Source organism: Marmota monax, unplaced genomic scaffold (genome assembly GCF_021218885.2).
Source record: "Marmota monax isolate L192 unplaced genomic scaffold, Marmota_monax_Labrador192_F-V1.1 WCK01_AAM20220418_F8-fsc00528, whole genome shotgun sequence".
NCBI lineage: Eukaryota > Metazoa > Chordata > Mammalia > Rodentia > Sciuridae > Marmota > Marmota monax.
In genome coordinates this window covers 233,998-306,086 of record NW_026694026.1, presented here as the reverse complement: position 1 = coordinate 306,086, position 72,089 = coordinate 233,998, and the positions used below count along the sequence as shown (strand labels likewise).

General features: G+C 39.8%; 1 protein-coding gene and 1 long non-coding RNA gene across 2 annotated transcripts in view; one reads left to right on the top strand and one right to left on the bottom strand.

Annotated features, from left to right (window-relative positions):
* The window catches only part of LOC124106456 (putative vitellogenin receptor), a 29,959-nt gene extending 29,725 nt beyond the window's left edge, over positions 1–234 (bottom strand). Inside the window, exon 1 of the mRNA XM_058585481.1 lies at positions 67–234. Within this exon, the coding sequence (XP_058441464.1) occupies positions 67–130 (64 nt within the window). The 5' untranslated portion in view covers positions 131–234. The remainder of the gene's footprint in view (positions 1–66) is intronic.
* Positions 235–44,112: 43,878 nt separating this feature from the next.
* On the top strand, positions 44,113–61,104 carry LOC124106460 (uncharacterized). Its single transcript, XR_006856077.2, has 2 exons — positions 44,113–44,699; positions 54,369–61,104. It is a non-coding gene; the product is annotated as an uncharacterized LOC124106460 (long non-coding RNA).
* The last annotated feature ends 10,985 nt before the right edge of the window (positions 61,105–72,089 follow it).

Genomic DNA, 72,089 nt, shown 5'->3' with positions numbered 1-72,089 from the left:
AGGGACACTTGTACCCTGCGCGGACGGTCCCTTCTGAGGGCATCCCCGCCCGAGAACCTCACTCACCGGCCTCGCTGTCCATCGCGATTAGCACCACTGAAAGCAGAAAAAGAAGCGTAGGGCTCCCCATGGCTGGGCAGGAGACGGGGCGCCTCCGGGCTGGAGCGGCGCTCAGGGTGAAAAGAACCGGCAGGGAGGTGGAGGGAGGCGCGCGGCTGCGCCTGGGGCGGGCTCCACTTCCCGCGCCCGCTGCTCATTGGAACGACTGGGGAGGAGCCATGGAAGGATGGAGCTGGGAATCCGCGGCACTGCCGGGGAACACCTGCCCGGGAAGGACGTGGGCTGCTCCGGAGAACTGCTGCGCCCTCACATTGGTCTCTGTAGCTCTTTAGCGCTGAGAAGCGGCTGGAACTCCGTGTCCCCCACCTGCAACAGGAAAGCCTATTCAGGTCCTGGCTCCTGACAGACTTAGGGGCAAGGAAAGGGAGGGTCAGCGATATTTAGGTACTTATGAATTACCCAGGAATCTTAAAGTGCTCAAGGTCTGCAACAGGACTTTAGATTCTAAACCCATCGCCCTCACAAGTGCTGTCTTTGTTGCTGGTCCTCTCATTTCATGGAAAAGCAAGGGCTTAATAACTCCAAACTGGAGCATCACTGTGGTTGCAGGTCTCTGGTGCTGTTCTCTTGGAAATAATCCCCTCTTACCCCAACCCCCTTCCCAGGGCATCTAGGGAGAATCAGACCTTCCATAACCCAGGGTTTACGATGACAGCTGCCAGAGGCAGCAACCCTGTTTGGTTAATGGTCAGCCAACCAAGAATACAACACAAAAGCCCTGGAGAATACCATTCCCCTTTCAATCTGTATGGCTGAGAGAAGTGGGATGCTTCCAAACACTTGAAGGTGGACTGGAAGATCACATTTGATGAGTCTCAACCAGAGTCAGGCAAAATCCCATAGGGACATAGACTGTAGGGCTGGAAGGACCCTGAGGTCATCTTATTCAAACACTACTATTTATGAACGTGATGAGGGATAATTTTCATGGGCACTGCCCAACCTGTCCCCCTCACTAAGCTAAGCTGTGACACTCCATCTTTCCAGTATGCCAGGAGAGGTGAATGTCAGTTTCTTGGAAAGAACCTGATGGAATTAGAATTTATTATGTTAAATTGGCAAGGAACATTTATATTTTTGGGGAATGAGAGGCAGCAATAAAATACTAGGAAAAAATAGAAACAGAAAACTGAATTGCAAAGTGCCTCCTTAGATTTTATTTGCAACACTGTAGTCCAACAGCTTTCTTTAAAATCATACCTCCTCTTCATTTTCACTGTGGTTCCATCAAACTGCACTTGAAGACTTCAGAATGCCATATGCTCTGAAGTTTCCTTTAAATTCATTATATGCTCTAATTGCATACACCAATTTAAAAGACCTTCTGGTTTTAGCATGATTTGTACTGAAATGTTGATGCTTTGAAGCCAGATTATTGTAGATACCTAATAGCATTCAGTAACATGATAAGAGTCATCAAGAATAATAAGAATGTAGACCTGTTCTCTTCATATGAAGGCATTAAAACTAGTGAAGTAATTAGCTGCATCCCATAGACCTGGATCAAATCTTAACTAAATGAGATTATATACTGTCTTTGTCAGTTTGGGCTGCCATAACAAATGACTTAACCAACAGATGTTTATTTCCTCAGTTTGGGACATTGGAAAGTCTAAGATTAAGGTTTTAGGTAGATTCAGGTTCTGAGAGTTTACTTCTTGGTTCTCAGATGGCTGTCATCTTAGCATGTTCTCACGTGGCAGGTGGTGGGGGCGGAGCAGAAGGAAGGTAACCAAGCTTGCTCTCATGCCTCCAAGGGCACTAGTCCCATAGTAAAGTCTCCACCCTTATGATATAATTACATCACAAAGTCCCCACGTCTGCCGCAGCCCGGCTGGCTGGGCAAAATAACCGGGGTGGAGGGGGGTGGGGGGGGGGTGAAGAGCAACTTGTGTAGATTGATACAGCAGGAGTGGAAGCCATATATTGCAGGACAGGAGCGGTATTTATACATTCCACTCAGCTTATCTAATTAGCATAAACTAGATACATCAGTCAACCAATAAGGAATCTCCACACTTAATGGCTCCCTGGCATTACTTCACAAACCACTCCCTCTGGCAAAATGCCAGGCACCATCCAGACTTGTTTACAGACTCTTACACACTTCCTGTTGAGAGCCACAGCCAAAGGGGCCCCAGCAAACTTCCAGCTGCTGGCTGATGATTGGCTCACAGCGGCCCCAGCAACATCTAGCTGATTGGCTCCTCGGCCCCAGCAACATCTAGCTGATTGGCTCCTCTGCGGTGATGCTCATTGGACTGTTTCCCTGCCCTTTCAGACCTCGGAGCTGCTCATTGGGGGACTTTTTTGGCTCCGCCCACGTGACCCAGCCAATCGGCCTCAAGAGCAGGAGGATTGTGGGAGGTGGAGAGAAGCTTGTGTGGGAGAGAGAGGCTTGTGGAAAGCCGGTGGTGGCAGTTGAGGCTCTGAGGGTTTTTCCTGAGAGACTATTTTGTTTGTTTTGTGTGGTTCTAAAAATAAAGTTAGTTTCTTTTGACAAGTGGCTCCTGATTGTGCCCAGCCAGACTGCGGCATTTGGTGGCTCGCACGGGGAGCGACTGAGGGTAAGTGAACTGCTCGCCCCTGAGGGCAGGGCGAGAGGATGGGTAGCCATTTTAAGATTCTTCTTTTGTTATTTTGTTTCACTTTTGTTTTAAGTTGCCTGTCCCTGGAGATGAGTGAGACGGAAGAAAAACCGCTCACATCTGAGGAAAAACTATTTACGTCTGAGGAACAGATAGGGAGAAAGGACGGATGCCCATGTCAGGAGGACAGAAAGGCTATAATGACTTTTTGTTGTTCCCTTTTTATTTCATTCTGTCTCGGTTTTGTTTGGCGTCATCTTGTTGGGTTGTATTATAGTAGAAATACGGGATCAGAAATTAGTAAAAAACAAACTGAAAGAGTGTTAAGTAAATTGTTAGAGGAAGGAGGCATCCCAGTAAAATCAAGAGCAGTCAGGGCATACGTTGATACAATACAAAAATGTAGCCCATGGCTTTTTAAGGAGGAGTTGTTAAATATATCACAATGGAAACATCATGGTGAAGATTTAAAAAGAATAGAAAAGAAAAGCCCAGGGACTCTGCCAGTTGGCACATTGCCATTGTGGACGTTCATATCTTGTTTGCTTAGTCCAAAGCCTTCAGTTCAGACAATGGTAGAGGAAGGAGAAGACATAATGATTCAAGTAAAAGAGAAGGTCTCTCAAGTTAGTCAGACAGAGAAAGAAAGTGTAAAACAGAAAAAGCCATCAGGGGGAAAGGTACAACAGGAGACTGCTACTAACACCTTTCTATCACCAGAGGGTGTAAGTGTCCAACCAACAGCACCACCTCTACAGGAGACTGATACTAACACCTTTCTATCACCAGAGGGTGTAAGTGTCCAACCAACAGCGCCACCTCCATATGCTGGCAGGCCCCCAACCCCTGCAGTTGATAGTTGGGATCCTGAGACAAGGTCTCAAATATTAACATGCCCTGTATTTGAGGCAGGAGGGCAGCGATTTTACCAAGTTTTAAATTTCAAAACAGTGAAGCAGCTAAAAGAGGCTGTAACAACCTATGGTCCTCAAGCACCCTTCACTGTAAGCTTGGTCGAATCCATTAACAACTTGAACATGACGCCAGCAGATTGGGCTAATATGTGTAAAGCTGTGCTAAATGGAGGACAATACCTGTTATGGAAGGTTGCCAATGAGGAATTTTGCAAGGAGACGGCTAGGCGAAATGCAGCAGCTGGTTATCCTCAGAGAAATCTAGATATGTTGTTAGGAAAGGGACCTTATGAGGATCAGCAGCAACAAATTGCATATGATCCTGGCGTATACGCACAAATTGCTGCAGATGCAATTAAGGCATGGAAGACTTTACAAGGACATGGAGGTTTACAAGGTCAATTATCTAAGGTAATACAAGGAGCTAATGAACCTTATGCTGAATTTGTAGATAGGCTTATTCAAACAGCTACCAGAGTTTTTGGGAATACAGAACAAGCAATGCCATTACTAAAACACCTGGCTTATGAGCAAGCGAATCGTTGGTGCAGAGATATCATTAGACCATGGAAACATGAAGATTTAAACACATATATTAAATTATGTAGAGACATTAATGAACAAGAGCAAGTCGTGGCAGCTGCAGTAAAACAGGCTTTAGATGCCAGAGACATTAATGAACAAGGGCAAATTGTGGCAGCTGCAGTAAAACAGGCTTTAGATGCCAGGCCAAGAACATGCTACAATTGTGAACAAACAGGACATTTTAAAAGGAATTGCCCCATTGGAGGAGGGTTTAACAAAACTAGGTATCAAAGGAGTAGAATACCAGGTATTTGCCCACGATGCCGTAGAGGGAGACATTGGGCTAATGAATGCCGTTCTCAAACCACCATAGAGGGTACTCCATTATCAAAAAACGAACAAGGACCAGGTGTTTATCCACAATATCGTGGAGAAAGGCATCGGGCTCCATTGCCAAAAAACGGACAGGGGGGCCCAATGCTCCGGGGCCCAAAACCACAAATATACGGAGCACTGGAGGAACCCAGCAACCCCATCAGGGTAGTGCCCAGGACACATTGTCCATCAGATCCCTCATCAGACAAACCAGAGGGAGCGCAGGGTTGGACATCTGCGCCTCCGCCAGAGCAGTACTAACTCCAGAGATGGGAGTTCAAATCATTCCCACAGGGGTGAAAGGACCTCTTCCCAAAGGAACAGTAGGCTTATTATTGGGACGCAGCTCTTCTACTCTAAAAGGACTTATGATAAGTCCTGGGGTAATTGATCCCGATTATGAAGGTGAAATAAAAATTATAGCCAGTTCTCCAAAGGGTATATCAGTAATTTCACCAGGAGATAGAATAGCACAGTTACTAATAATACCCAGCCTACATGATAAATTTTCCAGTCGTACTGTAGAAAGAGGTTCCAAGGGATTAGGCTCCACAGGTGTAGATTGGGCTATGCTTTCTTTAAATTTAGATTCTCGCCCCATGCTAAAACTAAATATTCAAGGACATGAATTTAATGGGCTACTGGATACAGGTGCAGACCTTAGCATCATCTCTCGTCAAGAATGGCCAAAACATTGGCCATTACAACAAGCCACTCAAACGCTTCGAGGCCTAGGAGTGGCGACTAATCCCCATAGAAGTGCAATGGTATTAGATTGGAAGGATCCTGAAGGATGTGAAGGAACTATACAGCCATATGTATTGGATCATCTTCCCGTAAATTTATGGGGACGAGATGTCCTAGATCAATTAGGTTTGACATTAACAAATAACATCAACCAAAATGCACCCACTATTATGACTAGACAAGGTTTTAGGAAAGGAAAAAGATTAGAAAAACAAGAACAAGGTATAGCAGCACCAATACAAATAGATCAAGGAACAGACAGACATGGGTTGGATTTTCAGAAAGGGCCACTGAGACAATAAAAATTACTTGGAAATCAGAAAGACCAGTATGGGTTCCTCAGTGGCCCCTGACTAAAGAAAAGATACAAGCAGCCCATGACCTGGTCAAACAACAATTAGCAGAAGGACATATACAACCTTCTGTATCTCCCCATAATACTCCCATTTTTGTCATCAAAAAGAAATCTGGTAAATGGAGATTATTGCAAGATTTAAGAGCCATTAATAATGAGATGGTTATTATGGGACCTGCTCAATCAGGGATTCCTCAGTTGTCTGCTTTGCCAAAAACCTGGTATGTTTTAGTTATAGATATTAAAGATTGTTTTTTTTCAATTCCAATTCATCCTGAGGATAGTCCACGTTTTGCATTTACTATCCCTGCACTGAATCATGAAGGTCCTGATCAGAGATATGAATGGAAAGTACTCCCTCAAGGGATGGCTAACAGCCCAACTATGTGTCAAATTTATGTTAACAAAGTAATCCAGCCACTTAGAAATCAAAATCCTGAACTACAAATATTTCACTATATGGATGATGTATTATTAGCACACAAAGATAAAAACACATTGCTAGAATGTTATGCCACACTTACAAACTTATTAAAAAATTATAATCTAGAGATAGCAATAGATAAAGTACAATTAAATTTTCCAATTAATTATTTAGGAGTTCTATTATCCTCAACCATGGTCCGTCCACCAAAAATTCAAATACGAGTAGATCAACTCAAATCACTTAACGACTTTCAAAAGTTATTGGGAGACATAAATTGGATAAGGCCTTATTTAGGTATACCAACAGGAGAGTTGGGACCTTTATTTGATATCCTAAAAGGTCCATCAGATCCAAATTCACCCCGAATGTTAACGCCTGAAGCAAGAAAGGCATTAAAAATCATTGAAACATATATGGAAAATATGCATTTGGATAGAATTGATATAAGTTTGCCTTTATTATTTATTGTACTACCAACAAAAAATATTCCTACAGGAGTATTTTGGCAAGAAGGTCCATTATTATGGATACATTTATCTTATTCTCCTAACACTATTCTTACTAGGTATCCTGAGGCTGTAGGACAATTAATACTCAAAGGAATAAAAGCAGCCAAGGGAGTGTTTGGAATTTCTCCCAATAAAATTATTACTCCATATACTATGAATCAAATTGATGAGTTAGCTAATGAGTTAAATACTTGGGCAATAATCATGTGTAAATCTAATGTTTCATTTGATAACCACTTACCATCTAATCCTTTATTGTCTTTTTGGTCATTGCATCCTGTAATTTTTCCAAAAATGACAAGAAAAACACCTATCATGAATGCTCCAAATATATTCACTGATGGGTCAAATAATGGTACAGCAGCAGTAGTTACCCCTGATCAAACTTTTACATTTTTAGTACCCAAACAATCAGCTCAAAAGGTAGAGCTTAATGCAGTTTTACAAGCTTTTGTGATGTTTAAAGATTCTGTATTTAATTTATTTTCTGATAGTCAGTATGTAGTTAATGCTATAGTATCTCTTGAAGATGCTGGTAGGATTTCCCCTTCTTCTACTGTTTTCTCTTTGCTTTCCACTATACAAAGTCTAATCTGGGACAGAAAAGATCCATTCTTTATAGGACATATCAGGGCACATACAGGATTGCCTGGAGCCCTTAGTTTGGGCAATGATTTAGCAGATAAAACTACACATGACATACATATTTTCTCTACACTAGAAGAAGCTATAAATTTTCATAAAAAGTTCCATGTCAATGCTAATACTTTACAAAAGCACTTTAAAATAACTAAGGAACAAGCTAGACAAATAATAAAACAATGTCAAAATTGTGTGACCTTTTTACCACAAGTTAATCTTGGAGTCAATCCTAGAGGATTGATACCTAACCATATTTGGCAGATGGACGTCACACACTTGCCAGAATTTGGAAAATTAAAATATTTGCATGTTACAGTTGATACTTCTTCTGGATTTTTGATGGGCTCCCTTCATGCCGGAGAAAAAACTAAAGATGTTATAGCTCATTGCTTACAAAATTTTGCCACTGTGGGTGTTCCAAAACAGTTAAAAACAGATAATGCCCCTGGTTATACTTCTACCTCTTTTAAACAATTTTGCTCAACATTTGGCATTACTCATATAACAGGAATCCCATACAATCCACAGGGACAAGGCATAGTTGAAAGAGCTCATCAAACTATTAAAATGTACTTATTAAAGCAAAAAGAAGGAATTGGGAAGGGGTATATATTCCCCAAAGATAAACTTAAAATAACCCTTTTTACTCTAAACTTTTTAAATTTGGATTCATCAGGACTTAGTGCTGCGGAAAGGCATATGTGTCCAAAAAATGTACATAAGCCCAAGGTACTTTGGAAGGATATTCTAACAGGACAATGGAAAGGTCCTGACCCAGTAATTGTCTGGAGTCGAGGGTCTGTTTGTGTGTTTCCACAGGGAGAACAGCAGCCGATTTGGATTCCAGAGAGATTAACCAAGGTCCTGACCCAGTGATTGTCTGGAGTCGGGGGTCTGTTTATGTGTTTCCACAGGGAGAACAGCAGCCGATTTGGATTCCAGAAAGATTAACTAAAGCGATTTCTACAGACCAAAAAGAAGATGATTTGGCTCAAATCCATAACAACTGATATCCAAAACTCCAGTTTGGCTATTCTTACATCTGCAACAGAACCAGGATGCTTTTTTCAATATCTATTTTATTATTGCCCTTTGCCATATCATGAAGTTCTATTTTGTTTTTTGAGCTCATATAGACCTAGGTTAATGTTTTGCTGATCAGTTCTATTTTTTGACTATAGAGTTTTTAAGCATTGCAATGGAGATTTCACCTGTAAAAAGTTATAAGGCCTTTACTATAATGTTATGTGTTGTATGTATTATATTATGTGTGCACACTTGTGTTTTGTGTTATATGTTTGAATGTACGTATGTCCATATATCATATATGATGAGCGCTCATGATAAAATGGATCCAAATATTTTTTTTTCACGTGATTTATATGGTTTAATTTAAATTGGGTAAACAACTGTTGAGGATTGTTTTAATATGTAAACAAAAAAGAAAGTTAACAGATCTGTTTGTTTACTTTTACCTTTCCTTTTCATTATATTTAATAATTCTCTTAAAGATAATGTAAATTGTTAAGAAAATTGTTTTCTTTTAGTGCCTTCTGTAATGTTACATAATTTTTTCTTTAGCCATTATTGCCAGAATTCCTATCTTCATCCCAGTGCCGGTGAAGACAATGTAAATTGTTAAGAAAATTGTTTTCTTTTAGTGCCTTCTGTAATGTTACATAATTTTTTCTTTAGCCATTATTGCCAGAATTCCTATCTTCATCCCAGTGCTAGTGAAGTCAAAGATAAAACCAATCTACAGCTTCTACAATAGCCATCACTGAACTGCTTGCAGAACTTGCCTGGACACATTGTGAGCTCACCTGTATGCATTGTGAACTATCTGTTGGTACAGCGAATTGTGGTAGTGCTGGAGTATTTTTGCTGATGGTGTCACCGGTGGTACAATTTAGGAGCCCTCAATTGGCTTAATGTCATGGCATTTTGCATCCTCCTCTACTAGTGATGGTCTAAAATTTGGGGGCCAACAGAGGTGAGGCAAAGAACCTCACCCCCCCACAGGTGCAAAGGCCTATCCACAAGTATGGCTGTATGCTGGACCGGTAGTCAGTGACGGGTATGATCCAATTGCAGTGGTACCAACCTAAGACAGGAGGCTGACGCCTAGAGGTCAGTTCATCCGATGACGGGTAAGGACCATATGTTGAATTGGACTGCCTAACAGGCACGGTCCCTAAGCCACATGCTTGTTGTTTAAACAGAGAGGGGGAGATGTTGAGAGCCACAGCCAAAGGGGCCCCAGCAAACTTCCAGCTGCTGGCTGATGATTGGCTCACAGCGGCCCCAGCAACATCTAGCTGATTGGCTCCTCGGCCCCAGCAACATCTAGCTGATTGGCTCCTCTGCGGTGATGCTCATTGGACTGTTTCCCTGCCCTTTCAGACCTCGGAGCTGCTCATTGGGGGACTTTTTTGGCTCCGCCCACGTGACCCAGCCAATCGGCCTCAAGAGCAGGAGGATTGTGGGAGGTGGAGAGAAGCTTGTGTGGGAGAGAGAGGCTTGTGGAAAGCCGGTGGTGGCAGTTGAGGCTCTGAGGGTTTTTCCTGAGAGACTATTTTGTTTGTCTTGTGTGGTTCTAAAAATAAAGTTAGTTTCTTTTGACAAGTGGCTCCTGATTGTGCCCAGCCAGACTGCGGCACTTCCTAATACTATCCCATCAGGGGTTAGTGTTTCAACATCAGAATTGTGTGGGAAGGAGGTGAACATGCAGTCTATACCTATGTCCATCTATATGACAGCCTTATTATTATTATAAATAGCATTGTCTCTTAATAGCTATACCAGCTCAGAACGTCACAGACAAGTGATGCAACACAAATAATATTTATATTTGTCTTTAAATTACCATATTCTTGGACCTCATTCATTTGAGTCACATGTGTTCTCCTCTTCTTGTCTCTCTTCACATTCCACATTTCGTCTTTTAAACAGATGTCTGTCTGTGGTAAGCAGAATGTCCCCTGCTCCACTTCCATCCATTCTAATACCCAGAACCCATGAATAAGTTGCTTTACATGGGAATGACACTTTGTAAACATGTTTAAATTAAGGATCCTAAAATGGGGAGATTACACTGGATTATTGTGGGGAGGGGGGCACAGCTCAAGCTATTCAGAAGAATTCTTACATGGGAAAGGGGACACAGGGGGGCCAGAGAAGGAAAGGTGATAATGGAGGCAGAGATTGGAGTGGTGTAATTGCTGGCTGGATGTGATGAGGCAAAGAATGTGGCAAACTTCTAGAAGCTAGAAAGGCAAAGAAATGAATTCTCTCCTATAAGACTTCAGAAGACACATAACACCCTGGTGACTGAAGACTTGATTCTAATACCCATTTCAGACTTCTAACTTCCATAATGTTAAGATAATAAATTTGTGTTGCATTAAGCCCCTAAGTCTATAGATGACTGTTATAGCAGCAACAAACTAATATAGATCCCCAGTGACCTTGTTCTTGTTCTTTTCCTAACTTTACTGTCCCTTCATTGTAACCACCACTAATTGCCCTGATTGTCTCTGTCCTCTAACGGAAAAGATACTCCCTAATGGTCAACAGTTCAGAGATCAGGAAGTGTGGGAGGTTAGGAGAGGCAAAAAGAGAAGAGCCAGTTCAGAATGATCCTCCTGCTTTTCCCCAGATGACTAAACCTCACAGTGCTTAACAACCTGGCTCCTGATATCTCCTCCAAGCTCACACCCCCAACAGAGACTTCATCAATGGCAATACGCTATTCATTTCAGCACTTAACTAGACTTGGTCTTGAGGATCTTGAAATTCATCTGTTGATTTCTTTCCTGAAATTGTTTGATTGCAGTGACTGTTGATTTGTATTTGTTTGTCTTACTTGATTTCTCTTCCTTAAAAGTTTTAATGCAGGTTCCCTGTGGATAAGCATAGAAATTCACATCTTTGAATTCACTGAACATTACCAATGACCTAGTATATTCCAAACATCATTCTGAATACTGGGGATGCACCAATGAGCAAAGTCAATATATTTTTTTTTAAATCTATCTTCATTCTAATATAAGTGGCTGGCAGGAGAGAGGAAAACAGTAAGTTCAAATATTTTGTAGTTCATTATAGAGTGAGAAACTCTTATGGAGAAAATGAGTTGGGTAAAAGGAATATGGAGTGCTGATTGGGGGGAGGGATGTTGGAAGTCTAAAGAACATTGCCATTAGAGCGCTCACTGAGAAAGTGTCTTTTGAACAAGTAAACAAGATAAACTTCTCACTCCAACCATGAGAAACTAAAGACTTTGAATATACACACCCACCACAAACCTCTAGAAAATTAAATAAAACATAAGACCCAATTATTTTCAGACACACTGAACAACAGGGAGTTCAGAACTGTGATCACTGAAAGAAACAGATGTCTTACCCCAGCCCAGGCTTCCTGCTGAAAACGGAGTTTTGAGGCAAACTCATCCTCCTCTTCTGCCGGCAGGTGACATGGGTCTGCCTAAGTTACAAGCCTCTGCAGCCATAAAGCACGCTGCAGCTCTCAATGATGGATTGGGTCTTTCAATGTTGCAACAAACCCCAGCACCGCAATTTCTTCTGAGTTCTTGTCTCTTGAATTCAGAATATGAAGTCCTGAGAGACCAGGATGAGCAATTCAAATGTGCACAGAAACCAAACTCCAACAGCACGAAAGTGAACCTAAAGGGATCACAGTTTCAGTGTGTTAGTCTAGGGGTTTATATAGCACTTGCTCCAATGCTATTGGTCCAAATTTATGCTAATCAGAGCTTGAAAAGGTATAACCCTACTGGTCCAAAATTATGCTAATTAACACTTGGAAATGTACTAATGCTATTGGTTAGCTTTGAATCCCAATGGATTTGCCTTGCTTCCATTTTCTCAACACTTTTCAGGAAGCTGAAGGTTGAGGTCCATGAATTGCGCATGCTTGGGTGGAAGAGCTGGATCTGGAGCTGCAAGACCACGTGCAGCTGGTGTCTGTGCTAGGACGGCAGGTCAATGTACCTTGGCTCGCCGGTAGTGTTGGTCTGTTCTTCTTATGCCCAAGCAGGCATGGCAGGGTCCGTGCAGCCTCGGCCCATGCTTGTTGCCTGTTGTCCAGCCCGCCCAAGTTGTTGTTCCACCACTCCACCACTGCTCTGCTGCCACTTGTCCCCAGGGACCAGTGGACCAGCTGAGCAGCGTGGCAGCTGGGGAGCCCTATCAGTACCTGGAGGCAATATCCAGACTAGATCCCAGGGAGAGGAACTCCAGACAGATCTGGGGGTCTCACTAAGTTAAGGAGGCAGAAATCGAGTTCAGGGAGGCTAAAGAGGCTAGAATTTTCAGGTTAGGGTTCCAAAGTGAAGGAATCTATATAAAAGAGTTTCAGAAATCTGCATAGGAAGGCTGAACTTGCTTGTGTAGGCATAGGGTGAAACTCCATGAAACTGCAAGGATAGGAAGGAGAAAAGGTATTGGGAAGTTGTAACTAATTTACAATTTTTAAAAAGGTTAGTAAACATTTAGGTCCCCTCCAACAAGAGTAAAAAGACTTCAGTAAATGTAAAATCAATTGGTAGCAACTCCAGAGGTCAGTGGCTTACATCTGGGGCAGAAATAGCCCTATAATACATGATATTCTAGACCTTCCCTAAAATAACTCTTAAAATAATGAAATGAACTTGTAAGTGACAGCCTGTCATAGAAAAGTTCAGTGCTTTTTAAAGTAATAAACATAATTTGAGAATTCAACAATGTAAAATTCAAATCATCTGATAGTTGGTAAAAATCGATAGACATCAAAAAGCAGGAGAAAAAGGCATAAGATAAGCAATCAATGAGAAAGACACAGAAGATGAAATTAACAGAAGAATTCTAGAGTCGTTATTATGAATGTGTTCGACATGCTAAAAGATGTAAAAGAAAACTTTGGTTTAATGAGTAAAGAAAAGGAAATTGTTCAAAAGAACCAAATGGAACTTCTAGATATGGCAAACTTCATTTCATGGGATTTATAATTGATCATACAAAAGTAAAAGTTATTGAATCTGAACACAGAAGAGAATGTATTCAGAATGAAGCACCAGGGAAAAGAAAAATGAAATGAAGAGTCTCAGCAACTATGGAACAATATCAAGCTATGCAACATATCTGCAATTAGTCACAGAAAAGGGGGGTTCAGGATATTTGAAGAAATAATAGCTGAACATTTTTTAAATTAGGTAAAAAGTATAAACTCAATATTATCCAAAAAATTCAACTCAATCAGAATAAATTCAAAAATACTGCATGATGCCTCTTCATAAACAAATAACAGAAAACCCATGATGAAGAGAAAATTCTAAAAAGCTGCCGAGCAAAGAGATGAATGTGCAGTGGAAAGAACAAAGATAAGAATAATGGCAGACTTTTATGAGAAACTATGCAAGCCAGTAGACTGTGAAACGACATCTTTTGGTGGGAGGGGAGGTGTTTATGTTTCACTCTTTTTCTTCCCACATTTTTGGTTGGTGCATTATGATAGTACATCACGGCAGGATTTGTTGTTGCATATTTATACATGCATATAATATAACAATAAAATTTGACCAATATCACTCTCCAGCATTTGTCCCAATATAACATTTTTTTTTTAATTTTTTATTGTTGGCTGTTCAAAACATTACATAGTTCTTGATATATCATATTTCACAATTTGATTCAAGTGGGTTATGAGCTGTTGAGAGCCACAGCCTGAGGGGCCCCAGCAAACTTCCAGCTGCCAGCAAACTTCCAGCTGCCGGCTGATGATTGGCTCACAGCAGCCCCAGCAACATCTAGCTGATTGGCTCCTCGGCCCCAGCAACATCTAGCTGATTGGCTCCTCTTCGGTGATGCTCATTGGACTGTTTCCCTGCCCTTTCAGACCACGGAGCTGCTCATTGGGGGACTTTTTTGGCTCCGCCCACGTGACCCAGCCAATCGGCCTCAAGAGCAGGAGGATTGGGGGAGGTGGAGAGAAGCTTGTGGGGGAGAGAGAGGCTTGTGGAAAGCCGGTGGTGGCAGTTGAGGCTCTGAGGGTTTTTCCTGAGAGGCTATTTTGTTTGGCGTGTGTGGTTCTAAAAATAAAGTTAGTTTCTTTTGACAAGTGGCTCCTGATTGTGCCCAGCCAGACTGCGGAATTTGGTGGCCCGTACGGGGAGCGACTGAGGGTAAGTGAAACTGCTCGCCCCTGAGGGCAGGGCGAGAGGATGGGTAGCCATTTTAAGATTCCTCTTTTATTTTGCTTCACTTTTGTTTTAAGTTGCCTGTCCCTGGAGATGAGTGAGACGGAAGAAAAACCGCTCACATCTGAGGAAAAACTATTTACGTCTGAGGAACAGATAGGGAGAAAGGACGGATGCACATGTCAGGAGGATAGAAAGGCTATAATGACTTTTTGTTGTTCCCTTTTTATTTCATTCTGTCTCGGTTTTGTTTGGCGTCATCTTGTTGGGTTGTATTATAGTAGAAATATGGGATCAGAAATTAGTAAAAAACAAACTGAAAGAGTGTTAAGTAAATTGTTAGAGGAAGGAGGCATCCCAGTAAAATCAAGAGCAGTCAGGGCATACGTTGATACAATACAAAAATATAGCCCATGGCTTTTTAAGGAGGAGTTGTTGAATATATCACAATGGAACCATCATGGTGAAGATTTAAAAAGAATAGAAAAGAAAAGCCCAGGGACTCTGCCAGTTGGCACATTGCCATTGTGGACATTCGTATCTTGTTTGCTTAGTCCAAAGCCTTCAGTTCAGACAATGGTAGAGGAAGGAGAAGTCATAATGATTCAAGTAAAAGAGAAGGTCTCTCAAGTTAGTCAGACAGAGGAAAAGATTCAAGTAAAAGAGAAGGCCTCTCAAGCTAGTCAGACAGAGAAAGAAAGTGTAAAACAGAAAAAGCCATCAGGGGGAAAGTTACAACAGGAGACTGCTACTAACACCTTTCTATCACCAGAGGGTGTAAGTGTCCAACCAACAGCACCACCTCTACAGGAGACTGATACTAACACCTTTCTATCACCAGAGGGCGTAAGTGTCCAACCAACAGCGCCACCTCCATATGCTGGGAGGCCCCCAACCCCCGCAGTTGATAGTTGGGATCCTGAGACAAGGTCTCAAATATTAACATGCCCTGTATTTGAGGCAGGAGGGCAGCGATTTTACCAAGTTTTAAATTTCAAAACAGTGAAGCAGCTAAAAGAGGCTGTAACAACCTATGGTCCTCAAGCACCCTTCACTGTAAGCATGGTCGAATCCATTAACAACTTGAACATGACGCCAGCAGATTGGGCTAATATGTGTAAAGCTGTGCTAAATGGAGGACAATACCTGTTATGGAAGGTTGCCAATGAGGAATTTTGCAAGGAGATGGCTAGGCGAAATGCAGCAGCTGGTTATCCTCAGAGAAATCTAGATATGTTGTTAGGAAAGGGACCTTATGAGGATCAGCAGCAACAAATTGCATATGATCCTGGCGTATACGCACAAATTGCTGCAGATGCAATTAAGGCATGGAAGACTTTACAAGGACATGGAGGTTTACAAGGTCAATTATCTAAGGTAATACAAGGAGCTAATGAACCTTATGCTGAATTTGTAGATAGGCTTATTCAAACAGCTACCAGAGTTTTTGGGAATACAGAACAAGCAATGCCATTACTAAAACACCTGGCTTATGAGCAAGCGAATCGTTGGTGCAGAGATATCATTAGACCATGGAAACATGAAGATTTAAACACATATATTAAATTATGTAGAGACATTAATGAACAAGAGCAAGTCGTGGCAGCTGCAGTAAAACAGGCTTTAGATGCCAGAGACATTAATGAACAAGGGCAAATTGTGGCAGCTGCAGTAAAACAGGCTTTAGATGCCAGGCCAAGAACATGCTACAATTGTGAACAAACAGGACATTTTAAAAGGAATTGCCCCATTGGAGGAGGGTTTAACAAAACTAGGTATCAAAGGAGTAGAATACCAGGTATTTGCCCACGATGCCGTAGAGGGAGACATTGGGCTAATGAATGCCGTTCTCAAACCACCATAGAGGGTACTCCATTATCAAAAAACGAACAAGGACCAGGTGTTTATCCACGATATCGTGGAGAAAGGCATCGGGCTCCATTGCCAAAAAATGGACAGGGGGGCCCAATGCTCCGGGGCCCAAAACCACAAATATACGGAGCACTGGAGGAACCCAGCAACCCCATCAGGGTAGTGCCCAGGACACATTGTCCATCAGATCCCTCATCAGACAAACCAGAGGGAGTGCAGGGTTGGACATCCGCGCCTCCGCCAGAGCAGTACTAACTCCAGAGATGGGAGTTCAAATCATTCCCACAGGGGTGAAAGGACCTCTTCCCAAAGGAACAGTAGGCTTATTATTGGGACGCAGCTCTTCTACTCTAAAAGGACTTATGATAAGTCCTGGGGTAATTGATCCCGATTATGAAGGTGAAATAAAAATTATAGCCAGTTCTCCAAAGGGTATATCAGTAATTTCACCAGGAGATAGAATAGCACAGTTACTAATAATACCCAGCCTACATGATAAATTTTCCAGTCGTACTGTAGAAAGAGGTTCCAAGGGATTAGGCTCCACAGGTGTAGATTGGGCTATGCTTTCTTTAAATTTAGATTCTCGCCCCATGCTAAAACTAAATATTCAAGGACATGAATTTAATGGGCTACTGGATACAGGTGCAGACCTTAGCATCATCTCTCGTCAAGAATGGCCAAAACATTGGCCATTACAACAAGCCACTCAAACGCTTCGAGGCCTAGGAGTGGCGACTAATCCCCATAGAAGTGCAATGGTATTAGATTGGAAGGATCCTGAAGGATGTGAAGGAACTATACAGCCATATGTATTGGATCATCTTCCCGTAAATTTATGGGGACGAGATGTCCTAGATCAATTAGGTTTGACATTAACAAATAACATCAACCAAAATGCACCCACTATTATGACTAGACAAGGTTTTAGGAAAGGAAAAAGATTAGAAAAACAAGAACAAGGTATAGCAGCACCAATACAAATAGATCAAGGAACAGACAGACATGGGTTGGATTTTCAGAAAGGGCCACTGAGACAATAAAAATTACTTGGAAATCAGAAAGACCAGTATGGGTTCCTCAGTGGCCCCTGACTAAAGAAAAGATACAAGCAGCCCATGACCTGGTCAAACAACAATTAGCAGAAGGACATATACAACCTTCTGTATCTCCCCATAATACTCCCATTTTTGTCATCAAAAAGAAATCTGGTAAATGGAGATTATTGCAAGATTTAAGAGCCATTAATAATGAGATGGTTATTATGGGACCTGCTCAATCAGGGATTCCTCAGTTGTCTGCTTTGCCAAAAACCTGGTATGTTTTAGTTATAGATATTAAAGATTGTTTTTTTTCAATTCCAATTCATCCTGAGGATAGTCCACGTTTTGCATTTACTATCCCTGCACTGAATCATGAAGGTCCTGATCAGAGATATGAATGGAAAGTACTCCCTCAAGGGATGGCTAACAGCCCAACTATGTGTCAAATTTATGTTAACAAAGTAATCCAGCCACTTAGAAATCAAAATCCTGAACTACAAATATTTCACTATATGGATGATGTATTATTAGCACACAAAGATAAAAACACATTGCTAGAATGTTATGCCACACTTACAAACTTATTAAAAAATTATAATCTAGAGATAGCAATAGATAAAGTACAATTAAATTTTCCAATTAATTATTTAGGAGTTCTATTATCCTCAACCATGGTCCGTCCACCAAAAATTCAAATACGAGTAGATCAACTCAAATCACTTAATGACTTTCAAAAGTTATTAGGAGACATAAATTGGATAAGGCCTTATTTAGGTATACCAACAGGAGAGTTGGGACCTTTATTTGATATCCTAAAAGGTCCATCAGATCCAAATTCACCCCGAATGTTAACGCCTGAAGCAAGAAAGGCATTAAAAATCATTGAAACATATATGGAAAATATGCATTTGGATAGAATTGATATAAGTTTGCCTTTATTATTTATTGTACTACCAACAAAAAATATTCCTACAGGAGTATTTTGGCAAGAAGGTCCATTATTATGGATACATTTATCTTATTCTCCTAACACTATTCTTACTAGGTATCCTGAGGCTGTAGGACAATTAATACTCAAAGGAATAAAAGCAGCAAAGGGAGTGTTTGGAATTTCTCCCAATAAAATTATTACTCCATATACTATGAATCAAATTGATGAGTTAGCTAATGAGTTAAATACTTGGGCAATAATCATGTGCAAATCTAATGTTTCATTTGATAACCACTTACCATCTAATCCTTTATTGTCTTTTTGGTCATTGCATCCTGTAATTTTTCCAAAAATGACAAGAAAAACACCTATCATGAATGCTCCAAATATATTCACTGATGGGTCAAATAATGGTACAGCAGCAGTAGTTACCCCTGATCAAACTTTTACATTTTTAGTACCCAAACAATCAGCTCAAAAGGTAGAGCTTAATGCAGTTTTACAAGCTTTTGTGATGTTTAAAGATTCTGTATTTAATTTATTTTCTGATAGTCAGTATGTAGTTAATGCTATAGTATCTCTTGAAGATGCTGGTAGGATTTCCCCTTCTTCTACTGTTTTCTCTTTGCTTTCCACTATACAAAGTCTAATCTGGGACAGAAAAGATCCATTCTTTATAGGACATATCAGGGCACATACAGGATTGCCTGGAGTCCTTAGTTTGGGCAATGATTTAGCAGATAAAACTACACATGACATACATATTTTCTCTACACTAGAAGAAGCTATAAATTTTCATAAAAAGTTCCATGTCAATGCTAATACTTTACAAAAGCATTTTAAAATAACTAAGGAACAAGCTAGACAAATAATAAAACAATGTCAAAATTGTGTGACCTTTTTACCACAAGTTAATCTTGGAGTCAATCCTAGAGGATTGATACCTAACCATATTTGGCAGATGGACGTCACACACTTGCCAGAATTTGGAAAATTAAAATATTTGCATGTTACAGTTGATACTTCTTCTGGATTTTTGATGGGCTCCCTTCATGCCGGAGAAAAAACTAAAGATGCTATAGCTCATTGCTTACAAAATTTTGCCACTGTGGGTGTTCCAAAACAGTTAAAAACAGATAATGCCCCTGGTTATACTTCTACCTCTTTTAAACAATTTTGCTCAACATTTGTCATTACTCATATAACAGGAATCCCATACAATCCACAGGGACAAGGCATAGTTGAAAGAGCTCATCAAACTATTAAAATGTACTTATTAAAGCAAAAAGAAGGAATTGGGAAGGGGTATATATTCCCCAAAGATAAACTTAAAATAACCCTTTTTACTCTAAACTTTTTAAATTTGGATTCATCAGGACTTAGTGCTGCGGAAAGGCATATGTGTCCAAAAAATGTACATAAGCCCAAGGTACTTTGGAAGGATATTCTAACAGGACAATGGAAAGGTCCTGACCCAGTAATTGTCTGGAGTCGGGGGTCTGTTTGTGTGTTTCCACAGGGAGAACAGCAGCCGATTTGGATTCCAGAAAGATTAACTAAAGCGATTTCTACAGACCAAAAAGAAGATGATTTGGCTCAAATCCATAACAACTGATATCCAAAACTCCAGTTTGGCTATTCTTACATCTGCAACAGAACCAGGATGCTTTTTTCAATATCTATTTTATTATTGCCCTTTGCCATATCATGAAGTTCTATTTTGTTTTTTGAGCTCATACAGACCTAGGTTAATGTTTTGCTGATCAGTTCTATTTTTTGACTATAGAGTTTTTAAGCATTGCAATGGAGATTTCACCTGTAAAAAGTTATAAGGCCTTTACTATAATGTTATGTGTTGTATGTATTATATTATGTGTGCACACTTGTGTTTTGTGTTATATGTTTGAATGTACGTATGTCCATATATCATATATGATGAGCGCTCATGATAAAATGGATCCAAATATTTTTTTTTCACGTGATTTATATGGTTTAATTTAAATTGGGTAAACAACTCTTGAGGATTGTTTTAATATGTAAACAAAAAATAAGGTTAACAGATCTGTTTGTTTACTTTCACCTTTCCTTTTCATTATATTTAATAATTCTCTTAAAGATAATGTAAATTGTTAAGAAAATTGTTTTCTTTTAGTGCCTTCTGTAATGTTACATAATTTTTTCTTTAGCAATTATTGCCAGAATTCCTATCTTCATCCCAGTGCTGGTGAAGTCAAAGATAAAACCAATCTACAGCTTCTACAATAGCCATCACTGAACTGCTTGCAGAACTTGCCTGGACACATTGTGAGCTCACCTGTATGCATTGTGAACTATCTGTTGGTGCAGTGACTTATGGTAGTGTTGGGGTATTTTTGCTGATGATGTCACCGGTGGTACAATTTTTCAAAGGAGCCCTCAATTGGCTTAATGTCATGGCATTTTGCATCCTCCTCTACTAGTGATGGTCTAAAATTTGGGGGCCAACAGAGGTGAGGCAAAGAACCTCACCCCCCCACAGGTGCAAAGGCCTATCCACAAGTATGGCTGTATGCTGGACCGGTAGTCGGTGACGGGTATGATCCAATTGCAGTGGTACCAACCTAAGACAGGAGGCTGACGCCTAGAGGTCAGTTCATCCGATGACGGGTAAGGACCATATGTTGAATTGGACTGCCTAACAGGCACGGTCCCTAAGCCACATGCTTGTTGTTTAAACAGAGAGGGGGAGATGTTGAGAGCCACAGCCTGAGGGGCCCCAGCAAACTTCCAGCTGCCAGCAAACTTCCAGCTGCCGGCTGATGATTGGCTCACAGCAGCCCCAGCAACATCTAGCTGATTGGCTCCTCGGCCCCAGCAACATCTAGCTGATTGGCTCCTCTTCGGTGATGCTCATTGGACTGTTTCCCTGCCCTTTCAGACCACGGAGCTGCTCATTGGGGGACTTTTTTGGCTCCGCCCACGTGACCCAGCCAATCGGCCTCAAGAGCAGGAGGATTGGGGGAGGTGGAGAGAAGCTTGTGGGGGAGAGAGAGGCTTGTGGAAAGCCGGTGGTGGCAGTTGAGGCTCTGAGGGTTTTTCCTGAGAGGCTATTTTGTTTGGCGTGTGTGGTTCTAAAAATAAAGTTAGTTTCTTTTGACAAGTGGCTCCTGATTGTGCCCAGCCAGACTGCGGCAGGGAAGGGGAGTGGGGGGTGCCCATGAATGAAGGGAAGTTGACATTTTGAATAGAATAGTTATGGAAAACCTCTCCAGTGATGTACCACTTAAGCAAAGACCTGAAGAAGTAAGGGAACAAACTGTGAGAATATCTAGAAGAAAAGTCCAGACAGAAGGAACAGCAGGTGAAAAAGCCCTGAGCTGGAAATATGCCTGGACTGTTCAGGAAATATCACAATGTCCAGTACTTTCCTGTGAGTGCGGAATGGATCAGTCTGCAGGAGACCTGAATTGTTTAACATGTTGAGTGCTGTAACTTGCCCCAAACACTGAAGGAGAAATCCCAGTGACACTCCTCCTTAAGCAAATATGTGCCTCAGTTGGACAGCTAAGGATGCTTCCTTATGGCATAGCCTAAAGGAGAAATTTAGGAACTTGTATTCTAAATCAACTTTTCTCTGATTTCCTTCCAGTGGAAAATATACCTGCCTCTCATTGATCTGTCACGTCTCTGGATTCATCATAGTTAGTGATAAATCTGTGTATTCTGAGATAACAGGATTGGCAAATTAGATATGTGACCTTTGCAGAGGAGAATGACATTTATTTCTATGTCATTTTCCCATTGCTGCCTGGTGCCACGTGTGTGTTTGTGTGTGTGTGTAGAATATATATATATATATATATATATATATATATATATATATATATATATATATATATATTGAATCCCACTTTGTTCTTCTATTTTTATCTTCTCCTACCATTTCCTAGTTCCACAATCTGATTTTACAAATCTCTTCTTTTTAAACTGAATCTGTCATTTTTCTTCCCACTTCTTTTATTTAGTCAAAAAATAACTCTAAGACCTTCAGTTAATTTTCTTCAGGAATTTAGTCACATGAGGAAGCAGTCATTAGGCTGGTGTTAAAAAACAAAGACAAAAGTGGGATTTGAAAGAAAGCAACAGTTTGAAAGAGTGGTGTTTGCATCGAGTAGGATGAACCTGTCAGATTGAGTAGCCAATAAGAGTCTCACAGAAAACCATTGAAATCTTTTGTAGATTTTTTTTTAACTCTGAAATTTTAACTAGGGTGCCTCTGCAACAGGTGTTTATCGTGGCTGCCAGTGTCTTTGCATCAGAACATCTACCTTTTTGAGGCCAAATACTATTTCTTTCATCAGAATTTTTCATATCTTCTATTTCCAATTTTTAATGATTTCTAATTTTTAGTTATATTTCTAATGTTTTCCTTTATCTCTTGAAGTATATTCATCATGTTTTTCCCCTTAAATTCTTGATTCATGTGCTCTAATGAGTCTGACTCAGTTGGTACGTGTACTTCAGTAGCTGTCTGCAAGGCAGAGTCTCTTTGTTCTTCCATAGGTGCCAGGTTATGCTGACCTGTGAGCTCATGTGTTTTGGAGTGTCTTGTGATGTGAACTAGGGAGAAGCCAATGAGCCACAGTCATCATAAGAAGGATTGCTAATCACTTCCATTTGTTGCTAAATAGGCAGCTACCCTGCTCAGGGCTTTATCTTTAATCCCTTAGTGAAACTGGAGTTTGAGATAAAACTAGATTCTCTGCTTCTGCTGGAAATGGGATCTGTGTAAGCCGCAGGCCTCTGCAGTTGAAAAAGCCTGTTTTAGCATTAGCAGCTAATCACAGCAGGGGATAGCTGCAGGTGTCAGCTCTGAGTGTCACAGCAGGCAAGGATGGATTCTTCACTACTATCAGGTGGTGTGTGGTGTGTTGTAGCTCTTAATGGTGGGCTCTGCCCTCCAGTGTCACAGCAGATCCAGCAGCTCACCGCAGATTTCTTTCCAGGTTCTTGTCTCACAAATTCAAAGAATGAGATCCACAGACACTAAGAGAAGGCAAGACAGGAAGGAATATGATATATTCAAGTGGGAAGAAAAGAGACACATCCACTGCCGCAGTCTGGCTGGGCACAAAGTAACCGAGCCACAACAAAGCCTTCTAGATTCAAACAGCAACTATTTATTCCTGAACTCTCACCGACACTCTACAAGCACTTTCTGGGAACACACTGCCTCCACCCCGCTCCGCGCACCAATTCTCTCAGAACACTGCCAGAACTCAACAGGAACTCCAAAGGAGTGGGGCGCATGAGGCAGCAGGATCCGCCCTAGTCCTGGAGCCGCCCTATTCCCAGCAGGATCCACCCTAAACCGGAAGCCACCCTAATCCCTGAGCAGGGTCACCTTTCAAACCAAAATGCCATGTGTCATTCCTACTTGCCTATGGCTCTCAGCAATCCACAGAGGCCTGAAGGGACCCAATAGGGATTGCCACTTAACTGTACTAGTCTAAGCACTTACATAGCTACTGGGTAGGGACGTTGATCAAAATCTATGCTAATTAGGTCTTAGGAAAGTACCAAGGCTATTGGTCAAAATCTATGCTAAAAAGTTATTGGGAAAGTACCAATGTGTTTGGTTCAGCCCATGACCTTCTAATTATCTATGCCCTTTTAGCCTTGAGTTTGAAGTTTGCTCTAACCTCCATTTGGGTCTGCCCCCACATCCATTTTCCTGCCACTCTAGGACAAAGACTTGGCTGAAATGTTTGGAATTTATTTTTTATTATTTTCTTGGATATAACTTTACATTTGAAAACAACCTTAATTAGGGCCCATTACCTATCCTATCTTACTCATTAGCAAGAAGCAACTTTGCAGACCAACTGAAGCCAGATTTAAAATTAGGTAGTTATGTTAATGAACTACAAACTTGAAAATGCTGACTCGGAAGTGCCCAGATTACTTCTTTGGCCCACCTTGTCCCAACCCCTCAGGCCTTCCCACCTACATTCCATCACCGAAAACTATAAAATGGAGAGACAACCGCACTTCCACGGATTCCACCTCTTGGGTCCCCTTCTTCTTCCGGGAGAAGTCTTTTCTGCTGTCCTTTAATAAACTTCTAATTTCTACTTTGACCTTGCCTTGGCGTGCTTCTCTGGTGTTATTCTTCAACATTGGGGAAGCAACACAACTGCACAGATCATAATCCACCAGCGCTGGGACTTGGTGGGGCTGGCACAAAGGAACTGATGGCTGAGGAGGGCTGGCTAGCCTTTTCTTGTTTTCATCATCTCCTCTCCAAAAAGGCCTCAGTAACAACCTGATTACCTGGCTTCCTTTCTTTCTGGTTATTCCTATTCAATCTCCCTGGTCCATTCCCCTTCCCACATTTAATCACTTAATGCAAGAATTCTCTCAGGGCTGGGTCTTAGGCCCTCTTCTATAATCTTATAGTTTTTCCTCTGTACAGACTTCTGCCCCAAGTGATTTTATCCATTCCTCTAACCTTTTTACCATGCACTTGCTAACAACTCCAATTTTTTTTTTAATTCTGAGAAACTTAATCTTACTTAGCCCTGAACACTAGACCCAAATAACTATTTGTATACTCATAAATACCTCAAACACAACACATTCCAAAGTGAAAATATTGTTTCCCCACCGAAACCTGTCACTTCACTGATGTTTCTTTTCTTAATAAATGATTCTACCATCCACACAATTGATCACACCAAAAATATGAGAATCATTTTTGACTCTTCCCCATCTCTCTTGATGCCTGCCTACAAACCTCAGAATGATCTGGGTCGTGCTTATGTTTCTTTTTTTTTTTAATATGTGTATGTGAGTGTGTGTGCGTGTGTGTGTATTTATATATTTATACATATGTACATATATATATTTAGTTGTAGATGAACACAATACCTTTATTTTATTTTTATGTAGTGCTGAGGATCAAACCCAGTGCCTCACGCATGCCAGATGAGCACCCTACCACTGAGCCACAGCTCCAGTCCCATTCATATGTTTCTTGATTTGGCACACACTACCTTCTTTCTTTCTCTTCCTATTATTAACTTATTTTAGTATCTCAATATGCTAAGCCAGTTCACATTTCAGAGCCTTACCTACTTTCTTTCACTTGTTAGACTGCAGATGAAACTTTACTTACTCCATACTTTTTCCCACAAGCTCTCAGATTTTGTTAGATTCTGACCTTTGTGGGATCTCTTTTTGTTGTTGTTGATTTGTTTTAAGAATAGAAATTTGTCTATATGTTGTGGTATGAACTGATCAATATAATCAATAAATTATAGACATGGATTATAGATTATAGGTATAAGGCAAGTTAACATAGATGATCAATAGGTCATAGACATAGGTTATAGATTATAGGAATAAGGTAAGATAACATAGCTAAGCAACAGTAAGACATAAATTCATAGATAAGTTCATCAGGAGTAAGCCTAAGTAATAGTAATAAAATCATGTAACTGTCAGACATAGGATGTAAGCCACAGGAAAAAGATAATGGAACAGTGAAAGGTGATAAGTCAGTATGCCAGTGTAGTTATAGATAAATAAGCTGGTAGGTTAATATGGATATAGACAAGGTTGAATCAATATAGTTGTGAATATTTGTATTAGCTTGACCATGTAGACATAAGGCTTATAGGTATCAGTAGTAAAATGATGAGTAAATGAGATAACTGCAAGCATCAAGTAAGTTACTAGTACTGGGACAGAGGGAATGAACTCACTGTGGCTATACGAACAAAAAATGTGGCCGAAGAGACTCCATCTTAGCTGTTCTAGACTTTATCTTAGTTTTTCTGTTACTGCTCCTGTGAAAGAGAGAACTACATGGCTGTTTTCTTATAAAAATTGTTTTTCCGTACTTTGTACCCCACCGAATGTATCCAACTCAGGATATAGTGGTAGTCGTGGTGACCATGACTTTGAAATAGATTATCGCCCCCACTCAGCTGAAACTCAGGATTCTAACATTTGTTTGGACCCAAGATGAAGTTAAGCTAACTGCTCTTTTTATCTTCTGTAACTTGCTTGCTTGCAAGACCCTGAGAACAGCCCCTGAGCTGTGGTTTTCATCCTTAAATTCCCAAGACACAGGCCAGGAAATTGCTGTTCTCCCACAGATCATCAGTCGTTACGGGTGGGGGACAGTGCCTGGCCAGGTAAATATAGCTCTCTTTTGTTTGAATTCAAACTTAGAGTGTTTTCTGAGGCGGCTCCCCATGATATATATATATATGAAAAAGTCTGTAACTATGGGTGGCATCAATAAGACAGTTTCCCTTTGCAGTTAAAGCTTGGCCCTATAATGCAAAGATGTCAAGGCCCTAATTTCCTTTTGTCCTGTTGTGCCACTATCCCTAGCATGTTGTCCTCATCCTCATCTTCAGACAATTCCACATTCCATGGGCATTCCAGCCAGTGTCAAGAGGGACACATTGAAAGGGCTGAGGTCATATCATAAAATCATGAATATTATTTCTGCTTATGTAACATCTGTTGGAAAATAGACACACAACTACACACTAGTTGAAGAGAAAGCTGGAGAAGTTGTTGTCTTAGTTCTGTGAACAGTTAACTATGAAGAGTTGAAAGTCATTGCCATGGAAGGAGAGATCAAACATTAGGGCAACTAATAATCTCTTCTATAATCCTGGTCACCCTACACATGGATGCACAGCTTTCTTCCTGCACATAAAACACCCCTTTCCCAGTGGAGATAATCCCAGATCCTGATCAGTAGATGTACCCAGCACAGTGTCTGTGATCTCTGGGTGATGTGCTGTTCTCTCCATCAAGCTCAGCTAGAGCTCCTCTTGGTCTACCCACGTAAAACCCCAAAGACAAGTTATTTGTGTCTGACATACATGATATAGAGTAACAGAGTAACACAATAAGAACGCTTATTTGGAAGAAGGGGAAGAAGAGAATGAAAAACATAAACAGTGGTTCACAGAAACAACCAATTGTGATTGGGCAGGAACTGAAAAGACTGGGCCCACACTTCATGCCATGAAGGCGGTTTCTGCTCTGGTGGGCAGGAGACAGGAGGAGGGTCTCTCCCATCTTTGTCTTCCATGGATCCCATTTAATTAAATCAATTTTGCTTATATTTTCTTGACATGAACTTTTTTCTATATAAAAATTTGGAGGTTTAAATTATTTTATTCAGTTTAGATGCTTATTATCTATATAATTGGCAAGCTGAACAATTTCTTGTTCTAATAGTTTTCTCTTTCTTTTGGTATTGCACAATCATTTGGAAACATTTGTGCGACCTTGTATAACTCATGTCCTGTCTAACCTTGATCACAAAACAAGCAGTGTCCTCTATTTCACTTACAGTATGGGAATGTATCCTCTTTTTAAAAAAATATTTATTTCTTAGTTTTAGGGGGACACAATATCTTTATTTTATTTTTGTGTGGTGCTGAGGATCGAACCCAGTGCCTCATGCACACCAGGCAAGTGCACTACCACTTGAGCCACACCCCCAGCTCCAGGAAAGTGTCCTCTTGTTGATGAACACAACTCACTCACAGAATAATCTTTGACCTTTTCACCAAGACTACAACCTAGAGAGCTGGGGATATAGCTTAGTTGGTAGAGTGCTTGTCTGCCATGCACAACGCCCTGACATACATACAAAAAAGAATACAATCCAGGAAAGTTTGTTATGCCCATTTTTATAGGTATTTGTTGAACAGGCCTGTTTAAACCTACATATTAAAGAGTTATTTGAGCCAGCATGATGGACCACACCTATAATCCTAGCAACTCAGGAGGCTTGAGGCAGGAGGATCACAAGTTCAAGGCCAGCCTCAGGAACCTATCTCAAAATAAAAAAATAAAGGGCTGGGATGTAGATGAGTAGTAGAGTGCCCTTGGTTTAATCCCTAGTGTTAGAGTCTGTAAACAAGTCAAAATAACACCTGGCATTTTGCCAGGGGAATGTTAGAGTTCGTAAACAAGTCTGGATGGTGCCTGGCAAAATGCCAGAGGGAGTGGTTTGAGAAGTAACAAAAGTGAGCCATTAAGTGTAGAGATTCCTGATTGGTTGACTGATGTATCTAGTTTATGCTAATTAGATAAGCTGTGTGGAATGTATAAATACTGCTCCTGTCCTGCAATAAAGGGCTCCTACTCCTGCTGTATCAATGTACACAAGTTATTCGTCACCGCCCCCCCCAGTTATTTTGCTGCAGCCGGACTGCGGCAGATGGTGGCCCGTACGGGGAGCCCAGGGACACTCGGGGGTAAGTGATGAAAAAAAGCTGCCTGCCCATAGATAGGACAGGAGCAAATCTGCTCATCCCTAGGCAGATAGGGCGAGAGGAAAAATGGCCATTTCGAGAAAATGGAGAAGATTGATACAGTATGTTTGTGTCTTGTTTTGTCTTGAAATGTTGTATTGTCTTTGTGATGAAAATATGGAAGGGGTGAGAAGTAAATTACTAAGGGAAGGAGGCACCCCGGTTATTTTGCTGCAGCCGGACTGCGGCACCTAGTACGCGCGCATGCACACACACACACACACAAATTCAGATTTGTTTTGAAGTTGAATGGAAGAAAATCAATTTGGGATTTTAGTACACAAAAGAAAATGAACTCTTTATTTCTCTATTATACTAAAACTTCAGATACTTATTTACCATTTGCATTATAAGTGATTCATTTGGGGGTTATCAGAAGTCAACTAAGTGCAACTGAGAAGTAAAATAGATAAAGCAAACATTATAAATAAATTGTATTTTTAAAACATATATATTTTATTGTATGTATATAAAGATTTGTATTTTTGTTCAGCTTCCTAATGTCTTATATTAGAAATTCATCAATTTATTTTGAAAATTATAGCTTTCCTGTGATTAGAAAATCCATGTATGCTCTATTGGGAAAATTTTTTAAATAGAGGAATATGCAGGGACTATTTTATTTTATTTATTTTTTAATATGGTGCTGGGTATTGAACCCAGGGCCTTAGTGCATGTGAAGCAAGCACTCTATCAACTAAACTATATCATCAGCATCAAAAGATAACAAAATTGTGGCATTTGCAGGTAAATGGATGGAGTTGGAGAATATCATGCTATGTGATGCCGCAGTCTGCCTGGGCACAATTCAGGAGCCACTTGTCAAAAGAAATGAACTTTATTTTTAGAACCACACACGCCAAACAAAACAGCTCCTCAGGAAAAACCTTCAGAGCCCAACTGCCACCACTGGCTTTCCACAAGCCTCTCAACCTCCCCCACTCCTCCTGCTCTTGAGGCCAATTGGCTGGGTCGTGTGGGCGGAGCCAAAAAAAGTCCCCCAATGAGCAGCTCTGCAGTCTGAAAGGGCCGGGAAACAGCCCAATGAGCATCACGGCAGAGGAGCCAATCAGCTAGAAGTTGCTAGGGCCGCTGTGAGCCAATCATCACCTGGCAGTCTGAAAGTTTGCTGGGGCCCCTTCGGCTGTGGCTCTCAACAATGTGAAGTAAGCCAATCCCAAAAAAACAAAGGCCAAATGTTTTCTCTGATAAGTGGATGCTGATCCATAATGGGGATTGGGGGAGCATGGGAGAAATGGAGGAACTTTGGATAGGGCAAAGGGGAAGGAGGGGAAGGGAGGGGGCAGTGGGTAGGAAAGATGGATGAATGAGAGGGACATCATTACTTTAGGTACATGTATGAAGACACGAATAGTGTGACTCTACTTTATGTACAACCAGAGAAATGAAAAATTGTGCTCCATATGTGTACTATGAATTGAAATGCATTCTGCTGTCATCTATGACAAATTTAGAACAAATAAATAAATAAATAAATAAAATTTAAAAAAGAAAACAGAGGGATATATTCCATTTTGGTTTAACAGCACCATACGTCAAGTTGTCTAAGAAGTTAGTTTCTTGATCTGCCATCAGAGGGCAGTCAATCCATACCTTGCTCTATTTGATGTCCATTAACAGCTTCATGTGATACTTAAGGAGCTAATAAGTTTTCAGCATGTTTGAGGAGACAGCAATTGATAAAGAGAAATTAAAATTTTTTAGTCACTAGAAAATATATCTATATAAGCATTCAACTTTTGAAAAGGTTATCATCCATCATATGTTCCTGTATGTAATAAACATCGAGTTTTTACTATGTATTGTGATAGTACTATAGAGAAAATTAGAATAAAACTTTTTCTTGATGTTTTAGGACACTTGCTTTTCCTGGGGAAAGAAGCATACATAAGCACACAGATTAGGATCCAATTTGTTGTGCATTGTACTCGGAATTGTTCAAGGGCAGGATTAATTTTGCAAAAGGCAGATGAATCAAAAGAATGCTTTGCAGCAAAACTGAGCCTTACAAAACAAATAGATGTTTTTGAACTTCCAAGTTAAAGTAGTGGCTTGAACCTAAGCATTTAATTTTCCTCCCTCTCAAATCTCATAAAAATAGGAGTCATTATTATTATTATTATTTTTTAAGACATAAACCCACAGGACTACAATAGGAGAGAAGACAACAGCAACAGCATTTTGGAATCTGAACAAACGATCCTTCAGTAGTGAGTCATTTAACTGTCATTTTGAGAAAACAAAATCCCATGTTGCCAAGTGCAAAGGCTGAGAACCAGCCATATTTACATAGCACAATCTTCAAAGAGTGGAATTCCTGAGCATGCTTTAGGTATTCCACAGTACAAATCTAGTACTGCAGTCCAAAGGAGAGGAAGCTAAGATAAGGAAGACCTAAGTGAAAGCTAAAGAAGCAATTAGAGCCCTGGCCCCTCCCTCCCCATGGCAGATGTCAGGATGTTTATTCTCATGAGGGGGATTAAGAAGTCATCCTCTAAAGCTCCTCCTAAGCTTGGTCCCCAGAATGCAGCAGCTAGACCTTTATCTTCCAGGTACAACATTAAAATACTCTTCCCTGGGGAACTCTGGCCATCCACAAAGATGGCATATATGTTCCTTGACTTTTAATGTGATTATAAGCCAGTTTAAAATAAAATAAATCAACAATGCCCTTTTATTGCACTTAACCTACTAAACATAATAGTTTAACCAAGTTTAACTTAGACATGCTCACAACATATATATTAGCCTAGATTGGGCAAAATCATCTAACACAAAGCCTATTTTATCATCAAATATTAAATATCTCATGTAGTTTATTACTTCTGTACTGAAAGTAAAAAACAAACTGGTTGTGTGACTATATTTTTACACCACTGTAAAGCTGAATGATCGTTAATTGGAACCATCACAATTTGAGCAAGGTTTATACTTGAAGATAACTGATGGCAAGTTATCCTCCTCAGCCTTTTCTCTAAAATCACTCTCTAGTGAACACAAGCTCAAGAGAATGGTATGTTCACTGTCATTATTATTAAGATCTTGATGCTACTGCTGTCTCAACAGGGGAACACAAAGTCTAGTGACTTTGGCTTGACTTTGATCTGTGCTTGCTTTGTCTTGATTGGGACTTGATGATGTCCCTATTCTCCCTTCCAAATCCTGTTGCCATGTCAGCTGAAGATACTCATTCCATCCCTCTCAATTATTCAAGAGGCAAAGGCAAAACAGCATGCTAAGAATAAGAAAGAAAAAAAACAACAACAACAACAACAACACTGCAACTCCCTCCATTTGATCAATTTGCTTCTGGGGTCTGGAGCTCTACTCCATAGTTAGGTTGGATGCCCCTAGGTGCCAAGTTTCCCAGGCCTCACGTGTGATGTCACTCACTGACTTCCAAAGAGTTCCTGTCAGACATCAAGGAAGATGAAGCCAGATATGATTCAGGCTGTTCAGATGATCTATAGTCTTCATCAAATGGGCACTATCCTGCCCTTGCTGCTAGGGAGAAGTTTGAATTTGTATCTCAATTTTTCAAAACTAACAATATAATTTACACATAAAGTCCTAAACCAAAAATATATTTGTAAAAGGCTATAAAGGAAAGTCTCAGAGGTGACTTTTAAAGCACCCAAGCCTATTTCACATTCCAGATAACGGATACAAAATTATTTATATTATTATTATTATTATTATTATTATTATTATTATTATGTACATACTTACATGTTTTTAAAAGTCTTGTGTTTATGAGTCATTTCACAATTTAAAAAATTCACAGAGAGCTTCCAATCACTCCTGCAAGGTAGGCGGGCCTGCGACCCACCGGCAGAAGAGGAGCAGCGGCCTGCTGAGAGGCAGAGCCGCCCCCTCCCCCTGCGCCGGCAAGGTAGAGGGAACTGTGAACACCCACAGAACAGGCCCAGCGGCCTGCTGAGGGGCAGAGCCGCCCCCCACCCCCCGTGCCTGCCAGGTAGGCAGAACTGTGACCACCGACAGAAAAGGCCCATCGGCCCGTGGAGGGGCAGAGCTTCCAATCACTCCTGCAAGGTAGGCGGGCCTGCAACCCACCGGCAGAAGAGGAGAAGCAGCCTGCTGAGAGGCAGAGCCGCCCCCTCCCCCCGCGCCTGCAAGGTAGACGGAACTGTGACCACCATCAGAACAGGCCAGACCTGCAACCGACAGACAGAACAGGCCCAGTGGCCTGAGGAAGGGTAGAGCCGCCCCGCCCCCCGCGCCTGCAAGGTAGGCGGACCTGCGACCCACTGGCAGAACAGCCCCAGAGGCCTGCAGAGGGGCAGTGCCGCTGCCTGCGCCTGCAAAGTAGGCAGAACTGCGACCACCGACAGAACAAGCCTAGAGGCCCGCAGAGGGACAGAGCCGCCGCCCGCGCCTGCAAGGTAGGCGGACCTGCTACCGACCGGCAGAGCAGGCCCAGTGGCCTGCCGGCGTGGTAGGCACATTGCCCCAATTGGAGGAGGGGCAGAGCCGCCGCCCGCGCCTGCGAGGGAGACTTTGCAACTATACAAGACCAATATAAATATATAGGGGGAAAATTCAATAGCACAACAGTTCCACCAAGTAGAAAGGAACGCGAACAGTATGAAGAGATAAGGAAAGAAAGGACCACAAGCAATGCAGGTCAACTCAACGTTAGAAGAGGTAATAGCTGCAGCAGATGGAATGTCAGATAAAGAATTCAGGATATACATGCTTCAGATGATCTGGAGTCTCAAGGAAGACATCAGACAGCAAAATCAGACAATGAAAGATCACTTCAACAATGAATTACATAAACAAATCCAAGAAGCAAAAGATCAACTATACAGGGAGATAGAGGTTATAAAAAACAAACAAACAGAAATCCTAGAAATGCAGGAAGAAATAAACCAACTTAAAAACTCAATTGAGAATACTACCAGCAGAGTAGAACACTTAGAAGATAGAACATCAGACAATGAAGATAAAGTATTTCAACTTGAAAAGAACATAGACAGCTCAGCAAGACTGTTAAGAAACCATGAGCAGAACATCCAAGAAATATGGGATAACATCAAGAGACCAAATTTAAGAGTCATTGGGATACAGGAAGGGACAGAGTTTCAAACCAAAGGAATGAGCAATCTATTCAATGAAATAATACGAGAAAACTTCCCAGACTTGAAGAATGAGACAGAATCCCAAATCCTAGAAGCCTACAGGACGCCGAATATGCAAAATCATAAGAGACCCACACCTAGACACATTATAATGAAGATGCCCAACATACAGAATAAGGAGAGAATTTTAAAAGCTAGAAGAGAAAGGAAGCAGATCACATTTAGGGGTAAGCCAATCAGGATAATAGCTGATCTTTCAACACAGACTCTGAAAGCTAGAAGATCCTGGAATAACATATTTCAAACACTGAAAGAAAATGGGTTCCAACCAAGAATTGTGTTTCCAGCGAAATTAAGCTTCAGGATGGAAGATGAAATTAAAACCTTCCACGATAAACAAAAGTTAAAAGAATTTGCAGCTAGAAAACCATCTCTTCTAAACATCCTTGGCAAAACATTACAGGAAGAGGAAATGGAAAATAACAATGAAAACCAACAGTGGGAGGTAGGACAGTAAAGGGGGGAAAAATAATCAAAGAGGAAAACAAACCATGTTTAGTAACATAAATAAACAAATATGGCTGGAAGAACAACCCATATCTCAATAATAACCCTAAATGTTAATGGCTTAAACTCACCAATCAAGAGACACAGGCTAGTAGAATGGATCACAAAACAAGACCCAACAATATGCTGCCTACAGGAGATGCATTTGATAGGAAAAGACATACATAGGCTGAAGGTGAAAGGTTGGGAAAAATCATATCACTCATATGGACTTCGGAAACAAGCAGGAGTGTCCATACTCATATCAAGTAAAATAGATTTCAAGCCAAAGTTAATCAAAAGGGATAAAGAGGGACACAACATACTGCTTAAGGGAACCATACACCAACAAGACATAACAATCATAAATATATATGCCCCAAACAATGGTGCAGCTATGTTCATCAAACAAACTCTTCTCAAGTTCAAGAGTCTAATAGACCACCATACAATAATCATGGGAGAATTCAACACACCTCTCTCGCCACTGGACAGATCTTCCAAACAAAAGTTGAATAAGGAAACTATAGAACTCAATAACACTATTAATAACCTAGACTTAATTGACATATATAGAATATACCACCCAATATCAAGCAGTTACACTTTTTTCTCAGCAGCACATGGATCCTTCTCAAAAATAGATCATATATTATGTCACAGGGAAACTCTTAGACAATACAAAGGAGTAGAGATAATACCATGCATCCTATCTGATCATAATGGAATGGAACTGAAAATCAACGATAAAAGAAGGAAGGAAAAAGAATACATCACTTGGAGAATGAACAATAGGTTACTGAATGATCAATGGGTTATAGAAGACATCAAGGAGGAAATTAAAAAATTCTTAGAGATAAATGAAAACACAGACACAACATATAGGAATCTATGGGACACATTGAAAGCAGTTCTAAGAGCAAAATTCATTGCTTGGAGTTCATTCCTTAAAAAAAGAAAAAAAACAACAAATAAATGATCTCATACCTCATCTCAAAATCCTAGAAAAAGAAGAGCAAAACAACAGCAAAAGAAGTAGAAGGCAAGAAATAATTAAAATCAGAGCTGAAATTAATGAAATCGAAACAAAAGAAACAATTGAAAAAATTGACAAAACTAAAAGTTGGTTCTTTGAAAAAATAAACAAAATCGACAGACCCTTAGCCATGCTAGCGAAGAGAAGAAGAGAGAGAACTCAAATTACTAGCATACGGGATGAAAAAGGCAATATCACAACAGACACTTCAGATATACAGAAGATAATCAAAAATTATTTTGAATCCTTATACTCCAATAAATTAGAAGATAGTGAAGGCATTGATAAATTTCTTAAGTCATATGATCTGCCCAGATTGAGTCAGGAGGATATAGACAACCTAAACAGACCAATATCAATTGAGGAAATAGAAGAAACCATAAAAAGACTACCAACTAAGAAAAGCCCAGGACCAGATGGGTATAGAGCAGAGTTTTACAAAACCTTTAAAGAGGAACTAATACCAATACTTTTCAAGCTACTTCAGGAAACAGAAAAAGAGGGAGAACTTCCAAATTCATTCTACGAGGCCAACATCACCCTGATACCTAAACCAGACAAAGACACTTCAAAGAAAGAAAACTACAGACCAATATCTCTAATGAACCTAGATGCAAAAATCCTCAATAAAATTCTGGCCACTCGGATACAAAAACTTATCAAAAAAATTGTGCACCATGATCAAGTAGGATTCATCCCTGGGATGCAAGGCTGGTTCAATATACGGAAATCAATAAATGTTATTCACCACATCAATAGACTTAAAAATAAGAACCATATGATCATCTCGATAGATTCGGAAAAAGCATTCGACAAAGTACAGCATCCCTTTATGTTCAAAACTCTAGAAAAACTAGGGATAACAGGAACATACCTCAATATTGTAAAAGCAATCTATGCTAAGCCTCAGGCTAGCATCATTCTGAATGGAGAAAAATTGAAGGCATTCCCTCTAAAATCTGGAACAAGACAGGGATGCCCTCTCTCACCACTTCTGTTCAACATAGTTCTCGAAACACTGGCCAGAGCAATTAGACAGACGAAAGAAATTAAAGGCATCAAAATAGGAAAAGAAGAACTTAAATTATCACTATTTGCAGATGACATGATTCTATACCTAGCAGACCCAAAAGGGTCTACAAAGAAACTATTAGAGCTAATAAATGAATTCAGCAAAGTGGCAGGATATAAAAATCAACACACATAAATCAAAGGCATTCCTGTATATCAGCGACAAATCCTCTGAAATGGAAATGAGGACAACAACTCCATTCACAATATCTTCAAAAAAAATAAAATACTTGGGAATCAACCTAACAAAAGAGGTGAAAGACTTATACAATGAAAACTACAGAACCCTAAAGAGAGAAATAGAAGAAGATGTTAGAAGATGGAAAAATATACCCTGTTCATGGATAGGCAGAACTAACATCATCAAAATGGCGATATTACCAAAAGTTCTCTATAGGTTTAATGCAATGCCAATCAAAATCCCAACGGCATTTCTTGTAGAAATAGAGAAAGCAATCATGAAATTCATATGGAAAAATAAACGACCCAGAATAGCAAAAACAACTCTAAGCAGGAAGTGTGAATCAGGCGGTATAGCGATACCAGACTTCAAACTATACTACAGAGCAATAGTAACAAAAACAGCATGGTACTGGTACCAAAACAGGCGGGTGGACCAATGGTACAGAATAGAGGACACAGAAACCAATCCACAAAACTACAACTACCTTATATTTGATAAAGGGGCTAAAAGCATGCAATGGAGGAAGGATAGCATCTTCAACAAATGGTGCTGGGAAAACTGGAAATCCATATGCAACAAAATGAAACTGAATCCCTTTCTCTCGCCATGCACAAAAGTTAATTCAAAATGGATCAAGGAGCTTGATATCAAATCAGAGACACGCCATCTGATAGAAGAAAAAGTTGGCTACGATCTACATACTGTGGGGTCGGGCTCCAAATTCCTCAATAGGACACCCATAGCACAAAAGTTAATAACTAGAATCAACAAATGGGACTTACTCAAACTAAAAAGTTTTTTCTCAGCAAAAGAAACAATAAGAGAGGTAAATAGAGAGCCTACATCCTGGGAACAAATCTTTACTCCTCACACTTCAGATAGAGCCCTAATATCCAGAGTATACAAAGAACTCAAAAAATTAGACAATAAGAGAACAAACAACCCAATCAACAAATGGGCCAAGGACCTGAACAGACACTTCTCAGAGGAGGACATACAATTAATCAACAAGTACATGAAAAAATGCTCACCATCTCTAGCAGTCAGAGAAATGCAAATCAAAAGCACCCTAAGATACCATCTCACTCCAGTTAGATTGGCAGCCATTATGAAGTCAAACAACAACAAGTGCTGGCGAGGATGTGGGGAAAAGGGTACACTTGTACATTGCTGGTGGGACTGCAAATTGGTGCAGCCAATTTGGAAAGCAGTATGGAGATTTCTTGGAAAGCTGGGAATGGAGCCACCATTTGACCCAGCTATTCCCCTTCTCGGTCTATTCCCTAAAGACCTAAAAAGAGCATGCTACAGGGACACTGCTACATCGATGTTCATAGCAGCACAATTCACAATAGCAAGACTGTGGAACCAACCTAGATGCCCTTCAATAGATGAATGGATAAAAAAAATGTGGCATTTATACACAATGGAGTATTACTCTGCATTAAAAAATGACAAAATCATAGAATTTACAGGGAAATGGATGGCATTAGAGCAGATTATGCTAAGTGAAGCTAGCCAATCCCTAAAAAACAAATGCCAAATGTCTTCTTTGATATAAGGAGAGTAACTAAGAACAGAGAAGGGTCGAAGAGCATGAGAAGAAGATTAACATTAAACAGGGATGAGAGGTGGGAGGGAAAGGGAGAGAGAAGGGAAATTGCATGGAAATGGAAGGAGACCCTCAGAGTTATACAAAAGTACATACAAGAGGAAGTGAGGGGAAAGGGGAAAATAATACAAGGGGGACAAATGAATGTCAGTAGAGGGGGCAGAGAGAGAAGAGGGGAGGGGAGGGGAGGGGAGGGGGGATAGTAGAGGATAGGAAAGGCAGCAGAACACAACAGACACTAGTATGGCAATATGTAAATTAATGGATGTGTAACTGATGTGATTCTGCAATCTGTTTATGGGGTAAAAATGGGAGCTCATAACCCACTTGAATCAAAGTGTGAAATATGATATATCAAGAACTATGTAATGTTTTGAACAGCCAACAATAAAAAATTAAAAAAAAATTCACAGAATAAAGTTACACAATCCTGTTTTGTTTTTGAAAGTATAAGCAATTATAAATTGAAATGTTTTATTAAAACATGACAAAATATAATAAAGAAGAGGGGATCTCCAGGTGCAGAAGGTAGGGGTTACATTTCAGGGGAAATGCAGAACAGTATGGATAAAGGGGAAAAGTCTTGAAGTTACCTGGTTTGGAACCCATAGGGCCAATAATCAAAGGTACAATGGAAAAAAATCATCCTGTGCTGAAACAATTCTTAGTATGAGAACAGGCAAAAGTAATGCACATCTTGACTCATTTGAAAAATTAAAATGATAAAAGATTATAGAAGTATCCAGGCACAAAAAGACTAGAGCTCTACAAACAGAACAAAAACTAAACTGTCCTCAGATTCTTTGAAATACTAAATTCCAGCAGTCAATGGATAATATTTAAAACATTTTAAGGGGAAAGTTTGCATTCCAAGAATTTTAAACTCAACTAAGCTACCTGTGAAGTGATTTAAACAGAAATTATCAGATAGACCAGGGTCCTATAAAAATGTTTGAGCAAGTCCTCTCAGCAATTGAAAATTAATTTGATTTAAAATGGGAATTTCATGATGTAACTTTGTTTATCTTGAAGGCATTTCTTGAAGTAGTATTAAAATCTCCAAGCTTGACCCTATAGAAATCTTAAAACGATATCTCTTAAATTTTAGTGTGTGTGTAAGAATTCAGATTTCGGGTTCTTATTCCAAGATTTGACTTCAGAGATCTGGGGAGCCTCAAAAATTTTCATTTTTGTTTCATAATACAGAAATTCAGAATATATAAGAAGATCAACCACAGTGGAAATAAAGCAAGAATAAACCACTAAATTTCACACTTGTTACAAAACAACTGATATTCAGGAAAGGAAGAGAAATTGAAAGAATATTTAAAACCTGTAGTCAGAGGAGCACTATGTATCTATAATATTTTTTTGAATTTTTTTTTAGTTGTAGATGGACACAATGCCTTAATTTTATTTTTATGTGGTGCTGAGGATCAAACCCCGTGCCTTCCACATGTGAGGTGAGCACTCTACCACTGAGCTACAACCCCAGCCCTCTAAGACACTTAAGAGATAGGATAGATGTGAAATAATATTGCTTAAATTATAAATACATTCATAAGTTTAATTTATTTGGAAACAATTATATAGAAAAGCTGCAGGATTAGTATGAATTCATACACTCACTTCACCCCAATTCCCCATATTCCCCTGAGCTTGATCTTCCTTTTTCTCTCCCCCCCTTCCTGTCCACCCCCCCCTCCCAGGTCTCCACCTTTCATCTTTAGTCTTTCATTACACTTAGTCTATCCCAAATCATCCAACTTCAGACAGGATGTGCCATCATTTCCATGTACTTTGGTGGGTACCTTCCCTGCCAAATTCTCACACAACCCTTTCAATCAGGGAGTCAACCCTACCATCCATTCAACCCACAGACCTCTTTCAAATTTTGCAACCTCTCCAACCTTTCTCTTTCTTTTGTGATTCAGAGTCCATTTCAAGATCACATTGCACCTAGTTGTCAAGTCACTTTAGCCTCCTCCCATCTGGAACATTCCTGGACTTTGATCATCTTGACAGTTTTAATGACTACAAGCCTTCCCTTATGAACACTTCCCTTGATGTACATCTGTCAGGGTTTCATCATTAACGGATTCAGATCATTCATTGCTGGCTAAAGGACCACAGAAATTCTGCCGTGGTTTTCTTGACACATCACATCAGAGGGAACATGCCGTCATCCCATTTCAACATAAGTGATAACAACTGGGGCTGCCAGAACAAAGTCCCACAGACTGGATGACTTAAATGACAGAGATTTAGGCTCTCACAATCCTGGAGGCTAGAAGTCTATGAATTTTGTGGGGAAAGAGGGTTCTCTCTTTAGCTTGTAGATGACCATCTTTTCTTTGTGTCTTCACATGGTCTTCCCTAAATGCATATTGTGTTCAAATTTCCTCTTATAAAGACAGCAGTTATATTGAAGTTGGCCTTATCCTAATGATCATATTTTAACATGTTTCTTTATATCATATGGATTTATGTCTTTAAAGATCCTCTGGCTGGAGATGTAGCTTAATAGTAGAGTACTTGCCTAGTATATGCAAGACCCTGGGTTCAATTCTAGCAGTGCATTAATTAAAAAAGAAGAAAAAGAAGAATATCTTAAGGCCCTCTTATATTAAGATTTCAATTTATAAATTTGGAGAGGCACAATTCAGCCCACAACAACTTTTATCACCTGATCACGTTGTCTGTCAAGTGTCTCTAGTATAATGTCTCCCTAATTCCCTATGCAATGGATATTTTGTGGAGAAGCACACTGAAGCTATGTTGATACGTAGGGTCTTATCAAATCTCAACCCACAAGCTTTAGCATCAGTTGGTAACGTCTACCCAAGTCAATATTATTATATCCATCATTCTTTCTATATAGTTAACATTTACTGCAAAGACAAGCTTTCCCACTTGTTTGTTAATATATCAATATGGACTCGTGGCTTTCAATTTCATTCAATGGGTTTTAACTCATCCCCCACCCCATTAAATTGATTTAGATTTGACCAAGGGATTCCCTTCAAACTAGTTCCTGGATCCTTTTAAGATGTTTCCATTTAATTTTTAAGCATTTCCTTACTTACTTGGGCAATGTTACAAGTTTACAATATGTTGTCCTTGTTCTAGCCTTGGAATTAACCAGTTCTCCAAAAAGTACTGACTCCTTTTAGTGAAAAATAATGTTTGGAAACCAGTATACCCTTTGTTACTGGGGTGGGGCAAAGTGACTAGCCCTGAGCTCTCTGATGAACAGAAATAGAAGATGCACACATACTCTATGTAACTCTTTCTGTCTTTATCTAATTCCATATAACTATTTCTATCTTTGCCTATATAAACTGGGAGTCACACTGATATTATCAGTTTCAATCCAACATCTTAGGGTTCATCTCCCTGCTCCCGTATTTATATCTTCCACAGTAAAACACACATGCATGCACACACACACATAAATAAAAACCCTGAATCCCATTATTCTCATTATAGTTGTTTATTTGCTTATTCCATCCTCTCTACTATGCTGATTTTTGTTTGTTTGTTTGTTTTGTGGTGCTGGGGATTGAGCCCAGGGCATTGTGCATGCAAGGCAAGCACTCTACCAACTGAGCTATACCCAGCCCCCAACCTCTCTTCTATGCTGTTTTAATCTCTGTCCTTGGCCCTTGCTATCTCCTTGCTCAGTCATCTTATCTGAGTTCATATTTATGCTGGAAGTATCATTGTTTATACTTATCGAGAAAGACTAAGCTTTTCAAGGTAAATCACTGTAAAAACTTAGTTCGCATTCACTCCTACAGACAAGACTGTAGGCTACAAAATACCTCATGATCCCAGTTATAAAACACTGAAAAAAATTTTGTTCTATGATATATACGGATTAAAGAAATTGGAATTTGTTTTCTGAAGTAAAAGCCTGTCGTCACCCCCCGGTTATTTTGCCCAGCCAGCCGGGCTGCGGCAAAAGCCATGCATTTGCTGACTTATCATTATATGGTTCTGTAGGTTCTTCTAATAGTCAGACAATTCCCGGCCTTGAGGTATTGCCTTCTCTAACAGCTTGCTCTATATGGTATGTATGTTTAGCAGATGTCAATCTAGACACAACAGCACAACTGGTTGCTCTGAGCACTAATCAGCTCCTTTCATAATAATATAATAATATTATTACTATTTCATGCATATATGCCCACCAGATCTTTAAAACAGCTCTGTGAAAGAGGCACAGTGGTGTACTCATGTAATCCCAGTGGCTCAAGAGGCTGAGGCAGGAGAATAAGAATTCAAAGCCAACCTCAGCAAAAGCAAGATGCTAAGCAACTCAGTAAGACCCTGTCTCTAAATAAAATACGAAATAGAGCTGGAGAGGTGGCTCAGTGGTTGAGTACCCTGAGTTCAAACACGGGGAAAAAAAAGTCTCTGTGAGATGGTCAGGGCTATGGTACTGTGGTCTCTACTCCACTGAGGAAGAGAGCAAGGCTCTAAGAGATGCAGTTAGTGCCCAGCGCAGACTCTCACAGCAGAGAGTTGACTGATCCAATCAAAACTATATCCCCTCCAAATTTAGCCAACTTTTTATCTTTTTATGGAAAAGAAAGTATAAAAATAGAAACTGCAGTTATATAACCAAAATAAATAAATAAACTCCGATGTCTTTGCCAACTGGTGAAAACCTTTCAGTTTAAGAACCTTTTCTGCCTAGAAAAGTCAACTTTAAGTATCCTTTCCAGATGCGTGGATAGGGGAACCATTTGGTTCCCCTACTTTCTCTGCTGAAGGAAATGACAGTCACTATATTGCCAGATGAATCAGATGTTAATCTTTCCACATTGTCCTTTTCGCAAAGCACCTTGGCCCTATATACTCACCAAACCCTTACACAGCAAAAATGCTGCTTCACCTTTGCTCCGTATGGCTGAGTTTCAAAGTATCACTGAACTGCAATGACGGGTTACAAATCTACTGCTTTGCTTAAGCTGAACTGCTGCTAATCCTCCCAAACAGATGAAAAACTCTCCCATTCTGAAAATAAAACTGGAAAAGATATTCCACAACAGCAAGTGGATGAAGGCTATTTGGAAAAGAAGTGATTTTTTTTCAATATCCATTCCACTTGCATATATATATATATATATTTAGATGTTGATGGAACTTTATTTTATTCATTTATTTATATGCAGTGCTGAGAATTAAACCCAGTGCCTCACACATGCTAGGCAAATGCTCTTCCCCTGAGCCACAACCCTAGCCCCTCCACTTGCTTATTTTAAACTACCTACAGGTCCTATTTTATGTCCTCAAAAATTATTAACAGCTAACATTTATTGAGCGCCATTTAAGTACTCTTTACACATAAAAGATGTAAAAATGGGGCTCATCCTTTCCTACTAGTGGCCTAGGCATGAAGACAGTAAATATTCAATAGCAAATTAAGTTGTAGAACAGATCTCCCCAGAAGGACCACAAAACAGGATTTAGTTGAAAACTTGTTACCAAACTATGACTCCTTTAGTCAAGCCAAATGCAGTCATGTGTCATTTAACAACAGGACTGTGTTCTGAGAAACTGGCCATCAGTTTGTTTCATCATTGACCAAATAGCACGGTGTGTACTTACACAAACTCAGATGATAGAGGTCAATCACTCCACATGGCTTCTTGATATAATCAAGAGCCATGGTAAATGTGGGTTGTATGAAGCTGCTGCCAGTGTAACAGCACATTTTAATAAGTAGGAGTATACTCTAAAATAAAAATGGCATAGTAAATACATAAACCTGTAATATAGTCATTTATTATCATTATCATGCATTATGGACTGCACGTGATCATACATGCTATGCTCTTTATAACAGGCAATGCCGTAGGCTTGTTTACACAACAAACTTGTGAGTAATGCCTTGCCCTAGAATGTCGTCAGCAACAGCAGTTTTTAGTTCCTTTATAACTTATGGGACCCCATGGTCTAAGCAGTCCATGGTGGAGGGAAACGTCATTATGGAGTGCATGCTTGCCTGCCAAAGAATTCAAACTGAGAAAACGTTTTTGAAGAAAACCTATTTGAAAAGAGGTGCTCTAAGGTTCCTTTTGCACAAAGGCCAAAGGGGTATGGTGGGCAGGTTTCCTGCTTCATCTCAGGTCAAGAAAGTTTTGCCCGGAGCTGTACAGAGCTTGTTACATGTCCCTTGCCAGGAAAATGCACAGCAGACTGTTGTATAACTTGCACCCCAAGAATCTACAAGGCAAGGGAGAAGGATAGACCAGCGGTGTCATTATCAGGGTGAAGGAGAGTTGTTGCTGCTCTCAGATCAGCCTGTGCTCCCTGTTTGTCAGGACAAAGAATCCATCCACGTCTGGACCATGAGTGAGGGGGCCTGCTTGAAGCCCCCTTAAACCTTGGAACAATGGGTTTAAACTGAAGGTAGAAGCAACCAGAAGAAAATGCATTGCCCTCAACATGGGAAGTGTGGTTGAATGCCATGGTGGGGGACATTCCACACCTTTACACATCTGCCAAGACAGATAGTGGAAAGCCATCTTCAACAGACCAGGTAAGTAAGGATTCACCACTACCATACCTCCTTCTTACCTTTCCTCTCACCTCACTGATGAGAAACCAGGTTTATCTGATTGGGAGAACAAGACTGGAGGGTTAATATGAAAGAGAAGAAGACAATCATGTCCCAAATCTGGCTTCTCATTAGAAGAACCAGGAAAACTAGGTGAAACTGGAAGCTTTTATTATTATATGGGATGTGACATCTTAAATGTCACAATGAGATTGTGCTTTGCAACTTAATGTAGTTTTAGAACCATTTAAAGATAATCAGAAATGTTAGGGAACCACCTGATTATTTATTCATGGGCAGAGAAATATCTTCCAGTGAATAAATTTCAAATGGGCAATGAGAAACAAAATAAGGTTCCCTTTTTATTATAACCTTATGTCTTGTTTATATAACGTGTTGGTCATATGTTAATTATTATTGTATTTGATCCTCACAGCAACTCAATGAGGCAGACCTATGATTATTTCTATTTTTACAGATAAGGATATAAGGCAAATAGAGGTTAAGAATCTTATCTAAAGCCACACAATCAATACAAGGTGAACTGGAATTTGACTACTCTTAATAGCCATCTTACACCTGCTTCATGGTAACCTCAAAGAATAAAAATCTGTAAATATTGGACAACAGTTTTAATATACTGTCTGTCTTTGTTCTATGTTCTAGAGAAATTCCCTACAATTCTGCACTTGTTTTCTTATAAGACTGCTCTTCTTTGCAGGATCATAATACTGTGAAATTAGATGGTTCTTTGTCAACTTTAGAGCAACCTAGCATCAAGTAAATAATGTATGTTCACAATATTTCTCTATGATAAAGAGCACAGATACCATTATTATTCCCTTATACAGATGGGAAATCTGTACCAGTCATTGTTCTTTCAGGAAAACTGAAAGCAGAGAGAAAATTAATTCAGGGAATGTTAACAAAGGTGTTTGTTTTAGTCAGTTTTGTGTTGCTGTGACCAAAAGACCTGAGAATAACTACTTAGAGGAAGAAAAGCTTAATTTAGCTTATGGAAATTTCAGAGGTTTAGTCCATAGTTGGTGGATTCCATAGCTCTGGGCCCAAAGTGAGGCAGAACAACATGGTGGAGGGGTGGCAGAGGGAAGCAGATCAGAACATGGTAATCAGGAAACAGGAAGCGGGTGGTGAGGAGAGCTCTCTGCTCACCATGACAAACTATAAGCCCTAGAAGTACATCTCCAGTAACCTATTCCTTCAGCCACACCCTACATGCCTACAGTTACCAACAAGCTAATCCACATCAATGGATCAATCCACTGATTGAGTTCTAGCTCTCATAATCCAATCATTTCACCTCTGAACATCCTTGCATTATCTCACACATGAGCTCATAGTTAAACCATACCATATCTAAACCATAACAATTTTGGCAAAGCTGGAAAGGCAAAATGAAGAATGGGGTTGCTACCCAGAGGTCAGAAGCTGCTACAGTCCCAGGGCTGGAGCCACTGTGTATCTGGAGACACTGACCCATGGGAACCTCGGATGCTCTTTGGGCCCCCTGTTGTATGCATTTGCTGGTGCTGCCACTGATGTAGGCCAGAGCAGGAAGAACCACTGCAAGATCTTCCCCTGAAGCAAGGGAATATGGGGAATGGTACAAAGGAAAGCAGAAAAGGGTGGGAGTGAGGACCCCTGTCCAGCATGGACCCAAGCAGAGGATCAATAATTACTCAGGTTAGTGGTAATCAAGACCAGAAGACAGGTCAGACATTAGGAGTCTCCAACACATTCCTTCATTTCTGACACCAACTGCCAGTTCAAGGGTCCTCAAGACGACAAATAGTTTGTATAATTTGTTACAAGAACTCAAAAGAACTCACTGAAAGCTGATATATTCACAGTTATGGTTTATCATAGTTAAAAAGAACAGATTTGAATCAACCACGGGAAGAGGCATGTGGGGCAGAGTCCAGGAGAGTTCCAAGTGCAAAGCTATCCCAGGCATGAATGCTATTCGCTCCTCCCAGCAATGGTGTGTAACAATTCATCTGAATGTTACCAACCAACCAGGAAGGTCACTCAAGCCCTGAAGTACTGAGTTTTTAATTGGGGCTCAGTGACGTAGATATGGTTAGCAACATGCATGGTTTAACTTAGTTCCCAGTTCTTTCAAAGTTCAATCTGATACCATTGTGACACAGAGCTCTCACTGTACAGGATGCTATTAGTACAGCCTATCTACTTGGACCAAGGCCCCCAGTAAATTATTAGTCAGGACATTCTTCCCAGGATCTGAAGGCCAAGGCCAGACCTGTTTTTGGACAAGGTTAATACTGTACTGGACACCAGGTCTTCTTCCTGATGGTCCTTTCATTAGTCCAGTTCTTTATTTGGTCCTCAAAGCCATGTTATAGTATAACCTGGTGTGTTAGTTTCTACCACTGTGACAAAATGCCTGAGATAGAACTTTAAATCTTTTTTTGGCTCATGGCTTTGGAGGTTCCAATCCCTGATCAGCTTACTGTGTTGCATTTATGTCTGTGGTGAAGCAGAATGTCATGGTCAGGAGTATGTGATAGGAAAAAAACTGCTCACCTTGTGGCCATTAGGAAGCAAAAAGAGAAGGAGAAAGGGTCTGGAGTTCCAGTATCCCCTTTGAGGGCACACCCCCAATGACCTAACTTCCTCTCCCTAGGCCCCACCTCCTAAAGAGTCCACTCTCTCTCCATAGCACCATCAGCTGGGCACCAGGCTTTCAACATATGCGCCTTTGGGGGACAATTTAATATTTAAACCACAGTACCTAGGATGCAAAAATGTATTTAAAATAATTTCATCATTTTTACAGAGTATACCAAAAGTAATTTCACTTATGAAATGCATTTTATGAAGCAGAAGGACTGCAAATTTGAGGCCAACCTCAGCAACTTGGCAAAGTCCTAATCAACTTAGTGAGACCATGTCTCAAGATAAAAAAATAGAAGGGGCTGGGTACATGGCGCAGTGGTTAAGCAACCCTGGGTTTATTTAATTCCTGATACCAAAAAAAGAATTACAAAGTGAAAAAGTGAAATAAAATGTTTAAAAATGATTAGAGTTTATTTTATACACTCCTTAGTAATATTTAAAATACATAGACATATTTAGATTCTCCACATTTGACCATAACATGTTATTAATTTAAATGAATTATATAGCAAAAAATAAATTAGAAACAAATTAATTCAAGAGTAATTTGTATAGTATATTATTTTAGGATCAAATGTATATTAAAATCTAGATTAAAATTTAAAATTATGTGCTATGGCAAAAACAAGCTGAGTGCTACAGATTTAATGTCTTGAGTATGTTCATAAAAAAATTGATTTATTACAATTTCCATTTTTTATTTCTATGATGAATACAGAGAAATTATTTTAAACTTCTAAATACAGGTATTTCTGTTCAAACAACATATTTCAGGTAGGAATAAATGTTTAGATTCAAAGGAAGAGTCAAGTTAGATTTAATTGACATATTTTCCTTCTCTTAATATCAGTTTTAAAGTACTAGAGGTGTTTTACTAGGCTATGTGAAACTTCTATTGAAATGAAAATTATATGTAGATATGCAATGGTCTCCTTAAAGTGAATTTGTATAATTATTATCATTTTAATAGCCTTCAACAAGTTGTTGGAGATACATACACATACACACATATATAAATATATATGTGTGTGTGTGTGTATATATACACACACACACACAAATATATATATATATATATATATATATATATATATATATATATACACACACACATATATATATATTTCCTTGTAGGGTTATGCACTCTCCTGGATTGTATCTCCAAATTCCTTGAATATTTACAAAACCCTGATTAAGGCATTCCCACCCTAGAGCTATGAACTAATTTATGTGATTAAAATTGAGCAACTGACATGACATGCTCTAACTCAAGAAAAGGACAGAGTAGAAATCCAGTGTAATTATTTTGGGGAAAATAAGACTCAAAATTTCAGGAATGCTTTAAGGAAGTGGGGCCAAATTTCCTTCTGTTTTGTAAAAGTTTTTGTTAGTACATATTAATTATTTAGCATAGTGACTTTCATTGTGGCATATTAGTACAGGCGTATAACATATTTTCATCAATTCTATTCTCCCCTATCATTGTCTACCCATTCCCTTCTCTTTCCCATCCACCATCTCCTTTCTCTTCTCTAATAGTCTTCCTTCTACATTCATGTCATCTTCCCCACCCCCAGATTCCACATATGAGAGAAAATGTGTGGTACTTGCTGAATTTGACTTTGGTCAGGTAACATGATGACCACCTCCAGTTCTAACCATTTTATGATTTCATTCTTTTTTATTGCTGAATAATATTCCACTGTGTATATATATACCATAGTATCTTTTTTCATCTGTTGATGGGCATTGTAGGCTGATCCCACAACTTTACTATTGTGAGTTGTGCCATGATAGACATGGGTATGCAGGTATCTCTATAGTATGTTGATTTTAAGACCCACATTTCATAACATCATTTCCTTTTACTTCCACTAGTGAAAACACAGCTACATGGCCATACTTAGCTATAAAGAAGATTAGAAAGTCGAGTTTTTAGCTGGTTTGGCATTTTCCAAATAAAGAAGGGGAACATGGATTTGGGGTGACACCTAGCTCTCTCCAGTGCTGTATGGTAATCAGGAAACAACATGGAAGCTTACTGCGCTCAGCAGAGGCTGCCTCGATAGAGTCACGGAATCATTAGCAATCCTACCTGATCTCCATTAATCACCTTGCATTCTCAGTTGATATATACTCAATGTCTCTCAAACTAGACAGAGATATTTGTCATGGTTCACCTCTAAACCTGGACAGTGAAACAGGTACCAGAACACTTTCTTTAAACAGTGGATGTCCACAGGCCTCTAGCTGAGAAATGTTGCCCTAAACCAAACAGGACATGAAACACTGGTGACAACACGGGTACCAGCGCCGACTCCCAGGAGTACACCGCTCTCCTCTATTCCTATCATCTAGCCCAGTCCTCTTCTCACTGTGTCTCCCAGGGGGAGCAACACTGATCTGCAAGGGTCAAAGGCAAGGGCATTTACTTCCACTCTCATAGGGGTCATTCTCTGTTTTTGAGATTTGATCATTTGGAGGATTTGCTTTATCAAGTTTCAAAAGCAGAGGCAGTCATGCCTGTGGCCGTGGCACTGCTCCTGTAGGCATCAGCCCTGAGCAAGGTCTGGGTCTTGGGTTCTGTTTCTAAGCCTGTTCTCCAGCCTTCTCAGTATGAATGGCAGCTCCTGAAAATTCCTTTATTAGATGACTTCCATCTTAAATTATTGGAGTTGGATTCTGTTGCTTGCAATATGATTACTGACAGGTACGGTTTGGGGGGATTAAATGCACTCAGATTTGCTCTCAGGAAGGAGCTCATTCCCTTTTATTACCCCTTGCATTGGGCTTATCACATCAGACTGCCCAAGAGGCTGCACTGGACTTGGCTTAGGGCAAAGGAAGCCCAAGAAGCTTCTCAGCTCTCTGTTGCAGGTACAGCCCAGAGGCCTGTCTCTAGCCTGGCCCGTATTAATTCTTCACATCATTTATTCCAGCACATGACTTTCCAGAGGATTAATAATGACAGCCATCTTTATCTTCTCTTGTTCTTTCTCCTGTCTTAGGAAATGATTTAAGTGATTGAGAGCCTGGCTCTCGCAGCCTGCTCTTTCAGATTTAATACCACAAAACATTTCATCACCTTTGACCAGCCTAGAGGACCACGCATTATATGTGAAGATCCTTGTCGATTTTGTGGGGCCTTTACAGCCAGAAAGTGCTGGCTACACAAGTCTGGAATTAGTATTTATAGAGCATAATGCATAGATACTAGACATGGGACATATTGAGAGAAAAATGAATAAAGCCTCATATGGGTTTTTGTGGAGGAGGATTAACAAGGCAGAGGTTCAAAGTTGGGAATGCCAAAAAACCTGGGGAGAGATCCAATTATGAGCACAAAATCTACTAAATTGCTTCCCCCAGCCTATGTTCAAAGGAGACACTGCCTCAGAATATGAAATCACTTAAAAAGATTTATTGTCTACATTTTCTTCATGGAAGCCAATATAATGTGTATGAATCTTCCAAGTTTTATTCCATTAAATAATAACAATGGTGGTAATGAAATAGCAGTTATCTCCTGATCACTTCCTCTGAAGTGCCAGCTAAGTGATTGCCACAAGAGCTCATACTCTCAACCCTAGTCATAGGCTGGTGTTGTCACTTACCTTCTGTTGCAGATGACACAGAATCATATACAAAACCAGTATTTCAGGACTAACACAATATGGTGGCCCTGACTCTCTTTTCCAGTATCCATATCTATTTAATTATTTTGTAAAAAGTACTTTCTGGTTGCAAAAGGGAAAATTTTCACTCTTCCTTTGTTTCCAGTCACCAGCAGGTGTTCTCCACCCCAAATGTAGGATAGAATGACGAGTCTCTGTTGTTGCTGCTGCTGTTGGGGATTGGACCCAGGGCCTCACTCATGCTAAGCACGTGCTCTACTACTACCACTGAGATGCACCCCCAGACCCTGATGAGCTCTTTAAAATCACTAATAGCAAGTTGGGCACAATTCTGCATGTCTGTAATCATCAGGAAACTGAGGCAGGAGGATCACAAGTTGAAGCCAGCCTCAGCAACTCAGTGAGATCTTGAGGATGTAGCTCAGTGGTGGAGTGCTTGCCTAGTATTTTGTAAAGCCCTGGGTGTAATCTCTAGTCACACACACACACACACACACACACAAATTACCAACACCAAAGTCATATTTTCAGCCAGTTAAGTCAGAATACCACAGGTAGATATCACTATAGAATAAGTTAAGCTCACTGCTATCAAACTAAATGACAATCAGAGAAAGTTTCATTACAGTTTAATTACATTTATTTGAGAGGAGCACAGTCTTACACAGCCTTGCAATGGGGAATACATGTGTCAGAGTAAACTATGAGCAAATTCAAGGAGGTTGGTGAGGCAGGGGAAGTTTTTAAAATAAGAGGATTACAAGAGATATCTTGAAATAATAGTCCTTGGCTATGAAGATCAACAACATGGATGGTGTCAGTCCAAGATTAAACGAACAGTTGTTGGACAGATGTCCTTGTGGAGGTTATTTATTTGTTTATTTATTTGTTTTGTAATGTTGTGATCATCTTTTTGCAAGGCTGTGGTTCTGGCAAAGCCTTTTGTGAGTAGTTCTTATTATCAGGCACACATGCATGAGATCACCTCCTTCACCATCTCCCATGTTTCTTTTTCTTTCTTTCTTTCTTTCTTTCTTTCTTTCTTTCTTTCTTTCTTATTATTTTCTTTTTTGGTTAGAATTGGACAAAAGTAACTCCATTTTAGCCAGGTGTGGTGGCACACACCTATAATCCCAGCAATGTAGGAGGCTGAGGCAGGGGGATCACCAAGTTTCAAGTCAGCCTCAGCAAGTTTGCACCACCCAGTCTCAAAATAAAAAATAAAAAAAGGGCTGGAGATGTAGCTCAGTGGTAAAGCACCCCTGGGTTCAATCCCTAGTAGCAAGAGGGGGAAAAAAGTGACTCTGCTTTGATCTTGACAACTTTCACACCACATGGATGAAGATGGAAAAAGAACAAAAGACTAAACTTGTATTGAAAACGTGGTGGCAAGTTCATGGTTAGAAGAGTATCACTTAGAGGGAGAAGAGCATGGGACCATGCTTTTGGCCTCAGTGAGTGAGCGATTATAAGGAGAGGGTGACGAGTACTGAAACTAATGTCGGGTCATCTGTTTTCCTATTTCATAGCACGACATGCTAGGATGTATATCTTGAGCTCTGAATCTGGAGGGAGAAAACAATCAAGATTTAGGGGTAATTCTCAAAAATAATATATATTTAGTATATATGTATATAGATAAACATATACATACATATATATGTGTGTCATATATATATATATATATATATATATATATATATATATATATATATATACACACATACATGTATAATATTACACAGCTAATATTTGTCAGGGGTAGAGGAGAACACTATGGAAATGGGTCCAGGCATCAGTATATTTTAAAGACTTCCCAAGAGATCCCAAAGTGCAGCCAGGCTTGGGAATAACATCCTACCTCAATCCAGCCTTCCTGCCCTGCGCATGTCCACTCTGCTGTTTGGTGGATGGCATATGGACCTGCTGTGAGATAAGCAGACAAGCCAATGGCACTCAGGCCTGCAGAAGGGATGCTGTGCTCAAGCCGGATTGACATGGCGTCTACAGCCAGGCAGCTGTTTGGAGACAGAGAGGCTGAGACTACTCCATCTCCTTCTCCCCTCTTCATTCACTCGTGTTGGTCACGCATTTGCGTCATCCATGTTATTCCCCATGACTGAGCTCCTAAGGCAGCACCTGGACTTGGCGCCAGCTGCAGCTTCAAAGTGCCTGGAGAAAATTCTGAAGACCTGGCTCTTTTTGTCTATGAATAGACCCGTCATTTCATTCCTCTCCTTCAGTGCCAGGCAATAGGAAGGGACCCTTTCACAAGGTCTCATTATATTCTTTGATTTCTAAGTCAGTCTGATTTTCAGGAACTTTGCCTTCCTTTCTTTGATTCAAATCTCAAGACAATGATCAAAACACACAATGTTCCTGTTAACTCAGAGTTTTATCTCTTACAAGAGTGATTTAAAAGGTAGAAAAGGAGTTGGTGGTATAGCTGGGTGGTGGAGCATTTGCCTAGCATGTGCAGGGCTCTGGGTTTGGTCCCCAGAACGGGGCGGGGGGGGGGGGGGTGTTTTTTTACATGCTATCAAGTAGCACTATTGGCATAAACAGTTTTGCCAAGTTTTTAATATCCCATCAGATATATATGTAGGAAAAACCACCCTATTTATGTTATCTGAGCCCAGAATTTGATCCATTTTATTTATAAATATAAAATATTGTTTACATGATTTCCATACACACTAAATTTCTGTGAATGTGACTACAATGTGAAAGAGAGAAGATTCTACTTTTTATTTTCCCCTTGCTTTAGTATGAGTTGTTGGCCATTTCAGAAAATTCCACAGGTGATTTGGGACATTTTACCTGCCAATATTGAGATGGGAATTTGGTGTAAAGGGGGAGATATACTGAATCTCAAAGAAAGCACCCATGAACCTCAGTAATGCAGAAAATGCCCAAGACGATAGAAATCTCACACCAAACAGGCTGCTGTTTCTCCCTCAGGAAATGGCCCATTGTCCCTTGAATGTGTATTTCTTGCTTTACCCCAAACTTCCCACTCTCCCCACATTCTCCCTTGAATGTGCCCTTGCTTTCCTAAATAAACTTCTATCTATGCCTCTGGCAAGTGATAAAATTCTTTTCCATCACATATGCCAAGAACCTTGCTGGTCCTCAGTCAAGTTCCCCTTCTCTCATAGAACTCTGCAGACCCTTTGTTGGAGACATCTCTTCTCCTGCGACAATATGAGATGCCTGTATTAGTCTTCGTTGTAGTCACTTTCATGGTGATTTTACATATAAGGACAAGCATATGTCTGGTTCTTTATGTCCCCTCTTGTGCCTCTGTATATTATATCATTGTTAATCACTTTCTTTTTATTTCTCCTTTATATTTTAGTTGGGATATTATATCAATTTTTCTTACAAAATTATGCTGGAGGTAATTAATATTGACTGAATCGCATTTGAGGATAATTAAGAAGATGTTACAGAACTTGTCGTGATATGGAAAATAAGCATATGAGATGTTCCACATCATAAGTCAGCAGGAACGTACAAATTAAAGCAACAGAGAGATATTGAGGTAGGTGGACTCTCCAGGAGACAGTGAGAAAGACACCATAGCAGGGGAAGACCCAGATCCAAGAGCATGACCATCCATGCTTGTCTCTTTTGCCAGATGAACAAAACCTCCAGTGCATGTTTATACCCAATCGATTAGAACAAAAACAAAATCAATAAATGTCACCAGATTCAAAGACTTACACAATGTGTCCGCAACTGATTTATGACTAGAATGCTTAACCTAGCAGAAACATTCTGAACCCCAAATATGAATGGGATTTGATTTTCACAAAAGCTGGCTTAGGAACCTGCACATTTCTTCCCCAGAAAAAAATATATATCAAGGAAGCCCAACCCTCACATGTCACTTGTCTTTTCTTCTCTTGATAAGTGAGGGGCCTCCATACCCTTCTTTGGGGATGCATATACCTTTGTTACCATAATTTATAATATATATAATTTTTTACTTATACCTTGCTTTCAATGTGTCCTGAAATTGCTTTCAATGGTGTAAGGCCAGAACCTGCCCTGACCAAGCTAAGGTCCCAATTCCCCCTTGGAGGGACTTCCTTGAACCCTTATCTTATGACAATACTACTACATGACTATTAGAAAGGCCCAAATCTAAAGCATTGACAGCATCAAATGCTGACCAGGATATGGAGCAACAGGAACTCTCATTCAGTGCTACCAGGAATGCAAAATGGTACAGCCACTTAGGCAGTTTCTCATAAACTAATCATGCTCTTACCAATATAATCCAGCAATGATGTTCCTTGTATTTTCCAGATGAATTAAAAATTTACTTGTACATAAAAATGTGTGGGTGTTTGTAGCAGCCTTCTTCATAATTGAGAAGTATTGGCTACAACCAAGATACCTTTGAATAAGTGAGTAGACAAATAAACTGTGGTACATCCAGGCAGTGGAATATTATTCAGTACTAAAAGTAATGAGCTTTTAAGTCATGAAAACATGTAGATAAGAGGGAAATTTAAACACATGTTATTAAGTAAAGGAAGCCAATCTGAAAAGACTACATACCATATGATTCTATATGACATTCTGGAAAAAGGAAAACCTTAGAGACAAGTAAGAAGATCGTGTTTACCAGACAACAGGGGAAAGGGAGGAAATGAATAAACAGCGCAAAGTGATTTTAAGACAATGAACCCTAAAGACAGAGTGAATCCTAAGGTAAGCTGTGGACTTCCGTGTGTAATGATGCGTCAATACAGGGGCATTGATTGCAACAAGGTATCATACCACTCTGATGGAGGAAGCTATGAATGTGTGGAGGCAGGGGGTACATGGGAAATCTCTTTCCACTCAATTTTTCTGTGAACTGCTCTAAAAATTAGACCTTTTTCAATAAACCATACATTTGTTGCTGATTTTTTTTTTTAATAAAAAGTGAGCATTGGGCCAGACACGGTGGCACATGCTTGTAATCCTAGTGGCTCAGGAGGCTGAGGCAGGAGGATCACAAGTTCAAAGCCAGCCTCAGCAAAACTGAGGCTAAGCAACTCAGTGAGACTCTGTCTCTAAAGAAAATGCAAAATCCTGCTGGGATGTGGCTCAGTGGTTGAGTGCCCCTGAGTTCAATCCCCAGTAAACCCCCACCACCACCAAAAACAAAAGTGATCATGGGTCTGATAGACTTGAGAACTCTTCCTTTAGAAGAAAATGAAGCCTGACTTTTTAGGCTGAATCCAAAGGAATTAACTAATATAAGAACTTAAACTTCAAAGAGTAAAGTTCACAGGTTTTTTTCCAAATACCTGCTCTGAATTACAAAGTTTCAGAATAAATGTAGTACTATATGTATAAGACATAGCCATTTATTCTGAAACTATGTCTTGTACATGATACAATTATGTAATTATATATGCATTCCACATTATATACACTGTGTATGCATTCATACTACTAAGGATAATGCAACTCTGAATTCCAGTTATTTCCTTCTAACCCAATGAGAAGAGCATATGTCAGTTTTTTTTTTTTTTCAGTCAAGATAGTACACAGTAAGTAGAACTTCATCATGAGAGCATCATTGTCATACACACAGGATTTTCTTTAGGCTTCCTAATCAGGCCCTCCCTTCTCAAGCCTAAAAGTCCTGCCAGTGATCACAGCACCTGGCTTGCTTGGGAGGTTTCATCCTGGACCTTGGTGGAGGCCTGATCTTGTTTTGCTGCAGTTGCTATAGGAGCAGTCCCTGTTGCAGGGACAACTCCATCCCTAAACAAATATATGCAAAGGGCTGAGAAGCAGATTTTAGCCTTCACTGCTTTAGACATCAAGGAATGAAAACAATCTGTACAATCCAAACAGAATAAATCCCAATGCCCCCAAGGGAAGTGGGTGTTTATTTTTAGGCTTTAAGCACCAGGACCCAGCTTCACCACTGGCCGACCTAGCACTGTGAGCGAGTCTGTAGAATGGCCAGGAGCTGGGCCAGCGGAGGTGCAAATGCAAACCAGCCTGGCTGGGAGCCTCTCATCCTGGGGGGCCTCTCTTCCTGCGGCAGGGGCATCTGCTTCAGCAGGGTTAAGCCAGGGTGGTCGTTGGCCCAGAGGTGTCCAAGCTGCAAAAAGTGCTGGAATGCAGACTCCTTGCTCAGCGTCTTGGTCACCCTTGGTGTCCAGGCACTGGAGCCCGGAGGTGCCACGGGATTGGGCCGAAATGGTGGCGTATACCGGGCTGGGACAGGGCCTGAAGCGGTCCTCATCTCCTGTGGTGCCCTCCACCCAGGTGGGAAACAAATTGCGCCTGCCTGGCCGGCCCAGGTAGAGAAGGGTGCGCCAGGTCCTCAGCCAGCCCAAATCTCTCCCCCGAGAACCTAGAAGAGTGTGGACCAGCCCCAAGTCCCGGTGCAAATGGGGCTGAGGGAAGGCATCCCCGTCCCTTGCCTTAAAAATTTATGGCCTAAAGCATCATAATCCTGCCTTAGTTTTGAAATGATAGTTTTGAATATCAGCATACTATTATGAGCACATACTTTTACAAAATGGACTATCTTTTTAGGGCAGCTTTAAGTTTACCAAAAAAATGACCAGAAAGTCCAGAGAGTTCCTGTATACCTAACTCCTTTTTGTGCAGTTTCTCTAGTATATTTGTCAGTACTGATGAACCAATATTCATACATTAGTATTAACCAGATCCAGGATATAAATTAGGATTCACTGTTTTGTACAGTTGTAAGAATTTTGACAAATGCATAACGGTCATACATCCCTAGTAACCACAGTTCCAATCAGAGCTTCTCACATAGTTCTAGAAGAAAAAACTCTTTTTTGGTGCCCTTTAACTTTCCCATGAACTAATGGCACAAAAACTGATTAAAAAAAAAATTCTAGGTACTTTCCTCGGGTTTCTGTACTACCAATTGCATCTACAATATTTGGGAAAATAGATATAAGACCTAGTACAAGTTCCCAAACTTTATTAGGGTAAATAGTAACCATAAAAGGTTAGAAAACATATCCAAATACCCAACATTTCCATGTGGGAAGCCCAGTGACAAAAACCACTCCCTCTCACAAAATGTGGCTTTTGCGATGATAATGTGCAATGGAAATGTATTTTATAGAATAAAATGTTAATGTTTTTATACTGGGTCTTTGAGCCACTGGGAGGCTTTTATCTCCCTTTCAAAAATCTTGTGGATTACCTAAGTTTGAACATCACAGTGTCATTTATTAGACACAGAATCTCATCTAAATTATCTGCTCTAAGTGAATGGAGGACTGTTGGGTTGATCCAGTTGACAGATGTCTTTCTTTCACAGAGTGGACTTTGCTCTTTATACATCTGAGATATGAGCAAAATCATGGTTTGATGAGAGATTTGTTTATATAAGAAATTTCCCCTGAGAAATTCCATTCATTTTTTTGTTAGCCTGTTTCACTAGACTCTGGAGCATCCACTAAGGAAAAACATGGGAAGGAGAATGGGAAAAAAGCTAAACCAAAGGACACTAGGAAATAGAAAACATCTAGGGGTAGAATAGCTTTCATTTAATACAAATGAAACATTACTAACTCATTTATCTACACTGTACAAACAAAGTGTATTATTAGAGGTTAACGGTCATCTTTTTTTCTTCCCTAGTCATCTAGCATTGTTATCAGCAAATGGTCACATTTGTTCTATTTCTGACCAGAAAGATATAATGTAAGGGAACATAAGTGGGAAAATTACTAAGGTGTCTCATCAATTATCTGTAAAACCCCTAAACCTACACATGCCATAAGGATTAGAGCCAAAGGGAAGTGGTGTAGTGATAAAGGATCCAATAAGATTACTAGATTCCTATATTCAGTATATTAGAGGAAACAATTTTCCAGGGCCAGATCCCCTATAAGTAAATTACCAAACATCACTTATTACTTGGCCAAACGTTTGATCACTATCTAGGTTACAGTTTGCTATAAAACTTACACAAGCACCTAAGTCACTGAACCACTTCTATGTAAGTACAAGCAGGCTATTCGTTGGCACGGAAGGTATTCCGCAGCCCTGAGATTTTGATAGTCTTGAGTTTTCCCAGAACATATGTGCGCTCAATAAATATTGTCCCCAGAGGTCAGCTAACCAGCAACTCTCAGTGTGCGCAGAGCACTGCAGCAATTTTCCCTGATGAGCTCAAGTGACTTAAAGATTTGTTGCCACTTCTTATTTTTAAATATCTTCAGGATCTTCAGGTCTATGACTCCTGCATTCATACAAGGATATGCACACAAGGTCGGGTGAGCAAAATCAATCTCCTCCCCTTTGTTAACTTGATTAGTAGGCTGCTACAACCAAATGCATGTTAAATTTCTGTGTCCCCTGGAAGGAAATAGACTAGTAGGGAAAAAATATTCCTAATATTACTTTATTTCACTATATATATTTTTGTTTGCTTGCTTGCTTGTCTCTTTTGTTATTTTGTTAGTCAAGAAAGAAAACTAATTTCAAGAGCCTTGCATGGTGGCTTTTCTCTTGCTATTTATACCTATTAAGTGAATTTTACACATCTATTTATGTTATTGAACTATAATTTATACAAAGTTATGCTGTGTTATTTATTTATACATACTGGGGATTGAACCCAGGGGCATTTAACCACTGAGCCACATGCCCAGCCCTTTTTATATTTTATTTAGAGACAGGGTCTCGCTGAGTTGCTGAGGCTGGATTTGACTTTGTGATCCTCCTGTCTCAGCCTCCCCACCCCCCTGAGATTGCAGGCATGTGCCACCATACTGGGCTGTTGTATTTTCTATGTGACTATTTTGAAACTTATTTTGTTATTTAACATTCCATTGAGCATCAGAAATGTGACACATACCAGCTTATTTGAATTTGGATATAATTTCTGATGATCATCTTTCAACTACTTCATTGTTTTATTAAGCAGTTTGAAAGGCCTATTTGTACACTTTAAAATTCTCTACAGTAATCTGGCCATTTTCTTTTCAACTTGGCAATAAAAGTGCAGAAAGGGGTTGGATATTAACAGAAAATGTCTTAAGAAATTGGGAACAATTGGTTCACTTACATCCTTACACTTTTCATTTGCAGGGAGAGTAATGAAGTCCTGTCCTTATAGTCAAAAGGCCCTCCAGCTGTGTCCTTCTGTACATGTGAATCACATCCTCTGAGTGTCCTATTGGAGGGGTTGCATTGCAGTGATGTGTTTATGAATTCTACAGAATTCCTTATAAAACATGAACAAGGGGGCTGAGGCTGTAGCTCAGTGGTAAAGTGCTTGCCTTGTATGTGTGAGACACTGGGTTCAATCTTCAGCACCACATAAAAATAAATAAAGACACTGTGTGTTCATCTACAACTAAATACACATTAAAGAAAAAACATGAACAAGTAAATTTGGTGAGATTCTTTTCATCTACAGTAGGATCTAACTCATAAAAGAAAGTAATTAAGAATTCCAACAAAGATAGAAAGAGCCTATTCCTTGCCACCCACCCTCTCAACAGAGAGGTGAGCTTCGATCAGGCTTTCTTCTGGTGACCCCCTAGAACTGCCTGCGAGGCTTAAGGAAGAGAGGTAACTCATTAATTTTGAGCAGAGTCAGAGCACATGCCCAGTCATCAGGGGACAAGCAAGGCCAGAGGGGAGAGGATAGCACCTACTGGGATTTTAGGCAAGCTGGGTTTCTTTTCCTTAGCTGTTGCTACAGTTTAGATCTGAAATGTCCACCAAAGACTCAGTCCCCAGTTTGGTGTTACAGGGAGGTGGTAGAACCTTTAAAGGGTGGGGACCTGGTGGGAGGTCTTAGGTTATTGGAAGTGTGTCCTTGACACAGACTGTGGGACCCTGATTTCTTTCTCTTTCATACTCCTTCATTTTTAGCCATGAGGTGAGCAGCTTTTTCCACCACAGAGTCCCACCGTGTTGTGCTACCCCACCACAAACAAAGCAATGGCGTCAACCAGTCATCGATTAAAACTTACAAAATTGTGAGCCAAGATAAACCTTTTCTTTTCCTTTTTTAAAAAAATTTGTTATAATATATTCATACATTCACACAATAAAACAGTATAATTTGATCAATTTCATTCTCCAGTCCCTCCCCTTCCTTTCCCTCCCCCCATTCCCCTTTTTCTATTTTTTTTTTTTGTCGTTGTTGTTCTAATTAGTTATACATGGCATTGGAGTACATTTTGACACATTGTACATATGGTAAACCTTGTGTGTGTGTGTGTGTGTGTGTGTGTGTTTTGCTGGGGGTTAGAACCCAGGGCCTGGTGAATGCAAGACAAATGCTCTACCAACTGAGTTATATCCCCAGCCCAACCTGTTCTTTTTGTAAGTTGATTTATCTCAGGTATTTGTTATAGTAACAGAATCCTAACACAGCTGTAAATGAAGATATTTTCCAGATTAAGAAAAATATGCACAATTCAATAACCTCATTGTCTACAGGCATAATAAATCTATGGGTGCAAGTAAATTCATATCAGTATTTATATCTGTAGTTCTGTTAAATTACTAGTTCCCCCTATATAGCTATAGGACCTCATATTTAAAGTCCTCCTAGTTGTCAGTGGATAACTAGAAAAACAAAATATGAATATTATTCAACCATATAAAGGAGGCAAATTCTGATTCATCCTACAATATGGGTAAACACTAAAGATATTATGCTAAATGAATGAAGCCAACACAGAAGGACAAATGTTCTACACTTCCACTTATAAGAGGCACCCAAGGTGGTCAAATTCATAGAGGTAGAAAGTAAGATAGAGGTTAACAGGGACTATAGGTGTCGGGGCGCCATGAACAGGAGCTGAACACAATCTGACCCTTAATCTTGAGCGATGGAGGTGTGGAACTGGCCTCCGCTCGCATTGCAAAAGCAGGTGGCTCTCACCTTTACTCTGCAAGGAATTACAGCTCTGGGAGGGGGCGTCACCCAATGGGACTGGGCTACACCCCCTTGAAACCCAATCCCTTGCCTCATTGGATGAAACATTCTCAGTGTCTTCCCCTCAATAAATAGACCCTTAAGATCGAGAGCCACCCTGATTCCTGCAAGCAAAGGGTATTTCTGAGTGTTGTGTGCTCCCTTCGCCGTTTTCTTTGTTATTGATGTATCCAGCTCTTGTGAACCCAGCTCAGGTCGCCACCCTGGCTAGCTGGCGATACGCAGGGCAAGGGAAAATGGGGAGTTATTGTTTAATAGGGACAGAAGTTCAGTTTAGGATGATGAAAAAGTTCTGGAGATGGATAATGGTTGTATAATAACATAAATGCACTCAATACCACTGAATTGCATATTGCATAAGCAGTGCATATATTTTACTACAATGAATAAAATAAAATAGTTGGTATTCAATTTTTTTTTAAAGAAAGAAAATTATCTAGTTGTCCTGGCACACCTCAGAATTATGTCAAATAATAAATTCTTGAGGAAGGGGTTACTTGTTTACTGCCACTGCTGTCATTGCTCCAACACGCGCGCGCGCGCACACACACACACACACACACACACACACACACACACAGGCTGTATCCTTTCTTCCTGTAACCCAATGCTTCAAAGCTTCTTGCGCACTCGCTGGCATAGGTTTCCATTTGGTCCTCCCTGCTGCACAGCCAAGCTGTATTCCATGGAAAAACGGACAAAGGTTCCTCCCTGGTGCTCTGGGCCAAAGCCCAGGCCCCAAAGCAGCATGCTTGTGCTTGAAGGCTCCCAGTTTTACTCCTAGAACAGCTTCTGTCCCTGCTGTGGTTTGAATATGGTTGTTCCCCGGAACTCTTGCATAAGTCTAATGCTCAAAGTCTCATGTAAATGGTATTAAGAGGGTGGAAACCTATTGGACTGTGGGGTCTGGAGGTGCGGCCTTTGTTAAGTGGTTAGAATAGATTAAGTCATTAGGGTGGAGCCCACATGGCTGACCTGATGGATTTATAAGGAAAGGAAGAGAGAGACATATACACACATAGGTAGAAACACATGTACTTCGGCACTCATGATGTACACTAAGGCAGTGTCCCTCACCAGAGCCTGGGCTTTGGATTTCCAGCCTCCAAAACTGTGTAAGCATTTGTGAGTATCCTTCCTCAGGTACTTTGTTGTACAAATAAATAAAATAAAATTTTTAAAAATCTTTAAAAACAAAACCTTAGACCATTTAACCACCAGGCTCAACCTTGGTCCAAGAACTGGGAAGAGGACCATATTAGGCCATCCCCTCTATTATCTTAATTTCTTCTCTTAGCTTCTGTACAGAAAAATCACCCCACTACATAATTTAGTTAAGACCCCAAAGCATTTTGGTCTGGCCATTTATTCAAAGAGAAATGCAGAGTAAGGAATATGGATATGCTTAGGTCCTCACGCCAGATCTTGCTTGGACTCAGCTAAGGTAACCTGGTCATGATTCTAAAACCAGATGTTCAAGGGAGCATTGGGTCACATTAAATCTGACAGTGTGTTTTCTATTTCTTGTACAAATAACTAGTTGATCCAATTATTGTTATTTATTAATACCTCTCCATGCAATCCAGAGCAGTCTGTCAGAATACGAAGGACTTCCAGGCAGTCAGGGAATCAGTGTCTGGGATGGCGGGGTGAGGAGGAGCAGAGCTTGGTGGGTCAGGCACTTCCAGATATCCTCGGAGCAGAGCAGCTGGAGGAGGTAGAACTTCATCCTCTACATCCCTCAGGACTTTTTGATAAATTATAATGGGTTGAGTCATGTCCCCTCAAAACACAAGGTCAAGACCAACCCCAAAATACAAGTGAATGTGCTCTTACCTGGAATATAGCCTTTGTAGAAAAACAGTTTTAGATGAGGTCATTCTGGTTTAGGGTGGGCCCTAAATCCATTGACTGGTGTCTCTGAGAGAAAGGAAGAGAAAGTTAGGATACAAAACCCAGACACACAGAGATGAAGGTCATGTGGTAACAGGCAGAGTTGTTCGTGATGCCAGTACAGGCTGAGGAATGGTGAGGCTTGGTGCTGGCACAGAAGCCAAGAGACAGGCATGGAGCAGATTCTCCCTTGGAGGCCCCAGGAGGAATTAAGCCTGCCACCACCCTGATTTCAGACTTTTGTTCTGGACTTGAAATAAATACATTTCTGTTTTTGCTAAGCCACCCAGTTAGTGGTAATTTGTTATAGCAGTTCTGGAAAAGTAATACAAAACCTGGATTTTTCCAAGAGTAAGGGACTAGAAAATCTTGGCTTGGGTTTGCTATTATCTTAAGAACAATGAGAGTTTAGTAATTAATCAAGTTTTCTTTTCTCTATGCAGGCTTTGCACAGACATTGAAGCCCAACTATAAGTCATTACAAATACATTTGAGAGTTCCACCTATCTTTTCTTCCTCTGATTTAAAATCCCAATATATTTTTTTGTTATCGTGATACGAATTTATATTTGTATGTTGTCACAATTTTTTTTTTTAATTTTGGACTAAAGAGAGGGAAAAAAAAACAGTGGTAACTGGTTAAACCTGTCTTTCTCTTCCTTCTCCAGGGAAAAAAGCTGAAATATGATTAGCCCAGATTATTAACTCTGAACAAACCTGGATTACTTTTTGAACCAAAATGACCTTCTCATTTCAGGGTTCAGAGTTCAGTCTTCTCATTTCAGGCTAGAGAAAATGAGAGCCCAAGGTCATATGGTTAAATATGAGTAGATGCCACCATCTGTGTCCCTGATTATTCAAAAACACTTCTGCTGGTTGAGTATCAGCTGTGGGGATGGGAGGCAGCACCAGTTGGAATTTCATACAGTGTTATAGATAAAGATACAAATTAAAATAATTTATGTTATTGACTATCAATAATAAGAACTTTAACCATTGCTAAAATCAGTCACTCATCTACATTTTACTGTCAGATTCCCAAAGCAAAAGCCTCTTTTTTGGGAGGGGTTGGGGCTCAAACCCAAGGCCTTGTACATGCTAAGCACACAGTCTACCACTGAGTTATACCTTTCAGAAAAACTCTTGAGTTATTCTACCTTTTGTTAATTACAAACTTTAAATTCTACCAGGAGACTTATTTATTATTATTATTCCAGAAATGGAGAACTATGTTATAACTTGGATTGCCTTAAAAAATTGAAAATTTGGGCTGGGGTTGTGGCTCAGTGGTAGAGCGCTCACCTAGCACATGCGAGGCCCTGGGTTCAATCCTCAGCACCACATAAAAATAAATAAATAAAATGAAGGTATTGTGTTCAACTACAACTAAAAAAATAAATATAAAAAAATTGAAAAGTTAAAAAAGAAGATGACAAGAGGACACATTTTGGCCAGTTTTTGGACAAAATGGATTTTCAGAATAATACGTGGAACAAGAGGAACATCAAAGCTCCATATGCCCTGGAGGAATTGAGGGAACACTCAGGTGGCCACACTAGTTACCCCTGTGGGCTGAGGGGGAAAGATGACAAAGCCCAGCATAGGAGGGCATTTCTAGAAGACCATCCCTATATCTCCTAATGGCAAAGAGGAGGACACTCAACACAAGAGTTAAGCACTTCTTAACTTGCTCTTTTGCCTCACAATCATAAGAGACTAGAAAATGTTGCCACAGAGTTGAGCAGAACAGGAGAATAAAAGAAAAAAATCCCTTAGAAAGAAATAACTAAAACACTTAATAATAATAATAATAATAATAGATGGGAAATCAATAAATGGGCAAAGGAACTGAGGAGGTTGAGAAAGGAGGACCACATGTTTGAGATCAGCCTCTGCAACTTAGCCAGGTCCTCAACAACTTAGAAAGACCCTTTCTTAAAATAAAAAATAAAAAGGACTGGGGATGGGGCTCAGTGGTACAGCTCCCTAGGTTCAATCCCCTTTCCAAAAAAAAAAAAAAAATTATATAAATGACTATTTCAGTACATATATACAATAGAAAAACCTACCTTATTGTATACATCTTCAATTTATAGCAATACAAGATATATGTGCTTTTGTACAATGTAACAAAATTATGCCAATATTATAAATGTGTTACTCAGAAACATTAAAGTTTAATACTTAACTTTAAAAAATTGGCAAAGGAACTGAATAGGCACTTTACAGAAGAAGAAATATGAATGGTCAACAATTATATGAAAAAAATGTTAAATATCTCCAGCAATTAGAGAAAGGCAAATCAACTACACTGAGATTTCATCTCACTCTAGTAAAAATGGCAATTATCAAGAATACAAGTAACAATAAATGTTGGTGAGGATGTGGAGGGAAAAGTACATTCTTATATTGCTGGTAGGACTGCAAATTGGTGCAGCTACTCTGGAAAGCAGTATGGAGATTCTTCAGACCACTTGGAATGGAACCATCATTTGACCCAGTTGTCCTGCTCCTAGGTTTACACCCAAAAGACTTAAAATCAGCATACTATAGTGACATAGCCACATCAATGTTTATAACAGCTCAATTCACAATAGCTAAGCTATGGAACCAACATAGGTGCCCCTCAACAGATGAATGGATAAAGAAAACGGGTTACATATACACAATGAAATATTACTTAGCCATAAAGAAGAATGAAATTCGGCAATTTGTTGGTAAATGGATGGAACTATCATGCTAAGTGAAATAAGCCAATCCCCCCAAAACAAAAGGCCAAATGTTTTCTATGATATGTAAATGTTAACACAATATGGGGTGGGAGGGAATAGAACATCACTGAATTAGACAAAGGATAATGAAGTGAAGGGAGAGGGGATGGGAATGGGAAAGACAGTAGAATGAATGGGACCTAACTTTCCTATGTTTATATATGAATGTACCACCAGTGAAACTCTGTGTCATGTACAAACACAAGAATGAAATTCTAATTAGAATATGTTATACTTCATGTATGTATGTCAAAATGCACTTTATATATATATATTATATATAATATTCATATATAAATATTATATAATATTTATATATAAATAGCATATAATATTTATATATAAATATTATATATATATATATATATATATATATAATGAGCAAATTGATTTTAAAAGAAAGAAAGACTGACCACAGACCTGTCCTCCATGTACTGGTGTTCTAGGTACATGGAATCTAAGGAATCCAGAAAACTTAGAGACTTCAAATTTGGTTTGAGTGATTCTCAAGAAGAAAGGTTTCTTTTCAACCCCTTGTCAATCCTCCCAGGAGGGGGCTTATTCATCCTGCACCTTAGGAAACCCTCACTAACCATTCCCAAGGGCAATGGCGCAGGTGTGGCAGCAGGAGGGAGGACCACAGGGAATAAGGATCTGTAGAAAAAGCAGACACAGACTCCAGGAATCAGAATTCTGGACTCAGATTGACCCCGCCGATTACTGGATTCCTGCTTCCTCACATGTTGAAGTATAACATTAGAGAAGCACTCCAAGGCAAGCATATAAAACAGGGTTTATTTAAAAAGGGGTAACAGGCTTCTCCCAGGAGGGAGAAAGGGGCCATAGCTGGTATCCTAGTATTCCAAGAAGCGAGGTGTTCTGCCTTTTTATAGGTCTTATTAGGCTTATCTTTCTTCTTCTGGCTACCTGACTAGGCCAGGAAATGCTCCCTGGGTTGGCCAAAAGCTGGGAAACAGGTGGGCTGGAGGGGGAAGGGCAGGATGGAGCAGCCCAGCACACATAATTAATTTTTACAACTAAAAGTAGGGAGGGACGATCCCTGGGACAGGTTACCTTAGCAACAGGTTGGAGCAGGGGCAGGTTATCTTGATGGGGTGGAGGAAGGGCTCTGAAGGCATTTCAATCTTTCAGGGGAGGCAGTCTCCAACTCCCCAGACTCACTCAAATTGGCCTCCTTGATCTGACCTGACTCAACTTACCTATCTATTCCGACTGCCAGTCTAATTCTGGCTTCAAGATGATAAATCTATTGTGCCTAACAGATTTAAATAAATAAACAACAAATTTAAAAATATTTGCAGGAGGGGCTGGGGTGGTGGCTCAGTGGTATTGCACTTGCCTAGCATGAGTGAGCCACTGGGTTTGATTCTCAGCACCGCATATAAATAAATAAAATAAAAGTCCATTGACAACTAAAAAAATTTTTTTTTAAATTTGTAGGAAACTGTAAAATGATTTTTATTATGAATTCTCTATAGCTAGATATTCATATCAATATAAATATAGATCTGGATGAACATCAGCAGCAGATTGGGTACAGCTGAAGAAAGGATTAGTGAACTGAGAGTAGCTCAGAATATATTACCAAGAATTTAGAGCAAACAGTCAAAAATGTAGAAATATGAATAAGAGGAAAAAGACCTGGAGAAGACAGAGACGTCTAACCTGAAAGGATGCTCACAAAGTCCGCACCAAGTCCAAGGACCACACCACACACTGGAATCCCACCTGAAGATTTATTGTCAGAGCAAACCAACAAGGCTGTCCCTCTGAGGAGGGCAGCAGCCTGTCGGCCCTCACAGGGCAGCTTTAAAACCTGCAAGAGGAATTTCACAAGCATGCCTAGGGGTTGTGTCATGGGCTGGGGTAGGGTTAACATTTTAGCAGGCACATTGAGAACTGAAGCCTGGGAGTCCCTGAATAAAATGGGTCCTAAATCGAAACTTGGGAGTCCCTAGATAAAAATGGCTCTGAACCTAAAATGGCAGATCTGATGCCAATATTGACCAGATGCTTTTTAAAAATGTGTCTTTTAACAATAAGGATTTCTAAACCAAAATAACCCTCAATGTCATTACCATGCCTTAAAGATTATTGCCGCAGTCTGGCTGGGCACAAAAATCACAAGCCACTCAAGCAGGAACAAACTTTATTTTTGAAACTGCTGCCAATGCCCCGTAAGCTCCCGGGAGGATTGCCGACTGACCCACACAACAGGAAGTCCCTCCTCCGGAATTCCCTCCTACCGCACTTCCCCAACCAATGGGAACTCTCCAGGAGTCCCGTAGCAGGCCCAGGTGGACAGCAGGAGTCCAATATCCATATGAATGCAGATCTTAACATAATCATATCATCTCAATGGCTTGCTGGCATCACCTTTCAACCAAAAATGCCATGCATCATATTACTTGGCTGTGGCTCTCAGCAATTATAATTCCTTAATCTTGTCAAACATCTAGTCTATCTAGCATACATTTGATAAAAATTCCAGGAAGCAAGGAAAGAGAATGAGAAAGATTCAGTATTTAAAGAAATAATAGCTGAGAATTTTCTAACATTAATAAAAGATGCTATTTCCGGATTCACCAGGCCAGCTATTATCAAGGAGAATAATTAAAAAAAAAAAAAATCTGTACCTAGATACAGTGAAGCGAACCCGAAGAACAACAAAACAAAGAGGGAAGGGAGAGAAAAAAGTAGCCAGAGAAAAGGTCAGTTTCCCTTTGAAGAAAGCTCAATTAGACATATAGCAACCTGGTAGCCAGAAACCAGTGTTACAGTGGCTAAAAACCATGTGCACATCAAAAATGACCTCTGAGATGCACAGTCCGCACGTTCACCTTGAAGTCCAAAAGCAAAGTATTTTATTAAACTATTCTTTAAGCACAGTCATCTATGCACACGCACATATAACTTGAATTCAAAGCCCTCATATCCCTTTACTCTGTCATTTCTCTCTTCTTCCCCACCAAATCCCACCACTGTTATTTATTCAATGTTAACTTCTCCATTGACACAATTCTCCTTTACATTTTAAAAAATTTGGTTTGTTCCACTTTTATTATCAACATGACATGAAATCAAAATAAAAGGATGATTTGAAAAACACTATTGCATTCAACCTTTTTCATCATTTTTTGGGGGGGGCACTCAACCACTGAGCGGCATCCCCAGCCCTATTTTATACTTTATTTAGAGACAGGGTCTCACTGGGTTGCTTAGCACCTTACTTTTACTGAGGCTGGCTTTGAACTAGAGATCCTCCTGCCTCAGCCTCCAGAGCCACTGGGATTATAAGCATGCACCACCATGCCTGGCCATCCATGTGTTTTTTAAAAACAAAAGCAACTAGGTCTATGTCTATAAGAGTGCTGTGAAAGTTGTGCTCTCAAATACTCTAATTGCTAGAGCCTTCTGAGAAATCATTTGGGAAGTAGATATTGAGATCCTTAAAGTATTAAATTCTTTGGTCTGGAGATTTACTTCTAGGGAAGTCTTTCCCAATACAGAAAAGTCTTTGTGCAAAAGAAGTGCATTGTAATATATTTTAATTTAAAAAAATGGAAATAACATAAAAGTCCAATAGTAAGTACAGTTTAAAAGCTATGATACACTCATGCAGTGGAATATCTTAAAGCTATTAAAAGGATGCCTAAAATAGGACAAAATATAAAAAAAATGCTTATGGCCTTATGTTAACAGGAAAAAACAAGCTATAAAGTTATTGCTTTAATATGATTTTCTGCATTAAAATATTTGCGAGATTTGCTACAATGGCTGCTGTATTATGGGTGATTTTTCTTCCTCTTTCTTATTATTTTCTATACTTTAATAAAATATCTCCAACAAATATGCATTACCTTTATGATCAGAAAATTATTTAAAAATCTAATTGGTATTTCTTAACCTGGGTAGAGGAGGAACTCAGTTGTTCATTTTATAATTTGTTTTTATTTCTAAATATCTCTATCATATTTATGTAATATAACAATCAACAAAACAAAATATGAACAGATGACTGGTAGAGTTAGGATGTGACCACATATAAGGTAATTTAAATATTAGGAATCAAAGAATGCTATATTCCTTGCTTTTGCCATTCCTGAGATTTTAATTCACTGATAGTTAAAAGAAAGAGAAGATAAAATAGGAGAAAGAGGGCTGGGGTTGTGGCTCAGAGGAAGAGCATTCGCCTAGCATGTGTGAGGCACTGGATTCGATCCTTAGCACCACAAAGAAATAAAGTAAAGGTACTGTGTCCACCTATAAATAAAAACTAAATGTTAAAAAAAAATAGGAGAAAGAAATGTCCTATTTAATTGTAATGCATTCAATTACAATTAAATAATAATGTTGTGTATTTAAAAAAATAAAATCAATTAGATAAAAAAGAAATGTCCTATTTATAAATTAGATACTGTAAATCCATTTACATGCCAGATTTAGAATCCAAATTATCTATTTAAATAAAATAATATCTTGCTATATTTCCTAATGATAAACAGAAAAAAATTCATCTCCCCTAGCTGTAATAAAAACATCATCTTCTCTTAAGTAAACTACTTTCATAAATTATAAGCTTATATGATTGAGATTACCCACATAAAAATACACACAAACCTATATATATTATCATCAAGAATTTTGAATAGAGAGTCAAAATTATGGAAAATGCAAAGCAGAAGAAAGAGTCTTGGAAGATCTAGTAAGAATATCTAACATACATTTTTTTAGAATAGCATGCATTTCTTAGAATATTTAAATATATTTTAATTATATTTTCATGAGTTATATAAGTTCAAAATTATATAAATGCTTCAAATGGATATGACTGTATGAATGTGTTTGAATGTTATCATCTGGGGGTCCCCAATGGTCAAAGGCCGATAATGGGAAGGACAGTGGGAGAAAGGTTTTGTTAAAATCAAATTCCTAGCCACTTAGGTTTCTTCTGTTTTTTTCTCCCTCCTATTTGGTTCTTCTCTTGTATTCTTTATCAGTCGGAATTATTCTGGCCTCTCCTTCATCTTCCACATATAGCTATGAATTCCTGCTCACTTTACTGTGTACCCATGTCTCAAAACATGTCCCTTCCACCCCCACCCCCATCCCTCTGCCATTGCCATGTTGAGATCACGTTCAGTTCACTGCCTGGCTAGTGCATTACCTGGGGACTGGTCTCCCTGCCAGCCTCTGAAATCTGCCAACATGATGTATCAAAGATGTGCATCTCCAGACTGGGGTTGTGGCTCAGAGGTAGAGCACTTGCCTAGCATGTGTAAAGCACTAGGTTCAAACCTCAGCACCACATGAAAATAAATAAATATATTGTGTCCACCTATAAATAATTTATATATATATATATAAATTATATGGGGAATGAAATTCCCTGGGGAATGAAATTGTTTAAATTATACTGTTGTATTGTGTG